The following is a 70161-nucleotide window of genomic DNA, read 5'->3' as shown; positions in this document are numbered from 1 at the left end:
GTTGTAAAGAAGGATCAGAAGGGCAGACTTTGAGCTTCATCTAGTCATAAATCAAAAGCTTGTTCTCCATCGTTCGTGTCTATGAGGTCAGCTTTGATTCCCAAGCTACAATTCCCAAAGGATGGAGGTATTTCTATTGGCAAGTATGTGTCTTTCTTCCCCGAGGCTGGCTCTGCCAGCCCTGCTGTCACCATGGACTGTCATTATCTCAATCTCTTTACTGCCCAGGATTGCTCCATCCTGGAGCCACAGGGAACTAACTATCACAAGGCTGTGAGAGGAAAACCCAGTTGGAAGACTAAGGGCATTTGCAACAGATTAATTGACAAAGAAGTTTATCAAGACAGGCCATCTACAATAGTTCAGTCATTCTCCTTCATAGTGGCCAAATGCTTTAGCACACTAGTCTCCAGGTGACATGTTAGAAATACAAAATGTTAGACAAAATGAAAATAAATGTGTTAAAAAACACAGTTTAAAAACTCTACCACCAAAAATATATTCAGAAGAACAACTCTCTACCCAGTCATGTGCTTCACATTTTTTTGTCTGAGTAACTTAAGCACCTATCTTGTAGCTTTTACTCATGCAGCCTGTCCATACTCGTAAGAATAATCCATGTAAACAGAACTACCCACCTGAATATTAGAGCTGGCTCAGCGTCCCAATTTGCAGTCACCCATCTCCATGTATACCAATAAAGAGCAGACATTTTCCATACAGAAACATTTACAAAATACATTTAGAATGTTGTTACCCTGATTTTCATGCAACATACTAAATCCAATAATAATTATTGGGTTTATCTACATTTCGTGAATTGAAATGTTTCCATTTTTTGTTTATCCTAAGTCGAAAAAAGTGTTAATTGCAGAATACTTCTTGGGTATTACTCAATTACAGCAGACTTTTACAGTGTTCTTGCACAGTGGATTCTATTATTTGCTCCATTAGTATTATAATGGTTTTACTTCAGTAATTCTCACTTAATATAGAGAAATGTTGCTGTGTGGCGTAAAACCTGATAGTTACCGCAAGTATCTTTAACAAAGATAACATTTACAGAGAATAATACAGACATCTGATCCTATATGTTTCTAGAGATAAAAACCTTCATTCCTTCGGCATCAATTTGTAAAGGAAAGGCACCGATAGGTGTAAAGTCTAAATTCTTAAGACAAGATCGCCCTCTACTGCTTAGGCGAGAGTAAAACTAGGGAGGCTCATCCTTACCTGTCTGAAGTTTTCACATAACCGATCCCTGAAGCTCCTGGCCCAGAGATGCTTTGCAAACCTTGGTGGCTTCACATCCTGGGAGTTGTTCCCTCCCTCCCAAGCACTCTGCTGAGTGAACGCAGGGACTGCAGAGCCGTAACTCCACTGCAAGGGGCTGCCAAGAACGAGAGGAATATTATTTACACACTCTCTCTCCTCTCTTTGAAGTTGGTACACAGCTCCCTCAAGCGCAGGGAAGTGGATGTAGGCACGTTTGCATGGTACGCTTGCCCTCTGCTGCACATAGGCCTTGTTTTTCCCCAAGCTGGTATCTGGTGCCTTCCAGACTCATAGGAAAATATACGGATTGTTCAATAGGATAATCTCCTTAAATAAGTATTACCATACATCGCAAAGCATCTTTACCTTAAGTGTTCTAAACTTGCTTACAAAAAATAAGCCCATGAATCTAAAATCATATGGTGGAATGAGAAGAAAACATTAAGTCAACAATGGGATTAGGTCAGAATCATTCTGGTAACCAACAGAATTGCACCAGAAGAGTGCAATTTCTTGGTTCTTTCCAAAAACTATTAACAGATGCTTGAGGCCTGATTTCCCTCTATAAAAGCAGTGTTTACTCTTTGCCGTTACAGTTTACTTACCCAAGTGCCTATTATTTCTACTTTTATTATGGCTTTGACCAATTTAATATGGCAGTCAGACCCACAGAATTCTCTCAGATCCTTGTTCGTACTCTTCTAAAAACAGGCTTAGTGTCTGTCACCTGCCATCCCAGGGATCTCAATTCCATTTCAAGAGAGAAAGTAGCAGCATACCAGAGTAGTTTGGTGAACTCATTATCAGATGCCTTTGAAATTCTTGAGTGAACACCTTCTGCTTCTAGCCATTTAGTCTTCATTTTCGTTGTGTTGGTTGTTTTGAGGGGGTTTTTTTAAACTCTTTTACTAACACTACAATTTGAGGCAGTTCCTCAGAGACATCTTGAATAAAGACAGACTCTAGTCTCGGAAGATCCCTAAGCTACTCTGCAAAGAACATTGATTCGAATAATTCATTTAGTCTTCAACTTCAACCTTACCTTCATTAGGATTCCTCTTACACCACTGTCATTAGCCCATAAAAATTCCCTGGCAAGTTCTGCTTCCAATATGACTGGAAAAAGCATAGTAGTAGCTTTGTATCTCCAGGGAGTTTACTCCTCAAAATCTTTTTAGCTGTGTCATTGTCACCTTACATTTAACTTGCGTTTTTTATTCTCTTAATCCAAGTATGACAGTATCTTTGACGGATGTCTATTAACTTCCAATAGTATTCTCTTCTCTACTGCTTAAGTAATCTTTTTTCTTTTGTTGTTTTGGTTCTTCAGATGTTTCCTTACTATCACAGGCTCCATGAAGCCTGCATCATGACACCTGGAAGATGACACTTCCAGCTAAATTTTGCCGAGTTTTCCTACAGTCTTTTCTCTCTAACTGGTGACCAAACCTAAACTTGCTTAAAAAACACGAGTTGTACTGAAACCCAACTCCATGCTGAGGGGAAGGACTAAATACATTCCAGGTGAACTGCGAATTACTGTGTGCAGGATTTGGGTTTAAAAAAAGAAACTAGAAGATTGCAAAGCCTGTCTCCCCAGAAGTTTACTTTTGAGCTAATATCAATGCTTTCTTAAAGCACTGGGAGCAGCTGGAGATGGAACTTCAGACAGGCTGGACAAAGTGCTTGGGTGATGCATTTCGCTTACGGATATGACCATCACCACATTTTGAGCCAGGATGATTCTCTCTGAAGTGAAATGAGTAGACACCCAGCAAAATAAATTACATACCTGCTGGCAGTGTGTAGGTATAATTCATCCAGTCATTTTCCTTCCATTGCACAAGATTCTGGCATGTTTGGCACTTTGATCTCTCTGCCATCACCACCCAACTTCAGCTCCTGGTCACTGCCACCCTTTTGTCTATTTACAGTCTTCGACAATAATGTGGAGATGGCTCAGTGAAATTCATTAGCCTGTCTTATACAGGAGATTTAATGAGATCATTTGATAACCTATTGCTCCTAGATTCCCAAACACAAAAGTAAGATTTAGGAGCCAAAAAAGACTTCCTAATTCTGATACATTTTACTAGGCCAGCTGGGCAACCTAGCTTCTTTCTGATCAAACTCCAAGTTTTAATTAAGTGAAGAAATTTCCCAAACCATTTCGGGAACACTTCTGACTATTTTTTTCACTAACTACTTAAGATGAGTGAATGGAAAAAACAGATGCATTTCAAAATATTCAAAATAAAATTCCTTTCTAACATATTTTTCCAAAAATTGCATTTTTGTTTTTGGACCCACTTCAGTAACTTCTATCCACTAACTTTCTCAGGCCAAACCCTTCTTTGCAACATAGAGTTTAAGGGAACAGGCTAAGATGAATTAGTACAGAACTAAGAAAATAATCCCCTGAATTTGCATCCAGTGCTTTAAGCCCCATTTCTTACAGCCACTGTGCATATCCACAGACACAAAAAGCAATATATTTTAGTCACTGAAGATACAGATACTAATCCCTGGCACTGACTTCAACCACATGCTCCCTCCGTTCCTCTGCCCTCCCAGAGCAAGTCCCTTGTAATCAGATTTTACAGTTTGCAGGAAGAAACTATTGTTAGTATCACACTTTTCCATTCCAAGTTGCATTTTGGGAGCTTAGAATCCTTCCTTGGGCTGAAAAATCTGGACTGTGAATGTTTAAGTATTATCTCATAAGCCACCCCAATTGATGAGATTGTAGCTAATTTTCACCACAACTCTGAAAAATGGGGAAAAATGAGGAAAAATTTGCATGTTTTCTATTAGTCCTGTGCTCTGATAATATTTCCATTGACTAGCATGTAAAGAAAAAAGATTCAGTATGCCAGAACCTTCAAAAACTTTCCTGGACTATCAAGCTTTAAACATAATTTAAACATATGTCCATTTATTAAATGTTTGGTTTGGTTCCTTTACCTTCATTATGGTTCATGAAATTATTTCACAGGCACTCACTCAAAACTTCACCTCCTGCTGTTTTCACAATGACTGAAGTAATAATTCAGCTGTCTGGGACTTTATATCATCTCTGCTGCTAAAACCTGTGCTGTCATAGACCAAATATTTAATATAATTGAAAAGACAATGTCTGGAAGAGCAGGCCAGAAACACACAAAAGCCCTACCCCCACCATATCCTTCTTATGAGCAACTCCCTAAGTGCAGTGAAAAAGAACAAATTCATCTATATACAATATTTTCCATTTAATCTTTGTTACCATAAAGGAAGTATACATTTTAAAAGTCCAATTTTATATTAGCTGGATCAATGTTAAATATAATGAGTTATCTACAAAGGTGATAAAAGAAAACAGAAATAGTATTTCCTAGGGAGAATATGATCTCCAGTTAGTGTAAACCAGGATAGCCACCAACTGTGGCAACCTTATCAAGTTGAAGACTTGACCTTCTAAGTTCTTTTTGCTCTTTCACACTTCCCTCTTTCCTTCTGTCACTGCCATGTCCCGTTTTGATCACTGCTTTGAAACTTCACATTCATCGAAAACCACAAATACAGGAAAATAATTATTGTAAGTATTCAACTAATTTTTCTTGCAAACAGATCTCCACCCTCCAAAAGTTTTACAGCAACCTTTGTTAGACATTACGGGATATTTGAATGAGAATAAAGAACAAGCAGGTCCCATGAGGAAAAGATCTACATGGTCACATATAACGTGGAATAAAAATTACTCATATCCTATGTCAAACCAATGACTGACTTTCAATGCTCAGCTCCATGGGCAACATGGTATTTCTTGCAAATATGTCTTTATCCCTTGTAAATCAAGTAACTGCACACACAAGCATACACAGGGCAGTATAGATATCTACAAACAACCTGCTTTGGAGCAGTAACACAACTGTTACACTCTCATCTGCTGTATTGTTGCCATTATCTGATTATTATTTGTATTCTGGTAGGGCTCATATAGTCAAGATGTAATCAAACCATGCTGTGCTAAAAACTAAGTTAAAAATATTTTTAGTTTTCACCCTATTTAACAGGCAATTTCAGTCTGAAATACAAAAAGAATCACACAGTAGGGAAAATCTTGCTTTTAAATAATCACTTCCATTAAAATAGATTCTTCAAGGTCACAAACAGACCACTGTAGAAAGAACAAGTCATGGAAACAAAACAAAATATAAAGTACCATTACAGAGACTTTCTTTACCATGTGAGATATAACTTTTGTGTATTTAACATAAACAGAAAAAAATAAATATATATATAAAAATGAGAGAGTGGTGATAAAAGGGCAGACAAGAAATATGCACCATCTCACATCAGCAGCACAGGATAGTACAATTCTCAACTCCAAATAGCACTAGACCTTCTTTGCAGCTATAAAAAGCTTCATATTTCAATGCAGAATAAACAGGGATCTGTCAAAGATTGCAAGTCAAAATATCCTGATCCCAGTGACACTTATGTCATTAGTCTCAATAAAAGCAAAGCTGTACCCTGTCTAGAAATGTTCATCTCCACTAACAATTGCCAGTAACCATTATAAAACTGCACGGAATACTATTTTATTTACCTACAACGCTGTTTTTCATCACCAACTTTAGGGGCAAATCTCAGTTCTGGTTTTAATTCAATGGACAAGTAGGATTTATAGGGCTAGACAGAGCTTAAGGCCCTCTGTCTTTCTTTCATCTCTTAACTCCATGGTACTATCCTGGCAAAACAATCCATAAATCCAGTTCTATGGCAGCAGCATGTAACACCATATTCACAAGTCAGTCGCTCTGCAAGCCAAGAGCTGTTCTCAGTAGACAGGGTGGTTTTGTTCAGAGCTACAGAGAAATTACAGTTTTGAAGCTTTATTGTCAGAAAAGACAGCCAATCCACGAGCTTTATGTTTCCAGCCAGCTGTCTGCCACAAATGTATTTGCGTTGCGATGGAAAGCAATGAAAACCCACATGGCACGTGAAGAAAAAAAACAAAGTTCCCTCAAAAAATTTGGAGTAGGAGGGTAGTTGCTCGTTATTTTGAATTAACATACCTTGCAAAGAATCTGCCTTCAGCGAACACTTTGACTTGGAGCAATCACCATTCACAAATATTTCTGTCAGTGTTTTATTAGCACAGTTTTAGAACAAAGCCCTAACAAAACAAACTCAAGCGTAGCTGAAGAACTAAGTAATGATGTGGAAAATATATAGAACCTCCCAAAATTGTGCTTGCAATTCTAAAATTTTCTTTTTGTCTCAAGTTAGAGATATTTCTCCAAACATTACACAATTTTCTCTCACCTAACAAGAATTTTCCATTCATATCCTCATTGTGAGGTGCAATGTGAAGCTTATAATGTAGTGGTTTATTTTTCTACAAACATGCAATTGAAAGTGAAGGGGAGGGGAAGAGAAGATGCTTGAAAATTTTGAAACTCTGTTCCACCTATTATTTTTTTCCCTCCAAAACCAACAGTCTGAAAAGTTGAAATGATGCCCCATGGGATCTTCTGGTGATATCACTAGTGGAGTGCTCCCAAAGACATTAGTGCATCTCTTGGAACACTACATGTATTAATTAGTCTTACTAAAACGCAACTTCCAGAAACCGAGATATGAAATGAGAGGTGACTAACAAGTCTTTGGCATTACATATGGTTGTTTGGAATAATCAGTTACCAAAGACCTTCAAATTATTTTGATGCTTTGAACATTTTGGTTCTCATTTCAGCTCCTTGAAGGAAAAGAGCATAGTTTGTTAAAGGTTTATCTTTTAGTTTGTTTGTTAAAGATTTATCTTTGAACAAGATACGTGCTAAGACTATACACCATCAGGTTCATTCACTCTGTTTCACACTAGTCCCTGGCTGTCTCCACTGCACACACACTAGTGCACTCCCAGGCTTTTACCTGAAGTGAATCTATTATTTATTTTGTCTGGGAAACCTGAGTGCAGAATAGCAGAGAGAAGATACGAACCACTCCACTGTCCCCAGGGATGACGGCTCTTCCCCTGGCCCAGGGACAGCAAAACCACGTTTTGTCTGGCATTTCGGAATTTTAACACTTTATCGGTGTAACAAGTTACAAACTCAGGGTGTAAAGATCTTCACTCTGGTTTAGGGCACGTAGACATGAGAGCCAGGTGTAACCAGAGTAACATTTGAAAGCCAGCTGGCTTGCAAGAGCTTGACTGCTGAGAAATGAGACATAAAAATGACCTGAAACCCAGACAGGTTCGGACAGGAGTCACAACTGGGTCCATGAGAAAATTCTTAGCTAACCCACCAGACCTGTCTGGATTTTCATACATCATTTTCCTACATTACAAATTTTGTATACAGATTTTGCTGCCAGACCACAAACCCATTCTGCATACATGTGTTTAAAGCCTGGGACATAGGGCTCCTTGGAAAATCTCACTGTTTGAGCCCCCTCACTGTAAATTAATTTTAATATCTCCGGGACAGTATTTATTATTGCATTAGAGGCATAAGTGGCTTATGTCATGTAGCACTATTATTCCTCTCAAAAACAAAGCCAACCAAAAAAACATAACCCCTAGCAGCTACCATGTAAGCACAAACTTAGCACTCAAATTCTTATTGTTGTCAACATTCACTGTATGCAATTATTTTCTTATATGAGGTAGAGACTTCCCATTTTCTAACTGCTGTCTGTTGTCTCTTTCTGCTATACAGCTCTAAGAATAGTCTGGCTCCATCTTTTTTAGACCCTCCAATTACTTATTTGTAGACAGCAGTTCCTGGCCCAACCATTTATCTAAAAGCCCAACTAAAATTCTGGTTAAACTGTACCTTCTTCACCACCCTCTCTCACCAATTAAATAAATCTTCCAAACTATGTATTTCAGCCAATGCCCATGACTATTTTTCTTCACTTTGCACAGACTTCAAGCTATAAACTGAAAACATTTTCCAGAAGGTAAAGCCTTGATGTTCAGACGTTCCTTTTTATATGCCAAAAGGACACTTTCACGCAGACCGACTCATCTGAGTCTTTCCCATAAAATTTACCACAAACAAGCTGATCTAGAGGCTTTAGCATATTACAACTTGATGTGCTGGGCAACAGCTCAGTTTAAGAAATGAACAGACAACCCTAACAGGTAGTCAAGCTAATAAACATAATATTTGTCATTTAACGCTTCAAGATGCCTGGGTAACAAGGAATCTAACAGGACCTCCTCAGGTTTGGTTTCAGGGTATTTTTTCCAACCTTTTTCCTACATTTACATCAGATTTCACACTTACATACTATACCTATTCATTTCTGCCACAACAGACCCCAAGCTCCAGCCTCACATGTTGCAGACTCCTTGGCATTACCAGCTGTTATTACCATTTTAGACTCCATGCAATACCATACTGATTTCTACCACGTGAAGGCACCCAAACTCCAGAGAATTCCTTTGATCTTTTCAAAGAACAACCAGGAGCATTATCGTCACTATTATCTTTTTGTATTTATCAGTCTCATGTCGCTGATTCCATAAAGATATAATCCTCAGAGTTAAAGCCTGCAATACCTTTCACATGAATAGGCAAAATCAATCATGGGGAAAAAAACAGGGCAGATTTCACATCTATGTCAAACAGTACAAGTGTTGCACATAATCTCTAAGGGGACCAGAGCTAAAAAGACACTGAACAGAAGCAAACAACATACCTGTTCCCTTGTGCAGTGGCTGTAGGAGTTACTAAAATGATGTTTGCAGTTACAGCGGCTCATGTTGTCTCAGTTCTTAGGATGTATTTCTTCTCATTGCTCATCTTAGTCAGCAACATATGCATTGTTTCAATTCTCCATTATGCTCAGTAATGTAATTTTTGTACATCTGCTATCATATTCTGGGTTTTAATAAACCGGTCTTCTCCTTGATGCTCTCATCACGTTTCTTCATTCCCTGAACCTACCGTAAACCCTGCAATACCAACCAATCTGCTTCTACAATCCTTCTCAGGTAGGTTTCATTAAAACCTCCAGCTGTGGAACTAATGTACTAATATAGAAATAAATCTAAAATCTCCACACCTGGTGATCTTGCACTGGCACTAATCGGAATCCCACCAAACCCAAACCACTTAAGGAATTTGTACACAGCCATTCTTCCGGCTTCAAACATCTTTGAAAGTCTCCGTGACGATACGTTAATCTCTAGATCGATGTCAAAAGTTACTGTTCATGCCTGCCTCCTTCACAACTTAGTTCTCCACGTGGCTAAACCCAGACTGTAGAAATGCCTTAATATAATTCTTAAAACCAAAATTCCACACTATCAGTTTATGCATTTCTTCCTATTAATTAACAGCCAGAGTTACTGGCATGATAAACCAGAAATGCTACAAAAATAGGTCTACTTAAACACCCTAAGCATGGGCAACAGCCTAGCTCTTAAAAACCATGCATCCAGAATATTTTTTTTTCCCCTAGAGCCATCTTTCATGTTAGTTAGGCTAAGATAAAAACTCCATGCAATATCCATAAAACATATTTGCACAGAATATTAGAAAAGGGGGCCATAATGAGAGGAGGACGTGAACACACCTAATTGTTTTAAGTCTGAATTTTCCACGAGATCTCACAAGAGTGTACACTACAGCCACCTTCAGCTTTCCTTCTGCATGGAGTTGTGAGTCAGCTGCTAAGCAGCAACGCTAAGAGCACATCTGAGGTCTGGACAGTCACAAAAGCTAGATAGATGTCTTACTGCTGCCAGAATATTTGACGTTAAGTTCATGGTTTAAAAGAGCAAGTGTTACTCATTTTCTGCTTTTAGACAGTTCTGTTTTCTCAGCACCCAGAACTGACCACCCAAAACCTCTGCAGGGCACCTGGGAGCCCCCCAAATACTCCCCTGCACCCATGAAGGCACAGCCACACACAAAACCCACGCTAATGCCAAAAAGGGCCACCAAACTGCACTCCAACCCAATAAACTCGAGCACATTCCTGCTCTTGCATGCACTGTGAGGAAAGGCTCACATCTGTCTCCATGTCTTACTCACAGCCTGTGTGGATGCAGATTTTTAACCCCAAGAGGCCCCCTTTTCAGGAAGGGCCCTTCCCTTCCCTTCAACTTTTCCATCCCACCCCATCTGCACTAGACACACCACAGCAGATATAAGACCACCACAGAGGAATGGCCAGAGCTGCGGTAGCCTGAGGAGTACTCCATGTTCGCCTGGTACTTCCCAGCACCACATTTCGCTCAGGAACAGCGCCCCGAGTAAAAAGGGCTGAAACAATTTGAAAGCAATTCACTATAGACTAATGAAAGCCTCATCCACCCACTTCTCCATTGGACACGCGAAGCCGGCTTTAAAAAGGAATTAAGGGAAGGGGGAGCCGCCCGCGCAGCCGCCCGGCCCCTCACAGAGCCCTCACAGAGCCCTACCCCCACCAGCCACCTGGGCTCGAGCCACAGCCCCTTCCCGCCACACCGCCTCAGCCAATCAAAGACCGCCGCCGCCAGCTTTATTTTTTTTTAAGCCCGCCTCTCCTTCGCTGTCCACCAATCAAAATGTTCCTCTCGTGAAGCTGTGGGATGCTTTCCTCGCCTCCGGCGTTCGGCAGCTTCCCATTGGGCGAAGGGAGGGAAGGACTCGGCCAATGAGATGGCTCGGGTGGGCGGGGACGGTTCAAACCGGCAGCGGTGCGGGGCCGGGCCCTCAGCTGAGTGGGCTGAGCGGGCTCCGTGGGCTCCGTTCCCCGGGGGAGTTCCTCGCTCCCCTCCCGCCGCAGCCCTGCACGATGCAAGCGGGCGGCTTTGACTCCTCTGACGAAGACGCCGCTGAGGAGGACCTGAAGCCGCTCCCCCTCTCCTGGTGAGACGCGCCCGCCTTTTTCCCTCAGCACCTACTCGGGAGTTTGCATTAAATCCCTGTCGTGCCAAACGGGAGGCTTTTCCTGAGGGAAACCCGTGCCGGGCTCTGGTGACCTGCCGGAGGGAGGACAGAGGTTGTGGTTGGCCTGAGGGTGCCCCTGACAAGGGATTAAGTTAATGCTGGCGACCTGTCAGGGGATGTGGGGCCAGGCCACTTTTGGAAGCGTTTGCCAGTCACTGTCGGTCGTGCTGGCCCAAATGTCTCGGATGCTAACGGGGGGGGGGTTTATCAACACTTTCTCTCCTCCTCCTCCTGGGCAGGGGTATGTGATGAAGTACACTGCCAAACGTGCGATTCCCTTGGCTGATGTTGCAGAAATAACACTGGAATACTTCCATTTTATTCTTAAAATTTAATTATAGGTAGGTAACTCTTCTCATAGTCCCGCAGAAAAGGAATGTCTAGAAGTGAGTTATCTCTATTCAGATAATCAAAATGTTCTGGTTTTTTATTTTCTGATAGGTTGTCTTTGTCTCCTGTCTACTCTTCTCAGTTCCTGGGATTATGTTCCCTCCCAGGTAAGAAGCATTCACTGAAATTTGCAGACATATTTGAAGCTGAAGAGAGGTAATACCTTGTACCCCAAAATTCTGTGTTGCGTTTACTGGGTGGGGTGACTCGTTTTGTACTACTGGAATAATTGTTTCAGAAGTACCAAAACTAATCTAGAGAATACCTTAATGCAAGATCATATGGCAGAGTGGTAAGAAAATAGTGGCTCTCTTACATTGTCAGTTAAAATATTTGGCTTTTTAGCCTGGCTTACTATTTATAACAAGTTAACAACAGTGAAGCAAGACTGCTTTGACAAATAATTAATTCCTTTAAAAGATATATTGGGCTCAAATTACATTCACTTGCTGTGCTGACAGTTCTGTACTGCTCTCCCTTAGTGACTGGGTTGCACTACCATGGCCATGATATAAAAATAAACATACACACTTTTACTGTAATTTTTAAGTACCAAAACTGCAGCCACGGTGAATCTCCTTTGGTCACAGAAGAGATGGAACTGCTGGTGATGACAGTGTGAACTTTCCCTTCTTCATTTAAAGCAGTTAATCAGTTTCCATTAGCCAATGCTGAGAAGTACAAGCTTGGGGCTAATACCATACTGAAGAACTAGAAAACAAATGTTGAATAATATTTGAATTTAAGGTATCTGGAAGTGGATGATGGCCAGTGCTGATGAAAATCCCACTAATGCTTGAAAGCCAGTGAATGTAGATATGCCAAAAAATTGCTGCATATGTTTTTTAGCTACCTGAGCAGTTCAGGTAATAGCTATTTAATCTTCAAATGATAATCTCCAGTTGTAGCCCTGCCAATCCTGCTCTTGGTCTGCAGGATTCTGCTGTCAGGCATTCAAAAGGTGTTTCAATGCCCAATCCTGACTGTTGTCAGGGCAGGCAGAAAGGTTGTGTGCCTTGTGAGTCAAGGAGGGGAGACAGAGGGAGGACGCAGTGTAAATATTTTGAGCAGTTGCATCTCACAAACCAAACAATATCTATGAATATCGCAGCGTGGTATTCTGTAGGGGTTACAAAAATGCCCTGGTAGCATGATATGAGGAAAAAGTGGAAGTGGCAATATGCTGAAAATTTAATAGTAAGGAGGATTTTTAATGTGATTTGTGCTGAGTATTAGTGAACAGGGAACTTACTTTCCTGTCAGTCAGTCAGATAACTCTTAAGTGTTCTCTATCCAGCCGTTTTATTTGGTTTGGTGGGGGGGTTTTTGTGTGATTTGTGGAGGGGGGTTTAAGCTGCACCCTGATTTATAATATCAAAAACTTTTCATCTGGAAAATGCATAGAAGCTTAAAATCTTGGGCAGATTATTTTTAATCCTATTACAGTATTAAGGAGATAATGGTGTTTAAACTGTTTTCTGTGCTAACGATCTATTTGCAAAAAATAAGAACTGTGTTTTATTTGGGGTGTAGCTTTGTTGCTTTGTTTGGTCTTGGTGGGAGGCTGTGCTCTGTTCTTCAGCTGTAGCAGCCATTCTGTAAAGGTCACTTACCTGGAGTGGTAATTGTCCTTCATGACTTGTTTTAGGTTGCAGGTTTAAGGATGTTAGAAGAAATCTTCAGAAAGATATAGGTGAGTCTCAAGTACAAGTGCCTCTCACTTCCATGAACAACGTGCAGGTAAACTGGAAGCATTAGTTACTGAGAAGTTAGAGGTTTATTTTGTTTTAGCCTGGAGATTGTTGGAGTTGCTGTTTAATCTGGGTATAAGGCTCCAGACACCAGGTGTCTAAAACAGTGGTGGTTGATTTATACTTTTATGATGGATGCTGTAGTTGTCCGTGTACATGCCACAGTGTTAGAATGCACGGCAGCTCTTTACAAAGTCTTGGTATGTCTGACAGCAATGTCTTTCTGAGTTTTGGCAACACTGTGCTTGGAGATGCAGCAAATATCTTGGCACAGTCACGTTATGAGTACACGGTATCGCTTTCAAGTGTGCGGTGCCACTTGGTGGTTTCTCTACCAAATACTCAATAAGTAGTCAGGGTATTTCCAGGCTGGAGCTATACAGGCCTCTGTGTATCTTTCACAGTAACCACAAGGTCTGCTAAGTTGTGTGCAGGAGAAGGCATCTTCAGAGCAGCTGCCATCAAGATGAATTACAAACTTGTGTCCTGGTTTAACACCAGCCAGCAGCTAAGCACCACGCAGCCGCTCGCTCGCTCCTCTCCCCTCCCAGTGGGACTGGGAGAAGAATCAGAAAGAAAAAAAATAAAACTTGTGTGTTGAGATGAGAATGGTTTCGTAACTAAAATAATATTTATGATGAAAAGGAAGCTAATAAAAAAAAAAAGAAATAAAGCCCAAGAAAAGACAAGTGATATGCAACAAAATTGCTCACCACCCGCTGACCGATGCCCAGCCAGTCTCCCAGCAGCAACCCACCCCCAGCCAGCTCCCCCCAGTTTCTGTCCCGAGTGTGACATCCCAGGGTATGGAATAGCCCTTTGGCTAGTTCGGGTCAGCTCTCCTGGCCACGCTCCCTCCCAGCTTCTTGTGCACCTCCTCACTGGCAGAGCATGGGAAACCGAAAAATCCTTGACTACTTAGCAACAGCTAAAACATCAGTGTGTTATCAACATTATTCTCACACTAAATCCAAAACACAGAACCGTACCAGCTACTGGGAAGAAAATTAACTCTATCCCAGCCAAAACCAGGACACTTGTAATTTCCTCTTCCCAGAGAAAATAGAGATTGGAATAGAACAGATGAAATCATGTAAAGATTTGATCCTAGTATTCATCTGTAAACACCAGCAAAGTAGAGATTAATAGCAGAAGCCCACAGTGTTTGGAAATAGTCATGGCTAGAGATGGGACTGAATCGGGCTAATGCTGGCAGCCGTTAACAGACTGTTCTGGGTGCTGATGTGCTTTCTAGGGAGGCTTGTCTCGAGACTCTGAACTGAGAAAATTCCCCTCATAGGTTACCTGAAGGCAAGTGCAGGAGGGACTCAGTAGACGTAAATGCTGCTCAAAGCAAAATTGCTATCACCTGGTGTCTTAACCTCAAAGATTAAACACGTGAATCAGTACCAAGTAGCTTCTCTGTTTATCCTTAAGCTTGATAGGCTTTGGTTTATTTGCAAGTGTCTTAATCTGTTGGCAGAGGAACTAAAGAACTATGGGACCCGGGATGTATTCGTGCTTTGTACCAGAGGAGAGCTCTTAAAATACCGAGTACCAAACCTTATAGACGCCTACCAACAGCATGGGATCTGTGTGCACCACTATCCTATTCCTGACGGGAACGCTCCTGACATTGCCAAGTGCTGCAAAATTCTAGAAGAGCTCAGAAGCTGCCTGGAAAGTAACCGGAAAACAATCATACAGTAGGTCCTGGTTGCCTCCCTTTCACCTCACATTCCTGTAAAAGATACTGTCTTCTCTCCAAATGCATGACCAGCTGCAACAGAATCCTGTCAAATGCCAATTGCATTCTTTAGGGTTAGTTCAAGCTGTGAAAAGCTGCTTGTTTCTCCTCCTGCACCCTTTTGGAGCTAGCCTGTCCTTTGTAAGATTTGAATCTCCCGTTTCCCCTTGCTCCATCCAGCAAGCGCTTCAAAGCGTGTGTCGGATGGCACCATAGGGCTCCTTGCTGCTAGCCCAGCTGGGTATCGGGTGTACAGTACGAGTTGTAAGCTAAAGCAGCTGTTGTCAGAGGGTAACACACCCTGGGGCTGTTTATCAGGGACTCGGTGGGTTCCAGCAGTTCAAAATTCACTCTTAAATTGCGTGAAACTGGTTTAAAGTAATTTCTGTAGACACTTGTAGCTGAGCTCAGGGTAGAGGGGAAGAGCTTTCCAAGTGCCATGTCCCCGGAATGGTGCTGCTGACAGCTCTCTGCACAGACATTCTCTGAGTCCCTGCTGCTGTCATTAGCTCACAACTATCATCAAAGCCTTAAGCTGGAGTAGGGTTTAAAGAAAATTGAGATTGTCCGTCCTCATGCTCTTTTCTGTCCTCTTGTGCCTTTGAAACCGTTACCACGAATGAAGGGGAACTTTGAAATTGCAGTTTCTTTAGAAAGACACTACTTAAGGTCTGAAGAATAAATGGGAGATAAGCCTTGTAGGTATTTCTATAGAAATTCTTATTCTAACTTTTTTTGTGCCACTGCTCCTCTTGGTTATATTAAGGCAAGAATTGTGTCTGTATATTTACATATTGAGGGGGCTCTGGGTGTTGCAGCTTGTTACAGCCAAACCTTCTCTTCTCTTTCAGCTGTTACGGCGGCCTTGGACGTTCATGTCTCAGTAAGCAGTTGCCTTCCCCTTCTCTGCCTGATTAACTAACCCATCCTACAGACCTGTTGTCATGAGACAGCACTGTCTGAAAGAGGGGGATTCTTGGGAAAGGTGTTGTCAAATGGTAGTGATGTCAGCTGCCTGTACAGAAACTGTTTGTGATGAGTGACAGGAGTATGGGACAGGGAAGGGATATTACCCCTGGACTCGGCACTGGTGAGGCCGCACCTCGATTCCTGGGTTCAGTTTTGGGCCCCTCACTCCAAAAAGGACATTGAATGACTCGAGCGTGTCCAGAGAAGGGCAACGGAGCTGGTGCAGGGTCTGGAGCACAGGTCTGATGGGGAGCGGCTGAGGGAACTGGGGGGGTTTAGTCTGGAGAAGAGGAGGCTGAGGGGAGACCTCATGGCCCTCTACAGCTACCTGAAAGGAGGGTGCAGAGAGGGGGGATGAGTCTCTTGAGCCAAGGAACAAGCGCCAGGACAAGAGGGAATGGCCTCAAGCTGCGCCAGGGCAGGGTCAGACTGGCTCTTAGGAAGTATTTCTTTGCAGAAGGGGTTGTTGGGCGTTGGAATGGGCTGCCCAGGGCAGGGGGGGAGTCCCCATCCCTGGAGGGGTTGAAGAGTCGGGTTGACCCAGCGCTGAGGGATCTGGTGGAGTTGAGAACGGTCAGTGTGAGGTTCATGGTTGGACTGGAGGAGCTTCAAGGTCTTTTCCAACTGAGATGATTCTATGTCATGGTACAGCTCTGAGAATGTAGGTGAGGGGATGGAGGTCAGGCAGGGTCAGTCTTTCAGTGAGACTGATAGAAAGTTCTCTCTTACTTTCTCTGTTTTCACGGCAAATTTTAGTCTCATCTGACTGATGGGATTGCACTTTCCCCTTTTCCCTGAACATCTCCTCAAGAAAAGGAGATGAACCTGTTCCTCTGCATCTCTCTTCAGCCCAGTGTTCCTCCTAAAGCTTTCAGGGGTGTTTGTTGTTGTGTGTGCCCCAAAAGGGATGAGTGGTGAGATTGCCAAAAAAGCAGATGTGGTTAGAAGGCACAAAGAGGATTTAACTGGGACTTGTTCTTGGAAAGACTTTAGAATTTGCCTCCTGAATGCTGCTAGAAAGGCCGGGAGGAAAAAAGTGGGAGGATTTTCACCTGTTTCCAAAGCCCGCAGGCTCGGGCTGGAGCAGCAGGCAGGTGGGGCCAGTGCCAACAAATAGTGTTCAGCAAAAGATCCGCCAGATCTGTGACCCTGATACGACGAGGCTGAGTTTTGCTGGAGGGGTTTTGACGGAAGAAACTTATGACTGTGCAAAAGTGGTACTGCGTACAGCAGGAGGTGCTCAGTAGCACACACGTGTGTATACCTTTCCCTTCCAGTAGCTGCGTGTCTCCTGCTTCAGCTTTCGGATGCGCTGACACCTCAGGAAGCGATCGAGAGCCTCAGAAACTTGAGAGGATCTGGAGCAATACAGACCGTCAAGGTAATGAGGCTACGGCAGGTAATACACATGTCGAAACAGAGCAGAGAGCTCGGACAGTCCTCACCTCCAGTTCCCAAAGGGATCTTTCTGGCTTTCTGTGATGCTTCACAGCTGCTGCTCTCTTGGGTTTGAGCTGCTTTTAGCTCTCTGCTCTCATGCTGATTCTGCCTTGTTCTGCCTCTACTGAGTTCAGCAGCTGTTCTCCTGTCTGCTCTTCACCATCATTAGTAACTTGCTGCTTTCTCCTCCCTTATCCCTGCTCATCACTCACTGTCCCTTTTTCTGTCACTCATGTTCTCCTCAACTTGGGCATCTGCTTGGCTTTTCTGCCTTGGTTTTCCATCTTCCTAACCCAGCTAGCCACGTTCATCTTCTGTGGCTATCACATCAGTGTACTGGCAGTCTTCTTTTAAGAAGTATCCCTAGCACTAGTGTTAAAACCTACAGCTGAAGTTGCTGAAAATAATGGATTTTTCTTTTGATGGGATTTTTAGCTCCTCTGTGTACATACTTCTGTTGATAGGAGTCCTAGATGTTATGCTCTTAGAACAGTTCTGTGTACAGGAAAGAGGAGCTGACATTTAAAAAGTTTACAAAATAGTAGTTTCTGAGGAGAAATTGTTTCCTAAAGACTGTCTCTTTGCTAGCTCTAAGCCTCTCTGGAAGGCAAATTTTGTTTAAACTACTTGTTGAAAATCAATTTCTCACAAACCAAGAGGGCACGTGGGGAGCAGCTTGCATCCCTGGCTGACGAGGCGGGGAAGGATATGGACAAGTGTTATAATTGAACGCCCTGGCGGCCACTTGGGATGGGTGATCTGTCCTTCAGCCTCTGCTGACCAACCTTTTTATTGCATTTTGAACACTTGCATAATTAATACTCCATGTGATGTATGAACTGACCTAAAAACTGTTACTATAAACTGTTGTACGACATCATACTAGCTAAAGGCTGTGTTCTGCGTCATGGGCTCGTTATGGAGAGAGTAATGTTCCTGGTGACCCACGTAAAGCTCTGAATTCTGACGTGAAGCTCCCACCTACTGAGGGCCACGTTTTGTGTTACCTTGAGCTCCTGTGGGCCCTTTCTGAGGAACCACAGGAGCCCAGCCGGGATCCACGTAATCCATGTCTGATGGTGAAAAATTCCAGAGGAGTTGGAGTAAGTACAAGACCAAATAAACAGACTAGAGGGTGCAGTTTTCACCTTGGGGTATCAAACAGCTTTTTAAGATGGGTAATGCCTTTTCTTAAAGCATCGAGCACTCATTCCAGGTCTGGTTGTGCTTTTTCAGCAATACAATTACCTCCACGACTTCCGAGAGAACCTGGCTGCACATCTGGCGACAAAGGATACAATATTAAGATCGGTATCACGATAACGAATACCAGCATGGTGTATCTTTGTGGCTACAGCAGACACCTCGTTCCTGCCCTTCACAGTTTCTCCTCACTACTTGCCTGTGTGACACAGTTCCTCACTTCCAAATTTTGGTGTAAATTTTGGGGTGGGGGAAGGAAATCCTACGGGACGTGCAGCATCTTTCTCTATTTAGGAGTCTTTAATACTCACTGCCTTAAAACTACGTGTATTTGTGTTTGTTACTGTTCTGCCAGCGGCCTGCATGCCTAATGAGCTTTTTTTTCCATATAATAATGACTCTTAAACAACATCTACCTCACATTTAACATCACTCGGTACTGACAGCACACGCGGCTGCTGCCGCTGAGCTGCTGCACTGGTGTTTCCACGTTGCCATGCTATGGGCTGCTCCAGGGAACGTACCAAGCAGAAAGGAGGCCGGGCTGCCAGAGCAGCAGCAGAATTTCAGTTTGACTTTGTTCTACGTAGCCTGAGAATTGGGACGAGCCTCTGCGAGGAAGCAGAATAGCCTGTAACTCCTCCCAGCTAAGCGCAGACTCCTAGTCCCCAGAGGCTGGCTTCTGCGCCAGCGTGCAGGGGAAGGAAAAGGGGAGAAGTGAAGGATAACTCCTTCTCTACTGCCTTTGTAAGATAATCATGCTGGGATAACGTAGCTGGATAAAAATTACATCACTGGAGCTGTTTAAAAAAAATCCCCTCAGCTCTAGTTTTAAACCAAAGGAAAGTCAAGCATGAAAATTTTCCTGGAGCGCTCACCCCTTATGAACTAGTAAGAACTTGTTTTAAAATGTCACAGTGCTGCTCTTAGTGTATCCAGGGATGTTTAGGAATCAGACCCCTCATTGCAAAATGAGGTTTTTACACTGAAAATCTGTGATGAACCAAGTGGGTGGGGGTTTTTTAATCCGGTTATGGTAGGAAGAAACACCGTGCAGTAGCTGTGTGGGTGACATTCTGGCCCAGCACTTCTGCATGCTAACACTAGAGAAAGTAAATAGCTAATAGTAAATAAAGTAAATCAGGTGTGGGCTGGGGACAATCTCACAGCAACGTGCCTGTAACAGTCGACATCCCTCCTGTTTAACTATATTCCACTCCTAAAGACCAGAGAAGAGGAACAGGCTCCTCAAGAAAATATTTAAACTAGTTCTGTTCTATCCTGAGGAGTCATGTTCATCTGCCTCAGTGCCCGGGTGTGCTCCGAGGCCCTGGGAGGAGGTTTGGGCTCTGAACAAAGCCCATGTCACCCATGCTGTGACACCTACCACTGGAGTCGAGGAGCTGCTGCCTCTGGCCTGAAGTCACGTGCAGTTGCTGGCAGCCAAGTGTCAGCCTCCTGTGTCAGCATCCTGGCTGCCCTTTCCTCACAGTTAATTCTCCCAGTGCTTTTTTCCACCCCAAGAGCTTCAAGAATGCAGCTGGTTGCCTGTGTGGTACCAGCACCCCAAGGGTCACCTCCCTGCGCTTCCCTGTTGTCGACAATGACACAGATGCTCAGGGTATATTTTAATAAAGCTTCAGTAACTTTTCAAGTCAGAAGTTGTAACATGAGGCTCTACCACAGCACAGGTGGTTTTGAGCTGAAGTCAAACTCACTGCTTTGCTAATTTTAAAATTTATAGACTCCTCTTAGCAGGTTCCTTGTTGGAACCCAGACACTTGGATGCATGTTTAAAGGTGATTTCCACAGATTGTATTTCATTAGCTTTTACTGCCATTCCCTTCTCCACCCCTAGGGCAGACAACAGGAACTCTTCCAGTTTCCACAGCATGGAATCACTTACAGAAAACAGTCTGCTCAAAATGTGTGTTGTTCCTTCCCTGGCACTCAAACAGAAATACACAAAAAGTGCCTGTCTGGCCCTTCGTCAGTACTTAATCCTTGCAGCTGATGGTTTTCAGATACTATGTATATATCAGATGGTTTAGCAGGAAACTTGCTGACAGAGAGAAACGTTTTTTATTTTCTCCATAATCTTTTGCCTCCTGGAACTCCCCAATTCTATCTACGTGCCTCTCCTCCCGCATTGCTTCTTTCACAGGGATCATTCCAGTAAAACTCCGATGCCAGGCACAGACGACAACGTTCACACCCCCCAGCAGCTGGGTCGGTGCTGGTAGACATTAACTTTGTTTTAAAAATTAAAAGGCTGAAACCGGTTTCTAAGCAGCTTCCTCTGCAGGACTCCGCTGGGTGGCCCTCACACTTCAACACGCTGGGTTCTCATTGGACTTTCTAACTTCTAACTTGCACTTGTGACCTTTCTCTGCAGTGTTTTGACAGTTTAAAGACCTTTGAAATGAGATTAATTCTTCAGTTCTTACATACTTAACCCCAGCGGGCAGGACAGGCTCCAAATAAGCATTTTGCTTCTGGGGTTCGTGGTGGATTTGAGTTCACCAGAACTGCACTGGCAAGCGACAGCAGTTTTCACCTCTGAGTTCCTCTGGTCAGGAATACTGACGTGCACTTTTACATTAGCTGTGTAAAACCAGTCATCGACAGGACAGTGCAAGAGTTGCAAACATTTTGCTAAATATTCCTGGCTGAAGCTGCTCCACAGCTGGAGGGGGGGTTCAGAAGAGGAAGGGGGTTTCAGGGTTTTTTTTCAGTTGAACTCAGTAAATCCTGCATTGTTGATTCTGGTGTGTAACTGGGCTTACATCAGCCCAAGTACCAAGGGAATGAGATTTGTTGAGAAGGCCAAGGAGAGCTAGGGGCTATGAGCCAGTGAGCCTCATTAACCTAACAGATTAATAAATACCCAAATATAAGAAAGGGTTAATTAGTTTTGCTTCCACAGGCAGGAGTCGTATCTTGCCACCATCTCTGAAGGAGCTAAGCAGCAGGAAATAAAAATATTTCTGAGTTTCCAAAAAGCCTTGCAAAAATTCTTCTGTTAAAAGCAAAATATTATTATTGCATAAGGAAGAAAATCCTCTTGGCGGCAAAGAACCAATGGAAAGGACTGGCAGAATGGGAATAAGGGGGTTTGGGTGAGGGACTCCTCGCAGAGCTGGGACCCGGCCTTGGCACAGAAAACACGGGCCAGGAGATAACACCTGCAACAGCCACAAATGTTTGGGGTCAGGGGTTAAAAAAAATTAAAAAAAAATATCTTGTAGTGCTGAACAGTTGAGCAATGATGGCATGTGAAATTAAGTGTCAATAAATGCAAAGAAGAAACACATGTAAAAAAAACAATTTTATAGACATGGTAATAAGCTGTCAGGTGTCATTACTTAGGAAAGAGAAGTGGAAGTTGCCCCAGCACGCTAGAAAAAGAGGAGGAATTCAGAAGCAGAGAGCAGAAAAGCACCACTCTAAAACCCCTGGGCACCCAAATCTTGTGTGATGACAACAGTTCTGGTCTCCTCCACCTTAGAAAAGGAACATTTGTGGAGGAGAAAGGATAATCACAAAGCTACGGAAGGAATTCCCATCAAGAGGAGATTAAATACACTCCTCTGCTTCGAGAGATGACAGGATGAAGGTCTATTTGATCATGCCCAGCATAAATAAGGTGGAAAGGGGGAAACTTCCAACATGCCTCAAAAAATAAGAGCTTGGAGGCACCAAATGAAGTCTGGCAGAACTTTTAAACAAGGATTTTTCACATACTGAGCAACTCCATTGCAGAACTCACCGTCTCAAGGTATCTTCCATCCTGGGCTACGAAAGCGCCCAAAAAGCAACTGGATTCACGGAAGAAAAGTTATTCAAGGGCTGCATAAGAGGCCAACTGCTCAGGGCAGTGTCATGGGCAGGTTTCCAGACACATCCTCCCGCTGTTCCAGCAGGGATGTTCACTCCCTGCCCTGTTTCACATCCCTTTTCCTCAGGCCTTGCCTCCGCCCGACACACCAGGATCGGACTGTCTGGATTTCTGGGCGCAGCCGGAGCAGCCGTTCGTACGACTTTTATTGCATCTAACACCCGAGAGACCCACAGTGAACAAATCAACAGTTTATACAAAAAAGTTTTACTAGAACTCAAGAAACTATTCATTATTCTCCAGCACAGGTAAATGAAAAAGATTCCTAATTATTACTCCTAAATTAAGCAGCTGTTCGCAGTCACAATTTACAATGCAATATTATGGGTTTAGCTGAAACATCTTCCCCCTGCCCCATCTACTATTTATCTGCAGACCCATAAAAAAAGAAAAAAAGCAGGAAATCAGAGCTTCCCTTTTCCAGACATAACTTGATTCAGTGTTCTGTTTTTAAATGGTAATGCAATTATCCATCATAAAACAAACAGATGAATACAGGAAGTATCTGTTCAATTTAAAAACAAAACAAGGCACCAGGTAAAATTAAGTGTTTCTGAATTTAAGATTTCTTTTTTTTTTTTATTTATTGCACTAAGGAACAGCAGGGCAGTTTCATAATCTCACTTTCTGCTTTCAAAAGGTCTGCAGTACTCAAACTCCAGAGTATTTTCATCACTGGGCCTGATAAATGTAGGTTTGTCCATTTGTTAATAAAACAACAGACATTAAAAGAAAAAAAAATAATCATTTAAATTCACTCCTTCGTGGACAATTCAACTTCTCCTATCACAATGGCATACGCTTGAGATTAAAGCAAGGGTAACAGTGAAAATACACAAGTCTCTGAACCATGCATATACAGGAAAAGAATAACCAGATAGAAAAGAATAAAATAAACCAAAAATAGAGCTCCTATTTTTTTCAACTGTGTCCATGAAGTCAACTCTTAAGACCAACATCGCCTACAGGTACAACACACAGCACCTCCAGTCCTTCCCAAGCACTTGGCAGCCACAGCTGATTTAGAGTTAAGAGTGGGATACGCGAGTCCAAAGGAGCCACTACAAAGCCCGGCCTAAAGAAAATCCCTAGTGTACTAAGGCTAGTCAGAAATGAATACCTGCTTGAAGATTATGGCTGTTCCTTATGGAGTGCAAAGTCAAAACTTTTCAAAACCCAGTAACCTTTACATTAATTTACACGTAATTCTTTAATTTCAGTGTCCCAGTAAAATATAAGAAAACAGTCTTTCCACAAGTATAAAATGTGGAAATATTTTAAAAATAGGGGTTATTGTTTTCTAACGCAAATGCGATCATCAGGTTCCATATTTAATCTTGGTAAGAGGTTCTCGTTGTAAAGAATCCATGTTTTGTGGCTTTTGCATGCACTTAACTGGAACAAAGCTTGCTGAATGTCTTCTTAAGAGCTCACCAGGACATAAATCATGCTGGAAAATAAAATAAAAATATTAAGATGCACCATTTTGATTAGCGTTACACATTTAATTACACAGTCGCATATTCTGAGGAGCAAATCTGTGCAAGATACGTGGATTGCGACAAGATTTTACCCAAAACCCATCAGAAGGGCATCGTAAAGCACAACAGGAACTGATGCAACAACCAGTTGTCACTACACCGAGCAACGTTCTAACAGAGAGTCCCCTCTGGACACGATGCCTACGTGTTGGCAGCCTGAACTATTCCGGCTGTGCTGGAAGAAGCGCAGCGTGTGTTGTTGTATTATGTTAAAAGATTAAAAAACTTGGAGCTTTCAAGTCTGCAGTCACGGTGTAGAGATTCAGAATAGTCATTACAACCAAATTAAGACTTGTGTGTTAAAACAGAATAAATGGCGATTGCGGATTCTTTTTCAGGCAAGTTGGCACTATATGTATTCTTACGCACAAAATTTCTCTTGTGCACTGAGCCAAAATTTCAGACCGAAGATTAGATGGGAAACAGAGGAAAAAAAAAACAAAACTTACCCATATAGGTAGTAAAAAAATGATAGAAGGTAGAATGCTAATTTGCACCATCCTTCTTTCTGGCAATAGGCTAAAATATCTGCATTCATGATGGTTGTAGGATCATACAGACCAGGGCCACTCATCACAGGTCTACTCATGTACCTGAAAGTGATGCACAGTTAGTTTTGTGGTGACGGTGATGGGAAATGTTGGTTCCTCCCCCCAACACCCCAGTAATACCGGAACCAAGACAAGGAACCGCGCCCCTTCCAGCAAAGCCCATCAGCTCCGTGTAGGAGACGGCGAACTGCGAGAGCAATACGAAGCTCCCAACTAGATGTAACTATGGAAGAGCTTTCCCAGACGGTGCCGCGGCAGCTTACCTCAGCCTTAAACCACGCTGAACTCTGGTGCACCAAAAGGAAATAGGACAAATTTATAAATAAAGTGAAAAACGGGATTCCTTGTGGAAGGGTTGGAAAAGCTGGAGAAGAGACCAACGTAAAACCCTACGTAACCTACAGGCTCTACTCACTAACAAAACGCATGCTGGCTACCGTGCTGGAGGAATACTCACTACAAAATGATCCTGAAATTGTAGTTTAAGGCGGGCTACTAGCTAAAGGAACCGTCCTACCTCCACCCCCCCGCCTCTGACAGATACAGCCGCGCAGCAGAAGCTGGTTTTGCTGGGTTACGTTTCAACCAGACCAGCTCCCCGCACGGGACTAACACCAGCACAAGGAGAGGTGGTGCCCAGGTCTTACTGGTAGGAGGAAAGCGGGATTGTCGCTCCCGCTGGCAATCCGCGCCGTGAACCCGTGGTATCAGCGCGCCTTGGACGCGTCAGCCGCCTTTAAGGCGCACGCAACGCAACCCAGCTCTTGCGTAGCACGAGAGAAAAACAAATAAAAATGACAGAGAAAGCAAAGTGATGGGTTTTGGTTTATAGCCATGACGTAAACTTTCTCAGTGTGGTATCAGAAAGCCAGACACAGAACGCTCAACAGGAAGCGCTGCAAGGGGAGAATGAGGAGCAATTAACGTGAGTACAGAGATACCAGACTCGTCAATATTACCTCCAAATATGATAAGCCAACAAAGGCATATTGAGACCCAGTGTAAGCCACTCTGCTGCACAGAGAAACATAACACAGAAGAATGCATGGATGAGGTACTCTGGAAGTACAAGCTGGAAAAGAAAAATAGGAGTTAGAAGTTCTGATTAACTCAAAGGAAAATGTGTGGTGTTTAATCTATTTTGGAGATAAGCTATTGCTTAAAAAATATTCTTAAAACCAACACTATCAAGAACAAGACTGCAGAATGTGAAAACAGCAACCAGCAGTACATGCCTTGCTGTTTTCACATGATTTTCATGAACCAAGAAGAAAAATTTATAAAGTGTAATGCTCAGATCAATAGTTTTTTTTAATTACTTCTATTAAACCAAGTGCACTGTTAACAGATTCCACACTTTATACGTGACCTTCATAACAGAAGAGATCATCAAGATATTTCTGCTCATGCAACAGAGAAATATCAGTAGGAAACATGCTCCATATAACGGAAAGATAAATATATATAAAAATATATAAAGGCAAAAAGATGTTTTGTGTTTCCCCATTCTACAGCTTCGTTTTGGTATTCACACATACATCATTTTTCAGATTCAAACCATTGCCAAAATGCAATCCCTTAGGCAGAGCTTTACCAAACGAACTCAGCAGTGAGGTTTAGGCACGGCGGCCTGCGGACACGCGCTGAGCTGCCTGCAGCGCAGGAGGGCACGGCAGCGGCTACGCACGTACCGGCTGGGGCGTATTAGCCAGCTTCGTGTTCCTTCACAAGGACCTGCTGTGCATGCTTTATCGCATCATGCTGGCCAGCAGAAGCCCACAGAGCTAATTATCAGTTTACTATGAAATCACAGAAAGCGTGAAATGCCAGGTAGTGTTAGTGTTATTAATAGGAATCGTATGGAGAGATACATAGATTAAACGCATGCAAAGAGCCAGCAAAATCTCACACCCACCGCAAGAGTAAAGTTTTCGAAAACAAGTCACCCCAAAGTAGTATCATTTACTCCTTTATCACACAATTTGGAAAGAAGCAAACCCAGTAAGCTTCTGACTTCTCACCTCGGGGCCTCATGAAAAATGCTCCATTTCTACCCAAAGATTTAAATTGTCTCTGCGTGTGTGCACACATACACCCCCCCATGCTCTACCCGCCTTTTTTTGTGTAATATGACTAACATTGCATAGGATGACTACCCTGACATTCCAGTGTTTTATAATTTTTTTCATTCTCTCTCAGCAGACATTTCTTTTAAACTCCAAAAATATCTTCCTAGAAATCTAAAAACTACCAACAGACAGACATCCTCACCACCTACTTTGCTACAACATTCTGCTTCTCTAAATGAAGAATATCAAACAAAGCAGACTTGCATCAACATCAACAAAAATAAGCTGTCATAGGTGAAATATTTCAAGTAAATATTTTGGTCCAGATCCTTCTTTGTATACTTACCATTTACAACTTGGCAATCATTTCTAGGAGAACAACCACCACCCTATCCAAAACACAAAGCATTTGGCAGCCTGCCAAGACAGATTTACCAGATCTGAAAACCTACACACACCTCAACACACATTTTTCTTTTATCTTGCTTATTATACCCCGCTCCCACAGAATACCTGTCTCCTTCAAATCTACCACACTTGATCCTCCCTGGCCGTCCTAGAGGAAAATTAACTACATCATATTCTACCATGGTATTTATCAGAGAAGCGAGGGAGGAAGAAATCTTGTTGCTGAGAAGAGATACTACTATAATAGGAGCAGGGAAGCAAAGGCATCAACAGTGCACTAAGCAGTTACTATTTTGGGCTAATCTTTCTACTGAGGCATCTCAATTCCCACCAGGATTTTTGATTCTTTATACAGTAAAACAACCCTTCAGCGTGTTTTTCCAGCATCATATACTGGATCCCCTCAAGAGTCTGAATCTTATCTTCACTTTTAGTGGCTAACCTACTTTCACAAGAACAGCAAATATTAAGTTAATTCATATTTTCAATTCACAAAGCTATCATATAAATAAATACTACATGCATGTGGGTTAACAGAAGGTTAATATTTGCATTAAACATGCGCATTGTAGTACTTCAAAGGTTGCGATAAGATCAAAATGCATCAATGTAATGAGAATCTGCCTTCCCCCATACTGTAGCAGAAATGGCTGTAGAACAGACCAAGCAAGGGAAACTGTTAGATGCACAATATCTGAGCAGCAAACCTCACCGAGATGCAGTCCTCTGCCTATCACCTCTTCTCCTCCCCACCCGTCCTCATGCCGTAATACTCGCTGCCAATTTACGTGATGGATGTCTAACACGCATTTCCCCCACCCCACAGCTACTGTAAATTGATTTTTCATTTGTATAATTTACTTAACTCTTCAAAACACAATGACGTTACAGTCCAGGCTGCACTGCTGTGCTGCCCCTGCATTCGACCTCAGCCTGGGCACACCAAGCCAAAGTAAAAAAACACAAGAAAAGCACAAAACCCTGCTGTATCAAACGATATGCTCTTTAACAAGCATCCCTTTTATTATTGGCCTGTTACAGATGCAAGCAAATAGTTTGCCTCAAGTTCTTTTCATAAACCAAGGAGGGTCAGAGTTGCATCCAAGAGAGGCCACCAAGATACGCCCCTGATCCTGGAACATAAAGCAGAGAAGTGAAGATAACGCCTACCACGTTATGCCCACCTAAAGCCTCAAATGAGGTCAGAATTTACGTGGTCAATGCTTAAAAATCACCTATAATCTCAGAGTTCAATAAATCTTCCTTGAAAAGTACTATTTATTTCTACCTGAAGTTCAGCTGATCATTAGGACGTATATAACAGGCATGTAACAGTTTTCCCCACTTCACTGGGTAAGCAAGCAAAATTGTTTTGCACAAAATATGGAAATCCATGAAGTTGTTATAAACCCCAACAAACAAATAACGAGCAGATGAACAGGCACACTAAAACAAAACAGCTTAATAGTATTACAAATGTTCCTAACAAAATGAAAGTGGCATTAAAAACATTAAACTGAAAAGCAGTACACACCTTCAATGCAATTTTGACTCTTTTAATCTTTTTGACCTTTTCAACTGTCTTTGTGCCGAAAACGTAGAAAGCAGATTGAAAGAATGTTAGTACGACAGCTGACAAGATCACCAGCAGATTAATAACAGTCAGAATATTCAACTTGAAAGTAAAGAATCAAAGAATTTTCCCTAGAACTTTTATCAAACAGCTAGGTTTTGTCAACCCAGATGCAATTCTATTGCCTAGTTCGATTATATCAAGGTAACACCAAAAATAAGCATTTCACATATATTTATTTAAAAAAACCATTTGCCACGCTACTTACAGGATTGAGTGTATTACATTGATCTATGGGATTCTTGTAATCAGTCTTCAGTTCATCAAAAGCTATAATCTAGAAAAAAAAAAAAAAAAGGAAACAGTTGTGATTCTTCAGTCCAGGAGCAACAATGTATTTTCTCCATGAAAAGTAACATTTTTGGCACAGAGCTATAACACTCAACCACTGCCACTCTATTCAGGAACATAATTTCTCCTGAATAAAATCTAATACCATAAACCCACAGGTAAGACACATTTGAAATAGGTTCTACAGACAAGAAAGCAGAAGATACTTCAGGCATTCAGAGACCTCTGACTCTGCCCACACTCCACCCTTTTACCTCCCCACCAGCAACAAATTTCCAACATCCCTTTCAGCAGTTCTGAACCCCACTCGCAGTGCGCTGACCCCAAATGTCAGAAGTGACTCTTGGCTGCCAGCAGGAACCTGACACAGGGTTCATTAATGAAGAAAAAGCAACAGCAATCTTAAAAGCAGACAAATGTTTTGTCTCGTTATCAAAGTAAATCCTGATCCCACATGTATGTCCAAAAGGTGCATCCATAAAAAAACAGGTATATTTGACCTTTTCGTGCCATAAAAATCAGGCAAAGATGCAGCATGAAATACAACAAAAGCCACGTCTACAGAACAAACGTCATGCCAAACATTAAAAAAGTCTTAAGACCAATTTATTATCAGTCTGAGGTTCATCTATGTTCAGGATAAGCCCCGATATGCTTACAGGACAGGCTGATATTAGTACGGAACGGTTTTTGTTAAGGATAACTAGGAAGCTTGAAACAGCGCCAAGAACAACATCCTCCTCACGTCCTCGCGTGGAGCAGTATCTCACAGCTCATCCAAGGCAAGCTCCTATCTGGCTAGCTCTCCCTGTGTCAGGCTCAAGACAGAAAACTCTCAAGAAAATATTAATAATTGAAAAAAATATCAAAAATTAAGTCTCAGTATAAAGCATGAAAAGAATGTAGTACGTAACTCATTCCTTCTGTTAAATAAGAAGCCAGATTGACTTCAGACTAAAATATTTTCAACCGCTATTTTAAAAAGGCTGCACTCATTTAAAACACCTCTTAATGAAATGGATGTATCTTATATCAGCACTTGAAAATCCACGTTATTCCCAGACAAGCACTGCCAGATCTCCACATCTTCAAGGCAGCGATGAAGGCGGGATGAGATGGGATCCCTCAGCTGCCACCACAGCTCCACGAAGGCCCTGGGGAAGCGGCGCAACATTTCCCCGGCTGGGCCCTTTCGGAGAAGCCGCTGGGCGCCCCCCCCAGCCCCCGGGCAGCGAGGAGAGCCCCCCCCGGGAGCCCCTAGCTCTCACGCTGGGGCTCTGTGGGGAAATCCTTCGGGGGTTCCTCACAGGAGACCCCCGCCCCACGCCGCGCCCGAGCAGCCAGTCCGCTGCTCTGCCCGGGCCGCGGTTTCACATTCGGTCTCAGCCCGGCCTCGGTGGTGACTCTTCCCCACCCCAAACACCCCGCGCTTTTCCCGCCTTCCTTCTACTGGCGGTTACCGGCGGCGGGACGGGGTGAGGGGCAGCCGCGCCTCGGTGGCGGCGGCCGGTCTTTAAACTGCGCCGGCACCGACACAAAGAGCGGGAAGGCACGTCCCGCCGCAAGCGCAGAGACGGGGACCGCCCCTTCGGGCGGATGGACGGGCGGACGGACGGACCCCTCCCGGGGCGGGCGCGGCAGAGCGGGCCGGGGAGCGCCAGGGCCAAGGACCGCACCGGCAGGACCCGCTCCCGGCCGGGCCAACACCTCAGCCCTGGTGGCAGCAGAGGCGGGACGGGACAGCCCGCCCCTCAAGCCTGCCGCCCTCCCTCCTCCTCCTCTTCCTCACTCACATGCCAGATGGCGAAGAAGATGAGGGCGGCGGTGAGCAGCAGCGCCAACATGTAGCAGAAGGCGGCGAACGTGAAGGCCATGGCGGCGGGGCCGGGCGAGCCGCGGCGGGGCCGGGGGCGGCGCGGGGGATGCCGGGAGCGATCATTCACCGGCCGGGCCCCGCCCCGCGGCCAGCGCCCCCTGCCGGAGCCCGCCGGCACCGCCGCCAGGGCGCGGGGGCGCCATTTTCTCGTGGGGTGGGTTGGGGTTTGCTGTTTGGTTTTTTATTTTTTAATTATTTTTTTTCCCCTCTCACACGTTGATATTGACAGTGAGACACGCCGCGGACGGCGTGGGGCTCTCCCGGGCCTAGAAATGAGGCACGCACGTACACTTCTGCAACCCCACGGGAACCAAAGAGCAAGGAAACAGCAAAAAATCAATGAAAATTAAATTAAATTGTCTCTGTGTGTGTGCACATACACTCCCCCCACGCTCTACCCGCCTTTTTCATGTAATATGACTAACATTGCATAGGATGACTACACTGATATTACAGCGTTTTATGATTTTTTTCATTCTCTCTAAGCAGACATTTCTTTATGGCATTAGTTCAAGTTAGGCAATAAAATGTTTTTCAGGTTAAAATGTGGGAGATGGGTGTGCGATCACAATAAATGTAGTGCTGTGCTGGAGGGGATGACCTGGTACGTATGAGCTATGGCAGGAGAAAAGGGAGACAGCAAATTTCCCTTAGGAAGAAATACTGGAAAAGGGTGCGCCGGGTGTGCCCCGAGGAAGGGGTAACTGGTTTGTACAGTCCCAAATTGATACCATGTGGAGCCTGCTCAAAGGAAACAGCACAAAAACCTATCAAGAGGAGAACATCGCATATTTTCCTTCTGCGGGGTCATATAAAAGTTGTTTCCATTTTAAGCAAAGATACCTTGCAATAAAGGAAAGTGTGGGTAGTATTTCTGCAATCATTTCCTCCAGACGAGCAGTGTAAGTAATGATTTCCATAAAACTAACAGCTGCCAAATAGTAAACAATGTTTTCTAGTGATACAGAATCACAGAACCATCTCAGTTGGAAAAGACCTTGAAGCTCCTCCAGTCCAACCATGAACCTCACACTGACTGTTCCCAACTCCACCAGATCCCTCAGCGCTGGGTCAACCCGACTCTTCAACCCCTCCAGGGATGGGGACTCCCCCCCTGCCCTGGGCAGCCCATTCCAACGCCCAACAACCCCTTCTGCAAAGAAATACTTCCTAAGAGCCAGTCTGACCCTGCCCTGGCGCATTCCCTCTTGTCCTACCGCTGGAAGCTTTACCTGCCGGAAAGCTTTACACACAATTAATTGTCACAATGAGAGATGAGCAGAAAATTTATTTCCGTCACCAAAATAAGAGGGAAAACTGTAGCAAATGTGCGGTCTTTAGGAAGTCAGCTGTTGCGAAGATAAAAGTTGATCTTTCAGCATAAAATCACTCACCCACAAACTTAATGCTTCATTAGGCCTTATTTATTAGCACACTTTATTTCTTACTTCGAGTAGCCCCGAGCCGTGCAGATACACTTATTCCCAAGGCCATTTCACTGGGCTTTGCTGGACAGTGTTCAGACTCCTCATTTCAGGCTTTTCCTAAAGCCATTCAGGAGGGTCATTTGCATCAGGAAAGCTGTGGGAGGTGAAGAAACAAAGGGTGTGTGCAGAGATGTTGTTAGACCTCAGGACTGGAGAATGCTGGTCTTCCACCACATTATGGAAACAGCAGTTTGATCCATTCGAGGTAGATATTTACTTAAAAAGGCACGCAGATATAGTGACCATCACTGCTTTGACCTCTTACGCCTCCCTGGTGGGGCAAAGCCCTACAGAACTACAGATGCTTTGGCACTAAGTCTGTTAATATAATTAATGAAGGAGATCTGGCTCCCTGTAAGACCCACTACAAGCCATCGGGCTCACCTATAACACAGGAATTTGTAGTTCAAGACACATAAATATGCACTAAGGACTCGACACAGGATGACGCCAAACCACCGTTCATAAAATAAAGAAAAGGTATACCAGCCATGTACTTGCATTTGCAATTAATACTGGTTCTGCCTCAAGGAATGCAATGTTTTATTCCCTCTGATGCTTGCATACTATTCAACTGCAATTATCTTGTCAGGAAAAGTGGAAGGCAGCTGTAATCTTGTACAAGAGAGATTTGTGCATTGAAGGATTTCTTGTATTATAGATTGTGTATTTAAGATAACACAAAAGGAAATTAAAAGCAAATTCTCTAGAAAATGGTCCAATCAATTCTCATTTCATACATTTATTTGGGATCTCAAATCAAACAACTGACAATCTTTTCACACTTTTCTGCGATTAAACTCTGTAAACAGTGTAACGCAGTGGTGATGGGGAGATGGCCTACAGCTCTTAATGCACTTTCCCTTTAGCCCAGACTCATTGAGTTTAATCCTGATTGGAATCCTAAAGGAAAATGACAGTGTCTGTTCACTTCATCTTAAATCCTTCTCAAGTATTTGTCCTTATCGGAAAACAGTCATATAATCAGTCATAATTCAGCGTGTTACGGTCTGCTCATAAGGAAGATTTAGCTGAAGAAAGACTCTGGCAGGTCACGACAACAGTGCTTTGGCAGAGAGCCGTGAGGGAAGATTACAGAGCAATTGCTCTGAATTATCATGGTAGAAATGCACGGGTCAACCACATTCTTCAACATTAAAAGTAATATCCCTGGAAAAGTGGTAATTTCTGTTATAGATATCAGGGAAGAATCTAATACTATTGAACTCAGTAATAAAATTCCTGCTGACTTCAGTAAAGACTTTGCTAACTGGGTGTGCTGGGTTTGTGTGGTGGGGTTTTGGTAGCAGAGGAGGAGTGTGGCCCCTGTGAGAAGCTTCTTGAAGCTCCCCTGGCTCCAAGTCAGACACGCCTCTGGCCAAGGCCAGGCCAATTAGCGATGGTGGCTGAGCCTCTGTGATGATGTATTTAAGAAGGGGAATCTGGGAGGGGAAGTGGGAGTTGTGAAGAGGAGTTGCGAGGGAAACACCTCTGTGAACACCGAGGTTAGTGGAAAAAAGAGGGGCGGGGGGTTGTGGTGAGAGGACAGGCTGTGCCCTGCGCCCATGGAGGTCCACGGTGGAGCAGATGCCCACCTGCAGCCCATGGAGGACCCCACGCTGGAGCAGGGAGCTGTGCCCGGAGGAGGTTGGGACTCAGGGAAGCTCCTGCTGTCGTAGTTCAGCGCTGGGAGGGTTGCAACGTGTGGGAGGGATCCACGCTGGAGCAGCTTGGGAAGAGCTACTGCCCGTGGGAGGGACTCACGCCAGAGAAAGTTTGTGGAGGACTGTCTCCTGCGGGAGGGACCCATGCTGGAGCAGGGGAGGAGTGCGAGGAGTCCTCCCCCTGAGGAGGCAGGCACATGGGAAACAATGGGTGAGGGACTGACCACACTCCCCCTTCCCTGTCCCCTGCGCTGCTGCCCCCGGGGGCAGGAGGTAGAGAAATCAGGAGCAAAGCTGAGCCTGGGAAAAAGGGAGGGGTGGGAGGAAGGTGTTTTTAAGATTTAGTTACACTTCTCACTGTCCTACTCTGTTTGTTAAGTGTTGTTGTTAGTGTTTGAATTAAATTGATGCTCTTTTTCTTCTCCTATCAAGTCGGTCTTTTGCCTGTGACCATAAAGGCTGAGTCACCCCTCTCTGTCCTTATCTCAATTCCTGAGCCTTTTGCTTTATTTTCTCCTCTCCATCACTGGTGGGGAAGGACTGAGCGAGCGGCTGCGTGGTGCTCAGTTTCCCTCTGGGCTCAAACCATGACACTGGGGTTTCAGGAGAGGAAAATCTCAATATTTATCTACAATTTAGAAGAGACTCTTCAAGTACCTCTAATGCAGTCTAGCAGAGGTCACCTTTCTGCACACCTTTTACATACACATCAGAAGCAGCAAAAGCACACAATCTCCCCACTCATTTACCTCATTTATGTGCTAACAGATATCAGGATGGAGGACATCGGTTCACTGCTCAATCTTAGATCAGCAGGATGCAAAAGATCCCTAGACTCAGGAGTGCACCAACTTCCTTTCCGAACCAGCAAATATCTTTTCCTGTTGCACTAAATAACTCATCTTTTGAATCCCTGTTTAGACTCTACCATTATGTATGTGACCACATAAACAAATTAATGTTATAAATTCTTTTGCACATGAGAGTAAGTCTCAAGAGAAACAAGAATCACATTTAAAGCTCAATTTCAAAACGCAGGCACTGCCAGGCATCTCACCACATCTCATTATGGAATCCACTCGTGGCCTCAATCCCTCCAACATTTACTGTCAGATGGCAACAGTTTCCTTTAATAGGCTAAATACTGAATACTCAACCTGCCCTTTTAATAACAGGGTTTGTTTTTCTCTTGCAGCGTAGAGCTCCTGTTAACAGCTCTCCGTACAATTCTGAGCCTATGGCATAATACCAGCGTGTGTGATCAGGCAAAGGGACCAATAATTATTTTTTCAAGAACTATTTTACAATGCATTTCAGGATTTGGCCACTCATTAACAAAGTAAGAGGGGGATTTTCCAAAACATTCTGCGTTAGCCTAACTGTAGCAGCGATGACTCCAAAAACATCACCCTTAGTCCTTAGCTCTTCAAATAACAACTTTAAATTCTGATCCAAATATAAACCAGTGCATCAATCTCAGCCTGAATAAATAGAAACTGAAACCATAGTGGTAGCTTTTTAAGATGGTGGTATGTCTGGTACTGAATGACAACACCTAAAAAAAGTCTTCCTTGTTAATTATTTCACTGCTAATTGTTTTAGCAGAAACTCCATCACCGCTGGATATGGTGGGAAGATTGCATCAAGGTAGAGTCAGGGCAGCAACTCGCTGGGACAAATGAGGCGTTCACTCTTCCACCCGCCGTAACATCATTATTGTTTCTGCCCAAAAGGAGGGAAGAGACACGCGGCTTCTGCTTTGTGTCAAAAAAAATTACAAATACACAGGGCTCGGTGTCTTGTCAACAGCCAGAAGACACAGCCCGGTTATCACAACCTCACGTTTCCCCCCAGCAGCTCTGGCAGTCCCCAGCAGATCTGCAGCATGCTTGAAAATTTGGGAAGAAGGATAAAGAGTCAGCACGGGACGCAGGAGACTTCAATCTCCTTGTTCTCCCACGGACATCCCATGTGGCCTTGAGTATGGCATCTTCAGGCCCAATGTGTATTTACATGCTTAAATCATACTAAGTAGGATTTCAGAAGCGTTCATCTACATCTAAATGCCTTTACAAATCCTGCTTTTGATCTCTCCAGCTATAGCCGTATTATTAAATCAGCTCAAGGCTCTACCAGTGCTAGAAATCCACCCCCCTGGTTGTTCTTAAGAGTTAAGTCCGGCCCTGCACTGGCTCTAGCTCAGTAGCAGTTCCCCCATCCCTCGGGCACGGGGAGCAGGGTGGGGTGCCTGGCTCACACTCCACATCTGCCTCTCCAGGCCATGTGAACAAGGTCGCAGTAGCTCCAAGATCTTGGGACTAAACTAGCAGGAAGGAGAGCAATAGCAGCATCGGCGTAGGGAATAAAGGTGTAGAAGCTCAATGTAAAACAAGAGCAGCTCTGCTTCACCTCAGACAGGGAAAGCAGGCTTATGTTAGGCTGTACTTACAGACCTTGGAACGGGGCCATCGAAGGAGAAAAGGGCTGTTGAGTGGATGCATCTATTTTTCTATCCTTCCAGTAATACAGCTATACAATTTGTTTTGTACTTCTGAACCAAACAATTGCACATTCACAGTTGGAGGTAGGGTATAAATATTGTCTCTAGCTGATCCCTTGATCCAGTCGTCCTAGCTGAATTAATCACACTCGCAAATCAAGCCAGGATTTGTTGCTGTCAGAGCAGATGGCCAGGCAGACTGCATTTGTGAGTGAGGCAGGCGCGTTCTCCTTCCAATTATCCAGCAGCATTTTCCAACGGCAGATATTTAAAATGAGACATTATTTTGAAGAAACACTAAATCTCTCTTGTTCAATAAGCTCAATAAGGGCACTGACCCCTAACTTTCTGCTCTACTTCTGCCCTCTAAGGCTTCAGTGAAAGTGTAGGATGGCTGGTCCCCCTTTTCCCTTTCAACTGAGTATTTTCTGCCCCATTTTCTTCTGCTGTCTTCCCATTTTCTGCAGAAAAGAGGTGACAACAACAGATGCTGTTTGGCATGGGGATTTCAAGGGTGCATTATATTAATCGTTGAGCTGAGCACTGCAGAAGGGGGAGGAGAAGCTGCATTCACGCACGGAACAGCAGGAAGGGTTCACAGAGTGCCTTTCAAAAAGCCTTGATGGGACTTCCCCATGGCAGTAGTAAATTTGCCGTGAAAGACAGTGGTGCTGTTTTCCCCAGTGTTCACATCTGTTCTGCATTCAGAGTCTTTCTGGCTGATAATTGCTCTCTTCTCCCCTCGGTCTCCTGCTGAGGAACTGCTGGAGCTGTCAGGGGAGTTTCAGCTGAGCTCAATCACCTTCTGTGTGAGATGTCTCCCTCACCACCAAAGGTGAACAAGGTTAACCCGGAGTACGTCTGCAGTCCCTGAAGGAATGAAACGCGACAGAACAGTCCAGGGGAGACGATCCCCCTGCGGTGTGACAAAATGGACCACGCCGATTAACTACATCTATGCAAGTGTATTAAAATCATCTCCTTCACTTTATGGGCACATTGGGAAAAAAAAAACCATAGAGCCTAGACCAAGGCGAGGCTGCCCAAGATCCTGCATATACACGCTGCAGCAGCCCGTTATCCCCGCAAGATCACATCATCTTAGTAGCACCAAAAGGAACAGCAGATACGGAAGAAAGCCTACAAGAACTGGGAGGGGAACGGTGGCCAAGTGATGTGAATACAATTTTACATGCCAGTAGTGTCCTAATCACTACCAGAGAATATTCACTGTTTAGTATTTCACCATTTTCCTTCACTCTTTTCCATAAAATGGAGTGTTAATAGAAAAATTTAGGTATGTAACTGCTCAGCCTCGTGCTTAACATTTCAGTATAGAGCCTGGCAGATACAAATGGGTATTAACTGGAGAAAATAAAAGCTAATGCCAGGGCTCCTTGTACTTCAGAATTGTGTTCGTTGGAATATGGCTGGAAATGAAGCTTCCAATGCCTTGAATACAGCACAAGTCAAGCCAATCCACTACCTTATACAGCAGCCCAGAGAGAGGTTGCCAGTTCTCCAAGACAGTTGACCCCAGAGATATATTTTGAGAACTCCTTTTCCTTGCTAAGCTGCAAGAACCTGTACGCCTGCATATCTGGCAGTTCAAGACTGCTCTTTAGGAACACCAGGGCTTCCTCTCAGATCCCAGAAAAATTCTCTCTTCCCCAGCAGTTACAGTTTAAGCTGTGTACCCAGCCCAGCCTGGAGGCCAGCTCAGCACACAGGACTGAATCCCTTCTGGAGGAGCACCTACTCCACAAACTTGGTACCATCTCCACAGCTCTTCCTTTGCTCTTAGAGAGATGCAGTTGCCTGCCCTAAGGGAAGACCCTACAGAGAACGACTGTTACCAAACTAGAGTCATACATGTAGAAGAAAAATCCAAGAACTCCAGCACTAAGATCTATAAACCCCTCTGTGCAGGCTTTTCCACAAGAAGCTGAGTGTGCTTTTTTCCTAGCCAGCCACATTTTGGGAGATGGACAAGTCTTGATCTGTTTTCTACTGTAACACAGGAACAATCCAACTAGACCAGGCCAAAGCTTTGTTGGGTCTCTAGAGCAGCTAGCATGTCTCAGGTGCCAGGAGAGGTGCCTTAGCTAACTCCCACCATCTCCCTACACAGGTGGTGAGGTCTCCCCTGCTGCTGCAGAAGGCCCTGGTGGGCATCACCAAAACTTGTAGCTCATATAACCATGCAAACTAACGAGTGCAGTTGATGGCCCACCTGCCACCTGTCCTCATTTTTGTTCCAGGGGGTGAGGCCCACCTTAAATCATCACCCCGACCATACAAAATAAACCCCAACCACTCCCATACCCACCGAGCACCTCAGGTCTCTGTCCCACAGCCTCCCTGCCAGCCCCCCACTCCCAAGGCCATTCAACATCCAGTAGCTCTGCCTCTCAGTGGCACCGTATCAGTATCTTACCTGCTTGTGCTCAACTTCTCCACCCTCACACACACCCAAACACAACGTGGCAGGACCTTTGCCTGTGAGGAGCAGGTACCGAGCCTGGGGAGCCAGCTCGTACTCCAATCAGTTCCACGACCCACAGGGGACATGGAACAGTAGGCATAGGCACGCTCACAAGATCCTTTGACTGGCACATACACGAGCAGTTGCCTTAGCTCCTCTAGAACCAACCACATTTCTCCTCTTCTCTGCATTATTCCCACAGACCCTGAAAAATCAAGGGATCTCCTCAGCAAACTCTCTCTAGCCCTGGGCAAGCCATCTAATTCACACACCTGGAAGAGAACACACCAGCTGTGTGTGATACTCAGGCTACACATACACTGCAGATTTATACCACTGCACAGAAGCTTTCCATTTTGTTTCCTATTTCCTTCTCTAGCTTTGACTTTAATGACCACTCATCTGCCCTTTTCATATAACTATTACAAGTCAATGACCTTTTCTGAACGAAAGCAGCTGCCCTTCACTTCACATCCCTAGATCTTGCAATTCTCTTTAGTCAGCTTTTGTTTTTGCTGTCTCAATAATCTAGCAGTACCAGTAAACTATCACCTCATTTTCTAGTTAAGCGTACTCAATGAACAACAAAGAATGCCACAGGACTCCACAGGCGACATCCCCCTCTGATCTGAGCGCTATTTATTCATTTTTTTCCCTCCTTCCCTTTAATCAGCTGTTCCTGAGAACTGTTCTTCTCCCCCAGCAGCTTAGCTGTTTGGGTTTTTTTATCCAGAGCTTTTGGCAACAGATTTTGTTGCAACATACTTAGGTGACCAAGATGCCATTCAAGAGCCAGATGTGCTGAAGCAGCTCTGCATTTTCTCCTTCACAGAGCAATCTCACCTGAGAGAGAAGGGGTTACTTCTATCATGTCTAATCTACAGCCCATTAATGCTATTCTTCAGCATTGGCAGAAGCAATGTACAGCAGCTACCGAAGCTGAATTCCTTAGATTATCTTTAGTTGTTTTTTCAATAATATAGGAAAAAAGCCACTTCCAAAAATTGGGAAAGGAAGAAGCAGTTAGCAAGACTGAGGGAAAGAAGCGCTTTGATCAAATTAATCTAGTGGTCTCTTGGACAGGAAAGAGATGAGCCAACAACAGTGAGAAGGAAAAGGTACAACTAAGTTCCTTTGACTCCTTCAAGCTTTGGGGTCTCCTTGACACCTACTCTGACACTGTTCAGATGGCACCTGCGCTTTCTATTGTATTTCACAGGCCAGGAGCCTTGACCTTGTGTGAGAGGCACCACATGGAAGTCTGCATTTCAGAATGAAATTGAGCCCGCACACTGTCCTGTGGCTCACAAGTATCGACACTGAGTTGTGCGACACAACAGTGCACGGCAGGGGAGGAGGGCAGTTATCCCGCAGCACTCCATCAGCTGCTGTCCCCTCCTCTCCCTTGCTGCCACCCTTCACAACCGATGGAAAGAGGAATTATTTTAGGCAGAAGAGCAAGTGAGGGAGCACATTCAAGACTGAAGACCACGCTACAAGTCCAAAGCAAACTCCAGGAAGCTGAGAAAAGGAGAAAGGTCATAGCCAGTATTAATAGATTTTCCCCATCAGACACCCATGCTAGGTGTGCTACTTTGCAATTAAAACAGGGCAACAGAACCTCTTAATTAAACATTTTATTTAAACCAATACAAGCACCATGCTTAGCAAAAAAGATTTGGTTTAAAGTAAACATGCAATGTGAACTAGCAGAGACTAAACAGCATATGGAAGTTGTACTGGTTACTGAGATTTTCATGGAATTGCCAAATTCTCAAAACTGGCCGTGAACCTCTCGCCACTTTTACCACCCACAGCACTGGTGCCAACCCCGACATGTCACAGTACACAAGTCACACCGAGTCTGGATCACGTAACAAAAGCAAGAGTTTCACTGTGCCCTGTCTCATGTCCCATTGCCTCCATCTCACAGTTACTAGATGTATGTATCAAAAAAAAAAAGTTGCATGACATTTCCGTTTTGAGCGCACTAAAGGGAAGAATTGAACTCCCTTGCTTTTGCATGTTTGATTCAGACCCCTGTTACCAGTTTAACATTGTTTCTGGACTAGCTATTTTACAGTTAAAGATACAAAAATGGAATCCTGGTACAAATGCATAAGATGCTCCTTTGGAGAAGTGAAAAGGTGTCAACACCCGCATTATTGCCTCCTTTGATAGATCAAAACAGTATTCATGATACTAGAAACACACTTAAACCATCAGATACCAGCATTTAATTTTTTTTTTGTTAAAAATATTCAAACAATACAAGTCCATTTTATGGGCTGACATGCAAACTCATGCTTTAATTCAGATTACCGTCAATTAATAGGATTACAAGAGCTGTATCCCAGCCATCTATTCAGTATTTAAAGCAAACCAGATTAATCATGGCAGAAGTCTCCCTTTGAGAGACCTTTAACTCCAGGCCAAGGATTTTATGGCCAACTTACTAACTCCTGAAAATAGGAGCTCACAATGGAAAATGCTGACTCTCAGACCTTTAGCTACAAAGGCTCCCATATGTGGCATTAATTTATGTGGTCCTTTAGTTCGAACCCTCTTTAGAGATCTGAAAATTCAAGACAAATGCATGATTACAGATGGGCAACTCACTAGTAAAGCGCAGTCAGAACATACTGGCCTTCAGAACATGGACACATCTGCCTCCCACTGATCTTAAGGGGGCAGCAGTACAGAACAGTACAGTTCTCAAGAGAAATGGGAAAAGGATGTTACAAAAACAAGTATTATTTGTGCAGGAAAGATTTTGACATAATTAATGTCTTTGTTTAATCAAGTATTAGCACTACCTGTATCTCAAGAGCCTAGGACAGTAAGCAGCAGAGAGTTGTGTCAAAACACTGCATTAGAAACAAGGAAACCACAAACAAGCCTAGAACAGCAAACATCCTCTGCACACTTGTTCTCCAAGTACCTGCAGCTGCTTCCTCACTTCCACAGCTCTGAGAAGGGAAGGGGGTACAGCTGCCAAGAAAGGCTGTTTGAAGAATAATACTGGTGGGCTGAACAGCATCAACATCACCTTTCACAAGAAAGTGGGATTTAACACTCACCAGGATTTGTTTGCTTTCTGAAAGCCTGGAGGGGCAGCACCCAAGGCAGAAAGCGCTTAAGTGGAGGCAACAAGAACACCCCAAGTGAAAGAACTCAGACTGAAGATACAGCTGCAAGTAGCCATATTTTCTTGGCAGAAGGTGGAGCAATCCAGAGATGAAGAACCAAATTCAATCACTTGACTGCAGCAGCTCCTCCCTTCTCCTCCTGAGACAGGCCCCTGTTGCAGTTATTTTGTCAAGACCCATGCAAGCAGCAGTTGGACGCTGGCAGCCCACCAGTGTACAAAGTACAATGACAAAGGTTATTAATCCAGTTTTCCCCACTGCAAATCAAGCTGAACATTACAAGAGGCAGGTTCCCTCTCGTCCACGCTGTACTTTGTACACGCCTCACCTTTAGCACCATGCCAACAAAACAAGATCCTTGCTGTTTCAAGACTGATGCTTAGAATGACACTATTCTTTAAGCCAAAGTCTTATTTATACAATGTTTGTCACAAAAGACATTGTTTTTATTGATCTGTAGTACAGAATGATCAAGCAAGTTTCATAATCAACATTTTTTATCCAGGGAAATGAAATTGTTTTTCCAGTTCACTACGTCAACACAGGAATTTAATTTCAATTACAAGTGTTTCTTTCCTGCACTGAAAAATCAATTTAATTGGATCATTCTAACATGTATTTTGGAAAGCTCCTCTCAAGTCACATTTGGATACAAATAAATGAGCAGTAACATCAAACTAAGAAGAGATTTACCAACACTGAGGACCTTTGCAAATTAATTCCTTGTGATCTTAGAGGAATTAGTGTTTTAACACTAACACAACATATGTTTACAAACAAAAAAAAAATAAACCTTCTTTCAGCAAAGGTTTCACAGCATGAAATACTGGCCTCCAAATTTAACACTGCATTCCTTCTCACCAAACAGATTTGTTAGGGCAGCTGTATTTTAAGGTATGTTATCAACAGGAAGCTGCTCTTACGCAGATACTTACTCAGTAGCACAACAAACACTCATGAGCAAGATAGTGAGATACTGTCACGAGTACTCCTTTTGCCACTGCATGGGCTGAACACATCCCATAGCAGACAACTACTCTATTCAATATAAAACAGACCTGTAAAAAGACTGGTCATTTATAAAAGTTAAATACTATTTTCACATTAGAATATTTGCTGTTTCAAAGAGATGAACCGTAAGTAAATGAAAATCAAATTATCACTTATGCAAAAGCTTTATCTGGAATGTAATTTTTGACCAACAAGCAGTTAAGAAAGTTAAAGACTGTAATTAAAGTACTCAAAAGCTATGTGCGGCCAACTTTTATAACAAAAGAGATATAAATCACTCAATATTATGAAAAGCTTTAACCTCCTGACTCCTACAAATGGAGCAGATGACCAAAATTTCAAAGAAAATGAGGTTAGCTTCGTGGTTTGTTTTTTTTTTTTTTTAAAACAGATGTCAACTGCAACACTAGGCACTAGGAAAAAATGTTACTTGGATTCTTTAATAAAGTTTTTACCAAATTTGTAATAAGTGGCAGTGTAAAATTCTCAAGTCATTTTAAAGCTAACAAATTAAAGGCACACAGTATTAACAGGTGTTCATATTACAGGAAATGAGCAAAGAGGTAAACTTCTTAACAGTGTAATAAGTTATATATGCAAGACATCTGGTATGAGAGTAACCAGAATTGTAATTCAGCCCTTAGTTATCACCTAGTTCCTGTTAGACTGTATTAGCATGAAAACTGGACAGTCAAAGCTTTGCCCTGAAATTTAGTAAGATTGACTCAGTCAACTGAAGAATTACTGGAATGACAAAAATTAGTTCCAAGAATTTGCAAAAGTTCACATGGACTCGATGGAAAGAAAAATGGCTGGATTTGCTGTACAAGGATTTTGTCTTTTTAATACTAAATGCTTCCAGGGAGTGGTTTCCAAAATTGAGATGACATTAAGTCAAAAAGTTTGAAAAGTGACAGTACACAGTTTCTGCATATAAATGGCTAGTATATGTCATAAGGATGCATCTGTAGCTAAGAAAAAGTTAGCGTCAGCTTCCAAATTATGTTTGTAGATAGTTATAAATCCAGAACTGAACTATTTTAGTTATAGAAATATTAGTCACAAGAGTGCAAAAGGAGTCCCTGCAGAGAAGTATTCCCTTTTAACAGGTACAAATAAGGAAACACCTGCAAAGATTTGTTACTTCAAGGAGACAGACCTGCTATTCTTTGCACAAACTCTGCACGAGAGATATACTGCAGGAGACAGATGTAAATACAGTGCATTGTTTATATGTAAGTATTCATGTCTGGTTCCAGTATTATCAGGATGGTACATAAATACTTATTACAGAGGTTTTCTTAATGGAAGAAGCCCAGTTTCTCACGCAGCCATTCTTCAGTTAGGTCTTCTGTATTTCTTATTTCAAATACCTAAACAAAATTGCATTGCATAAATTCTTGAGGTGACGGTACTTGAAAGGGATAAGCATTCAGTGCAATCAATACCTTTCCACGCAAATTGTCTGAGCCATAATAAACCAACCGAGAGTTTTCATGTGCTTTTTTGAAAGGATCACTTAATATTCTTAAGTAGTATCAGTGGAAAATACCCAAGACTAAGTGGCAAGAAATATTACTAATGTGAACAAGAATCCCATAATTCTTATTTCTAAACTTGATTCTTCTCCTTTAAGAATATGTGGGAATAGCACATGTACTACATTTTAAAGTTACTCTGAAATGGCACCATCTCATATGCAGTATCCCAGCAAGAAGATTGTCTACTTGAAGAATAAAATTAATTTAACCTCTGGGCTGAATTAAGCCCAAAGTTCAGGAGTTTTGCTCAACCCAAGACACAGTTACTCCTCCTTTGAACTGAAATAAATCCATAGCATCCAGCAGCATACTGTTTTCCCTGTAAGAAACAAGCCTGGGATACCTCAAAATAGAAAACTTGGAGAAAAAAAACCTAAAAACACCACCCCAAAACCACCAACCCAAAGCTTTGCAGAAGTCTTAATCAAACCTTTAACATCGCCTTGAAGTAGGAAACAAGACCAAAGAGACCAATATACTCTTTACATTCCATATGGGCAAGTAACTGTTTTGCTTTGATTTTTTTTTTTTTAAATACCCTTGAAGAGAGGATAAGTTAATTCTGTATTGTTAACTGGACTCCTTGAGATGCCCACAAATGGATCATCTTTTCAGAAGAGCCAACTAAGTAAATTTTACAAATCCATAGGCCTTCAAAAGTGTTCTTCTAGGTAGTGAAAACAAGAAAAATGTTTCAACTGGAGACGACTATTCTGACAACACTGAAAATAAAGCTATGTCAGCACTAAATCAGTTATCTGCCCTTCTAATGGTATGGAGTACATAGCTGCAAAAAGCACACTCAGGCCAATGGAATAGATGGGATTTTGTAAGACCCACAAAACAAACTTCTCAGTGAACCTGCTGTTGGGAATGAACTTCCTGTTTAGTCCTGTCCTTAGCCATTTTACCATTTTTTTTACTCAGGAAACAATTCAAGTTTTGTATCTTTTCTTCCTCATTTCTCGTCTCTGCTGGAGTGGGCTCTGGACACTGCTGCTTGTCTTTAGACAGTGATCCACTACTATCAACTAATATTGATTTTTTTAAAGATAGGGGAAAAATCCCAAAATTCAGTTAGAAGAACAGATCAGCTTAACAGAAGCCAAGCTAATATGCAAGCTACCGAAAAAACCAAGATGACTGAGTTGAGTCACATGCAGAAATCACACCAGGAGGAAGTCACAGCATGAGCTAAACTGAAACACAGCTCAGCAAGGGGCAAGAATAAAGCACATCTGAGGAGCAAGTAAGCAACCCAGACTGGAGACAGCCTATCTTCTCCAGCTTTGGAAGGAAGATGATCATGGACCTCAATATCCGCTCCTAGGCTTTTACTGAAAAGCCTTTTAGACTGAATTTCTCCTACTTGACAGGTGATAGTAACTCCAACACAGCTAAGCCCTAGGCTTTCACCTTCTCATCAACTCTTCTTTCACACTCACTGCAAACTGCCTTCCTTCTAAAGGAATTCTTCTTTTCTATCTGAGATGCTAGAGTTCTCAGGCCTCTAAGATGCAGTTTCAACAGACCTAAAAAAATATTTCTCGGGGCTGTACTGATTGCTTCCACCACCTTCTCTTCTGCTTCCCTCCTATTTACTCCTGTCAACCTGACGTCTAATTTAAAAGAAAGCTCCTTTCTTACAAGGCACAGCAGAAGAGGTAGAGTTCACAGTTCTCTTATTGGCCCAACACACATTTTTACTGGGATGTTTGAGTACTCAAGCCAGGACAACGAAGACCAAAAGGGAGCGGTGAAGTCATTTCCCATTGTATGAAAAACTTGAAGTGACCACTGACTCTATTTAGCTTTGCTGGTTGAACTAAAACTTTAAGAAGTCTAGCTGCCAATTAAGCAGAAATTTCAAAGATCCCCAAAATGACAATTAGGTGGCAATTTTATTTTTTTTTTTTAAATTATACCTAGGCCTACTGAGTGCAGTGATTTCCTCAGGTCTCAGTACTGGAGGAAGCAAACAGGAAGATTTAGAATTGTTCAGCACTTGGCACATGTTACTTATTCTGAAGGCTATGTTATATTAATATATATATTAATATTTCCCAAAGATATCCATCCTACCGATGGGTATTTTAGTTTTGGAGAACACTGTTCTCCCTGTACCTTAAAACTCCAGAAATCCTCACATCTACTCCTCTCTTCAGTCTTTCTAAAACAGAATCTGTTCACTGTAATTACAAAGTTTCATAACACCCTTCTTGCAATAGGTTCAAGCAAGACACAAAACAGCTTCCACAACCTGCATTTAAGGGGGAGGCAGTTATTTCAACTAGACGGTTATACCTTAGTGAGTTCAGCTGTCTGTACAAGTTTATTCTTGCTTCCAGCATACATCATCTGCTGTTCAGGTTTACATCCTGTAGTTGTGTGGAAAAAAAGAGGTTTTGTTTAGTTATTTTGACTGCAACACTTCAAAAATAAGATTTTTTTTTTAAAAAAAGAAGCCAAATTGAAAGCTGAAGTCTCCATTCAGAAAAGTGACTTATTTCTTTACATACATTATCATCCTTGCTCTTACTTTCATATCTAGCACTTGAAAACTATTTCCAGAAGTAACAGTTGTGCAGGTTGAATCGGTCTCAACACGCACCTGTATTTCTGCTTAGAGCTAACATCAAATATTGCAGCAGCCAAATTTGAATCACAACAGCTGAAGCAGCAGTACCTCCCGCCACTCCAGTAGTGTGCTGATTACACTCCATTCAATTCTTTGCCCTCTTGCTATTTCTGGAAGATTCCCATGTGTTTGCTAGTTACACTTACACAGATCTTTGTAGCATATGCCTTTTGAGCTGGAGTCAAACTGAGAACAAATCAAGTCAGTTTGAATTTGTTGTTCTTTCTCCTCATCTTCCCTCAAATCCCCCAACTGAATTGGTAGCTCAAAATGACTCCCCCCTCCGCTGCCCCAAGCACAGAGCAGCTTCAGTCACCGTTGAAGTTAACCTCTGTGTAGAGTCCCAGCTAATGGTTCATTGTTTCTGACTCCAGTATCAGCCTAACCACTAAGTTTGCAGAAAGTTTTTTGAAACAGAAAAACTCAAGGAAAAAAGGCTTTTCTTTACAAGCTGCTTGTTTAGAAGTTTCTAGACGAGAGTGTACTTTTAAATCTTGCCACCCATAAAGAACATAGTCTAAGCTCTCTTTTCCTACAGAGTACTACAAATCTGCCTGCTCTGCTATTTCAAGGTCTCCTGGGAAGTTTCTTACTGCTCTTCTAACTCACAAAATATCTATCCTTCAGAAGAGAAGTAACACTCATAACATTCACACAAAGATTCTCAGGTAACTACAGCAGAATATGCTCACAAGTTGCTAAACTCTTTACCTACCTAGTTTTTCTAGTTCTGAGTAACAAAGGGTAAAACAATGCAATCGGTTTATCTTCTTCTAGAGGATAACAAGGATAATCCAGTAATACCAGCAAGCTACCATATTACAAGTCAGAAGACAGAAAGAAGCCACAAGAAGAATTCAGCTCCAAGTTCAAATCAAGTCTCAGGTTATTTGGCTTCTATTAACTTACACAGTTCCCTGTACAGGTATGTTTATGGTGAGGGTTGCTGTGACATAAGCAGAGGAAGCTACTGCTCTGTATAAATTTGGGACTATCTAAGATTACAGCCTCTTTCTCCTTGAATGTAGTCTGTTCACCCAGCACCTTCACCTGCCCAGATCTGGGTTATGGAGCCCTCTTTTCCTCCTTTTCACCCATAGTTGTGACAGCTGTTTAGACTTTCATACTACCACAGCACTGTTTGGAGGCATCCTCTGCTGCTGCCCATTGCACACAGCCCCCCTGGAAAACCCTCCTCTCGAATCCCAATGCTTTTAGAGACCTGTTCCTTTCACAGGTAAACATGGGTTCCCTGCTCCTTCTGAGGAGGAGAAAAATTTCTTCCCACCCTGTCACTAACATCCCAATAGCAAGATGGACAGAGGTGAAGAGACACCCTCAGGAACAGAGGTGGTATCTTCCAGCCCTCTCCTCACCCATTTCCTGAGCCTTGTCTGGTCATATTTTGAGGATTCCCCTAGATTTGAGGAGAGGGTGACAGGAAACTCACTAAGTTAAACAGCCATGAATAGATGCAGAGTGCTCCAGGCTCCTTTCCTTTACAGGAGGGTGTTGCTGAGCACACCCCTGAGAACACAGTGGGCAGGCACGATTAGAAAGACACCTTTTGGGCAGCTACACAGGAAACTAATGCTTCTGTTCAGCCTTCAGAAATGGAAAAGATAAAACCTCTTCTATCATATGCCCTAAGCGCCCTAAATGTGAACCCCAAAGGCAGTGAAAACCTCCAGCAACTAGGCAGATTTGGGCAAATGAAGTGGTTACACTTGTCAGGAGGTGATGGTGAGGATGGAGCTAAGACACTAGAGATTCCTCTCTGCCAAAGAAGGTCTTCAGACAATGCCATAGCTTTGGAGTGCCTTGTTGCCAGCAGTGGCATAAGCAAATCTAGCCTTAAGCATCTGAATCACTATGTGAGCATTAAGCGCTAATTTTATCTTCCACAGCAAAGAATATTCCCATATTTACAGCACACAGTAGCTACCATTCACAATATTCACTCACCAACTGGACTGGAGAAGATAAAGCACAATGGATAAGAAACTCTTCCATCATCGTGCTGATACTTGTAACTATACACAATAAATGTTTTTTCTGAGGTTAAAGAAACTAAGAAATCAATGATTTTAGTAGGATATAATCCTCAGTTATCAGAGCTTGATGCAGACACAAATAAGTTGCATTCTAGAAGATGCTTTAAATTCAATAAGCAGTCTCATTGTCCTCCTGTTTTCACATTCATATTTGACTTTCAGAACTTACCCTGCCTGCCTTTACCAACCTGTACCACAGCTGGGCGTGAGGGCTGGTTCTGTATTAGTTTCACATCAGAGAGCTAAAAAAAAAAGTCACCCTTTCAGCACAAATATTGCTCTCTCAGCTTTGTAAGAAGACTTCCCACACCCACCAACATGCTTCTGGCTTAATGAAAGCCAAATTCTTTCTTTGCAGACTAAGCACTTCATTGTTTCAGGTGTTTTGCTGAATTTGAACTCAAGTTTTAGCTAGGACTCCTGCTTTATAACCTCCTACTGCACTATAGTCATGAAAGGAAAGAGTCAGAATGGCACGTGGAATAGTGCCAGCCAGCTTTTGAGGATAATGGAGGCAGATATTTTCTTCACTATTAACTTAAGTACCCCTCTTATTTCATGTAGTTAATGAATAATTTACTTGCCCTTCTTTTCTACTTCTTTTTTTTTTCTTAAAATACAGGGATTCTTTTCTAAATCACATGCCTACAGCACTCCCAGAATCAGTAACTGCAGCAAAATAGCAAGGGCCACATGCTGATAAAGTACCAAAACAGATCCTAAGTTACACAGGCACTTTTCTATATTTAGAAGTAGCCACATACAAACCCGGTACATTTTACTCACTTCTTTACATTAACAGCAGTGTGGCTTCGCTTTACTTCCCCAAACATTATATAGTCTAAAAAGAAACAAAACCTCAGGAAAGGCTTAAATGTGTCAGTCATTGTTTCAACAAGTGGGACAAGTGTTCAGTGCATCATGAGAACTGATCCCTGGATTATCTCACAAATAAAGTATCAGTAAAATCACACTACAGGCAAGTATTGGCCTAAAAAGGTGAAGTCCAACTTGGAACATTTTGAACAGCTTCCAGGAGTGAGTAAGCCCAAATGCCAGCAGCATAAGAAGGATATCGAGGTTGTCTCTCAGGCAGCTCATCTTTTAGCTCATCAGGAGAAATACCCTGGTAACATTAAACACAAGCAATATTTGAACAAATGATCTTGCACTTGAAGGTATATGCACTATGAAGGCTAAAGCAGAATAACGGAACAGTGACACTGCTGGAAGTTAGATGTACATCTACAGCTGAACTGATAACGATCTCACTCAGATTACTAGAGTAGTCTAGGAAAACGTGTGTGCTAATAGATTCCTATGACTAAACACAGAATTAATGTTAGCATGAATAATCATCCCTATTTTAGGCATAATGAGTTTTGAAAACATTTTTGGCTCTAGTTGGATATGCTGGCAACCACCATGCTTTTCTAACTCTAGTGCTAAACAGAAGTAAGCAAGCACACACGAAAAAGGCTCTGTTAAAATCAGCTACATAAATGGTGCTTTTGAAAAATTCAGTCCTTCCTCTTTGAGCAAGCAAAAACAAGAGTCCCCATTCTACTGAAATATTACATTAACTCCTACATGCTAGGGAATAAGAGCTAGGGTTAACGCTCAAATCCCTGGGAAGGATTTAATTTTGCCCTATGGACCATTAAGAAACACTACACGCTGAGCTGACCTTATTAAGCCACCTATCAAATTTAGAGTCTGCAAAGGATTAGCAACCCTAGCTTCTAATTGATGGCAGATCAGCTCAGAGTCAAACACAGCAGAAATCTCTTCAAAAAGCCAGCAGGTGCCAAAGATGCTTTTTACATAGTTGTATCATAACAGCTTTAAAATAAATTTTTTGTGCAATTAATTAGTCAACTCAATTGCTTCTGCCTAGTTCCACTATTAATAGTGCTGTGCTTTACATGCAGAGTGACCATGCATTTAAATAAGCTCATGACCCAAATTAGATTAAGAGTTTGATAACAATTTGAAACTAAGGCAGTACCTTAGAGACAACAATACATTGCAGGCTGAAGATACTCTTATTTACAATTCATTTAACAAACCTCATGCTCCTCATCCAGTACCACCAACTGCTTATCCTTGTCGATTTTCACTATAAATCAAAACAAAACATAGATCAATGGTTTTTTTAATCGATTTACACAATGTGTGCATGAAGCTTTTTAACGTTCCCCCACCAGCATACTCCTTGTGCTTCCATTCTGCTTCTTCCGTCTGTCCCATGATTTCACAAAACCACTGAAGTCAAGAGATGTGCACAGTCTGAGCGCTGTTCATTGCGACACATTCTGCTCAGATTTCAAAGACGGAAATGTCAAACTCCCCTACCTAAAGGCTACAAAATTTACAAACTCAAAATGACTGTGCTTTGACATTTTTCACTACCATTTGACAAACACTGGTAGACTACGAGCCACAATTAAGTATAAATACTCTACTAAGAGCAGATGCAGTCTTGTATCACAGAAACAGTGTTGCTTTACTGTTAAAATTACAGGCAGAATTGGAAGCACCAGAGTTCATACAAGAAACAGCCTCTTGGCTCACATTTACCTGTTACAGCAGCAACATTACATGGGAAGGAAAAGAGGAGATAGGATTTTCTGCAAGACCTTGCAAGTTTTCTCAGACATGTTTTTAACTTACTTATAATGGCAGCATTGTTGGTTTCTTTACGAAACCGGAATTTTCTCAGTTTCTCCACCAGGTCTTCAGCAACATCACAAACCACCAGAGATTCACTCTGCAAAAAGGAAATGGCAGAGGGGAGGGAAAGATAAATCTTTCTAGTAAACCAGAAAAAAATCCCCATGTTACGCATACGTGCGCATAAACCCTACTGAAGTGGAACTGCATGCAACTTGTCCAACGTTTCAGAACATATAAATAAACCAGAGAAACCAGGGATGAAAGCAGTTTTTAGAAACACAGTAACAGAACACTTATCTCTTTTAATATCCCTCCTCAACAGCACACAGTTAGCTAGAAATATTAGGTATTCCTGAACTGGGATTATTCTCATAGCTCTTAGAAATAAACAAATTTTACAGTTCATTTGCCAAGTCAAATCCTGAAATAAGGAAGCCCCTTAGAGTGGCAGTAAACTGGCTAAAGTAATTTAAGCATTTAAAATAGGAGCTGAATTTCTTCTTTCAGAACAGAGACAGTCATCAAGGGACACTGCTTATTTTTACCCAAAAAAATATTAACTGAACTATTGAGATTTACACACACAGAAAGCATTTAAGACATTTTAATCAAAAAGCATGCATAGTTTCCCTCTATGTGCTTATATGTTACTAACTGCAAGTTTTCAGAAGAAATGTCCAGATAACATATTAGTCATCACACTGAAGACAGGGAAGGAAATGATTATTTCACAAGCAACCATGCAGGTTATCTTCCATTACACATGCAATTTTTAAGCAGTACCAAGCCAACCACTGCCATTTCCTGAGCAACATTTTATACCACACAACCTCCATCGCCACAGTTAAGAGATGCATGCCAGCCAGATGAAGAAAAGTTATTTAACATCTCCAGTTTATTCATATTATTGTTTTTGTAAATTCCTCAGGCATCAAGGCTTTTGTGCCAAAACAACTGCGCTTCAAGAGTTCTTCAAAACAATTGCTCAAATAAAAAAATAATTGCAAGATTACCTATCACAATCTCTACTAGAGCAGTTTCACTGAGCCAAATCACTGCTTACAAATCAGAATAAAGTTACTGTTTAAACTGAGGTTTCTCCCCTTGCATTCAACATCGGCTTGTTTGCGAGGTCTTCCTCAAAAAGCAGAGAAGCGTCTTTTCTTCCCCACTTCCAAAATCACCTTGCAAATATCCTGTGTTCGTTGCTACCCCTAAAAAGACTTCCACCTCAACCAAATTCTGGCACAAAATCGTGTGCCTCTGCTTCCTTTTAACAACTGGAGAGGAAATCAGGCTCCGCTGTGACAGGACAGGTCAGGCACTGGGTGTGCAGCCTTCACTATTTTGCTTGCTTTCCCTAAACTTTGAAGATTGTTTTTGGCTCCCTGTGATCCACAAATGTTATGAATACCCACTCGCTATTTCAGGAGGTCTCTACTTAAAAACCAACAGAATTCAGGGCTACATTTCAAAGTTAAAGTTATATTCTGTATCAAACACTTTTCTGAAGGAAGCATTTCTCCCAGTCCCCTGGGCTCAGCAGCTTCCTAACATCTTCCAGCAGACCCTTCAGGTTAAGCAGCGCTCTGGTTCCCACCTGTGCAGCCACACAAACATAAGTCCCTAAGAGAAGCCGAAGCCTGTGCCCGCAAAACACATGGTGCCCTCCGATTCAGATCATCTATCGGGGCTAAGCTGGCTTACCAGTGCTGGGTTTAATAAAAACTAAAGAAAGTCAAGAGACAGGAGCACTGCGCAGACAGCGGGCACACCTGCCAAACAGCGCAGGGAGGGGTGTTGCTCTTGGTTAACCTCAGCCACCATTCATACCAACATTATACTTCAAGATTTTTCAGAAACCGACTTAGCCGTCTGCCGGACAGCCGCTGGCAGGGCAGGTCACAACTTCCTTTTTAGCCAGCTGTTTCTTCACTCTCCCCCCGCAGGCTGCCAGCGCCCAGCAGAAAAACAACCGAGGAGATCCTTTTGCCAGCGGGGGAGCACGGCACGACCCGGGGGTCGGGCAGGGCCGCCCCGGAGGAGCTTCTCCCGGCGGCACCTTGCAGGGCAGCACCCCCAGACCGACGGGTACCGGCCAGCCCTCAGGAAACACCTGCTCTCCCCTCAGAACTATCCTCTCCAGTCCGCCGAGCCCCGGCCCCGCGGGGACACCGGCCTCACGCCGCCCCTCCCGCCTCAGCGGGGGACCCTCCCGGGAAGGTGACCGGTTTCTCCCCGCGGAGGCGGTTGGGCTCCCCCCGGCCCGGCCTCACCCTCCCACCTCCACCTCGGGCAGCGCGGGCTCCCCTCACCATCTTGCGCGCGCGCAACCGCCCAACCGCCGCCGCTCGCGCGCCAACAACGGAAACCGCCGCCCGCCGCCGCCACCTCTTCGCTGGGCTGCGACTGCGCCTGCGCGGCGGAGACCCCGCCTCCCCCGCCCTTCTGGCCAATCAGCGCCATCGTCCCAGCCAGGGCGGGTAGCGTCACCCGCCTACGGGCAGCGGGAAGGTTCAAGGTTCGCGGGGAGCGGTTTCCCCCTTTGGCGGGCGGGGCTCACGTGCCGCAAGGGGAGGGAGGTGAAGGGGCGCGTGTGCCGCGGCGCCACGTGACGCCCGTTGCCATAGCGCCGCGGCCCCGCCCTCCCGCGGGGAGTCATGGCAACGGGGCGGGGCCGTGTGCAACCGGCGGGGCGGTGTTCCCTCAGGCCCGGGCAGGCCGCGGGGCGGCGGGATCGGATCGGGGACTTCTGCTTCTTAGCGGTTCGAGTGCCTGAAGGGTGGCAGTATCTCAACCCCGATCCGCAGAGGATCTTCCCTGTGCCAAGGCCCCGGGCCGCGGTGTCAGCCCACGGGCAAGGTCAGGAGCGGGCCCGGGGCGGGGGAGCACGGTTAGACGAAGCCTGTTAGTAACTTCGCGTCCGTTACTAAAACACCAGAGGACACGCCCAGAAAAATGACTGTTAAAAAGGCCTCAGCTGGAACGTCTATCTCATTAAACATCAGAAAATTCAAGCATGAGACAGAAATCAGACTTGGTAAGTTCTGCTGCTCTTGTTTGTACAAGCTGAGCATAACTGTGGAAGTCAACCAGGATTTGGAGCTCACGAATCACAAATACGAGCAGTGAGTGCAAGGCAGACACTTCCATACTACACTGTTGATAGAGGGCTGCCTTGGTGCTGGAGGAAATATCTGGCCTTTTTCGTGCTGCTGGGAATTTAAACTGGCATAAAAGAAAAGAAAATGCCTTCTCCACAATCCAGTAACAATAAGAATTAAGAATATCACCACTTTTCTGGCTCAAAGAGAATGAAAGCATAGATAAACACTTCACATCTCAGATGTGAATTATATTAATGACTTAAATGCCGGATCCATAAGATAAAATTGCAGATTTTCGACCAGAGCTTCAGTAAACACCACAGAAGTGCAGGATTTCCGAGCAGTTGTTGAAGAGTCACTTCATCTCTGAACACTCTTAAATACAGCTATTTCCTGGTGTGGTGGTGTGTAGGTAGGGTGCTTATTCATCTCAGCATGCAAAACACATTTGCGTTGCGCTGTGTTTAGAAGTGGAGGTCACGGGAGGAATTGGGCAGCATCCCATCTTTACTCACAGAATCATCTCGGTTGGAAAAGACCTTGAAGCTCCTCCAGTCCAACCATTAACCTCACACTGACCGTTCCCAACTCCACCAGATCCCTCAGCGCTGGGTCAACCCGACTCTTCAACCCCTCCAGGGATGGGGACTCCCCCCCTGCCCTGGGCAGCCCATTCCAACGCCCAACAACCCCTTCTGCAAAGAAATCCTTCCTAAGAGCCAGTCTGATCCTGCCCTGGCGCAGCTTGAGGCCATTCCCTCTTGTCCTGGCGCTTGTTCCTTGGCTCAAGAGACACATCTCCACTCTCTGCACCCTCCTTTCAGGTTGTCCAAGCGCCAGGAGGCACGGAGGTGTTTGAAGGTGGGTTGTGCCAGATGCGCACAGACGCGGGTTTTTTTAGGACTGAAACGCTTTGTGCAAATCCGGGCAGTTTGGGGTTCCCTCGGGCCGTCTCTAGGCAACGCAGCCCCGCCTCCCCCGGGCCCGCCCATCTCCGGGCAAACTGAGGGCAGTGGCTTCACTCAGCTGTCGCGCATGCGCCTGGCTGCGGGAGCAGGCGGGGCCTGTGGCGAGGCGGCGCGGCCTGGCTTTGCCGCGCCGTGGGGCGGTGCGGCTCGGCCCCATGGCCGCCGTGTTTCTCGTCACGCTTTACGAATACTCGCCGCTCTTTTACATCACCGTGGTGTTCGTCTGCTTCCTCGTCACCAGCGGCCTGGTGCTGGGCTGGTGAGTGCTGTGGAGGGGCCGGCGCTGGCTGTGGGGCAGCCAGCGCTGTGCCTGTGGGGCCGGCCCAGCCCGTGGAGGCCGGTCTGGGGCGATGGGCCTTGGTTGCGGAGGTCTGGTGGTGTAATGAGGTAGCACGGCGTGGGGAGGGGGTAATGGGAGCTGGCATCCCTTGGGGAATGAACTCCGAGGGTGTGGGGTGGCCCTGGGTGGGACAGCGCCGGGGCTGGGTGTGTGGGGCCTGGCAGTGAGGTTGTGTTGAAGAAAGGAGGGTGAGCAGGGGTAGCCCTGACCGTAGGGGAAGAGGGGCTGCTCCAGCAGAAGGTGAGGATGAAAGCTGTGGAGAAAACAGCGTGGCTGGAGACCCTGAATGAGGGGTGGGGGTCAGGGAGGGCTGCTCCAAGGGAAAAGTTTGGCACTGTTGGAGATGGACATCTCAAATCTTGGTGGTAGATAAAATGAGCAGATACTGAGTAAGGTGCTTGGCATTAGGCCAGGTAGCAGCTAAATCTGCCAGGCTTTGAGGCAGAGTTGTTACTGAGGTGTGAGACTACCCAGGACCGCTGATGAGGCACCAGTCTGTTCTACTGCTGAAGCTCAGAGGAGAAGGGGGTGTTTCAGGGGAATCGAACAGGGTGCTGGGACCGGGATGGGGAGAAGCCTTAAACAGCTGACCTGCTAAAGTGTCTAGAGGGGTGATGAGTGAAAGACCCTCTCCTGCTTATGTTTGAGAGGGTTCGGCAAAGATGTCACCGTTCCCTTTTTTCAGAAACAGGTCCCTGAATGTCTGTCCATAGCGCTGTTCTGTTTGTTTTCCTGCCGACTCAGGAGTTTCTGTAAATGTAAATACTGATACTCGCCAAGTGGAGAGCATTGATTAGCAATCAAAATATTTTATGTAGGAATTGTGGGTACACCACACTTCTGGAGAAAATAAAATAGAGTTATTGCATTTCCTCCCATTGGCTTAAACATTATATATCTGCAGTTCTGTGCTTCAGTGTTTTCCATCCTTTGTCTCTCTTTGAATTACAGATGTTTTAGCTGTAGCTGCTTGTTCTCCTGGCAGCTTATAAATACTCTGCTTGACTTTTCCCTTAGTGCAAAGTCTTTCCCTTGTTTGCATCACTTTGTTAGCTGCCACTGGCTCAAACATATGCCATCTATTGCTTTTGGTGTGAATGAAGCTATCTTTTGATCTTTCAGATAGCTTTGTGAAAATTTTTGTTCTTTTGCATTGCCTCCCCTAGTGCTGGGTAAGTGGTAGTGAAGGCGAGGATCTTTTTGTTGCCTTTCTGCTGGATGAAGCTCCACCTTGTTATTTACTTGGAGAGAGAGGTAGTCGAAATCCTTTTCATAATACTTTCTGTCCCAGTGCACGCTGATGGTATTATATTGCCATACGCTTCTCTCCACTTTTTCACTCTTCCAGTTCTTTAAAAATATTATCTTTACAAAAGAAATGGTACTAAATCATGATTCAAATAAATCTTCTGCGTGTATATTCCAAGCCAGTGTTCCTTTATCACTTTAATCATTATTTATCTGCTTGTAATAAACGCTTTGCACTCCCCTGCTGTAAAATGTCTGAAATAGGTGTGCCAGAAGATCCTTACATCTGCTCACGAGTTCATTGATGCATTTTGAGCTACGGGCTGTGCAGAGGACTGTCCAGATGCATTTTTATTTCAGGATCAGAGATTCTAGGTGCATCTGCACTAGATATTATTGCAGTTTATGTAAATATATAAAAACTGTCTTCAAACTAGTTTGTTAGAGAGCTGTTAGCTCAGCACATACAAGTATGTATGTGGGCAGCTGCTCAGAGATATTTGCTGCTACCTTTGAACTCTGCCTACCGTGACCTTATGACCAAGAGCCTCCAAGCAATTTCAGAGTGTCTGCAGCTGCGGTTACAGTTTAAGTGCTCTTGAACTTGCTCATGAAAATAACTTGAGCCTTTATTTGCTACACAGAGTACTATAAATGCATATGGTGTCACGAGTACATATTACTTGATGTATTGCCATAATGACATTTTGTTTCCAATATCGGCATCAATTGTCAGCTTGTTTTATGGATGTGTTCATGATGGTGTCAGTCAGCCTGAAAAACACCAACTGCTTAGGAATGTTAATGTTTTATTTGCAAAATCATGCACTGATTTGATGAGCGCCTGGTTTTATGGCCAGCCCTGGATACCTGTGGCTCTGCTCAGAGAGTCTCAGTAGGTTACTGCACAGGTGGCTTTCTAGAGCCAGCCCATTAGATGCTCTGGGCAGAGGGATGAGGTGGAATTTAGATTAGCTAAATATGGCCTGGTGCATCATCTCTTTAGCTGGGGATTGTAAGGAACTGAAGGAAGAAATGCCTCAAACATTCATCGACACGGAAAACCTCAAGGACAAGCTGTGGCCTTTGGATTAGTCTAAGGAATTATCACCCAAGGAAGCAGGAGTGTACTGAAGGACGCACCCCCCACTCCCTTGCAGTTGCATTGACAAACTCCTTAGATAAGCCTCAGAGGGGGAGACATGGACTGAGTGAAACCAGGTGTTTCCCCTCAAGCACAAGTACCAACGGATAAGAGGGGATCATTTCTGGGATGACTGATAAGATCTCTGGGAACAGAGGAAAAAACAAAGCTGGGCAACGACCACCGACTCAACTGGAACCCATGCTCCACCTTTTTCCTCATCTCTCATGGAAATGAATTTGTGGAATACCTGCCCCTCCTCATCTAGTATGCTAATCAGCTAATAAGATGAACTTAGAAAGGCAACAGAAACTTTCCTGTGTGTGCACCCACCATCAAAGCTGGATCTGTGTGCACCCACCACCCAGGATTACTGGACCTGAGACAATGCTGGATCCAGGGGTGGTGATTCAGATTTCTTTGACTCTCTTTCTTTTCCTTTCCTTTCTTTTCTTTCTTATAGATTTATAAGAGACCACATTGCTTATTATCTTTTTCCAAGTTTAAATTGTTCTCTACCGCAAGTAAAACATTTTAACTGGTCATTTGGTGTCGTTTCTCCTTAATTTAACCTGGGGGGATCACAGAACCGTTGCGATTCTCTGGGCTTCCAGTCCGGGTCATGACAGGGATGAGTGCTTGTATTAGGAGGAACTTTAGGCTCAGCACCTCTTTGAAATCTTTGGAGAAATTAACTCATGAACAAAACCCTTGGAAACTCTTGCCTTTTCTAAGCCAGCACTGTCCTGAAGAAAGGAATTTTCCCCTATACCAGCTGATGATCTAGGCTGATAGATCATAAAATAAAAACTGTATCTTTATTCAGCCTTCATACACTGAATACTACCTTAAAATTTACAGAAATACTGTACCTTATTGTTGAACAGAAAGGCCTTTCTGCCTTCAGCTGCTGCAGAAACTCTACTAAAAGGTTTTTTCTATGGCTGCTTTTCATGGTGATTATCCTGTTGCTTTCGACCAGCGAAGAAAGTTTCCAAAGAACACGTTTTTACTTCGGAATCAGCCAGATGGTATAAAACAGGAGGCATCTTTGTGTGCGTCTGGAGAGATTAGCTCCATTGAGTTTGGGATATTGAGTAAGTGAAACAGCTGCTGCACCTGGTTCCTTTGTGAGTAAGATGTTTAACTGGTGTACTTCATTACAGCCCCAGTGAAGTCAGCGTGGCTGTGTTTACTTGCATCAGAGAGAGATTTGACTCTCCATGCACACAAACTAAATATGGCTGAGCGCCCTATATTACATCATCGAAGAAATGCAAATGTTTCCATCAAAGTCTAGAAACCAAAGGCATTTATCAAAGGTGGAGTAATGAGTATAGAGTATATTCCACCAGCTGAACCTCTTTCGCCTTTGGCGTATCTTTGACACTCAGGCACGCAAGATGTTCGGTGGTAAAGGCAAATATTTGTTAAACTGCCAGGAACAGGTTGTTGCTATTGAGAATGGCTTTGAGAATTTTCTTTCCTGAAGTAGTCTCCTCAACTTGAAAATCACTTTTGACTGATGTTTTTCCCTGTTAGTCTTACAAAGGGCACCCCTCCAGCATGAATCAATAGAAAGGAGGCCAATGTCAGTAAAAGCTCTGCTTTTCTTCTTCGTTTGACACGCAAGAGTTGGAAAAGATTTTAAAACCAGGAAAAAGTAGCAGTTAAGCCACAAAATTGTCTGTTTCACTCAGAGCTGTATTGTACATGAAATTACTTTAGCAATTTTCAAACTGATTACATTGAAGTTGGTAGTGCCCTTTTCAGCTTGAGTTATTGATAGGAGACCCATCTTACTGTAACAGCTGCTATTTCAGTGTACTAAATGGAAACAATTGATGCAGGGGAACTCTGCCATTCAGAGTTTTCCAGCACCCAATATGCTGATGATTGCATGAACCAAAATTAAAAGCCATTACCCAGGCCATCACTTCAGCAGTACAGGTGGCAGCGACAAAAGCACAAATTCAGGAAAGTACAGCCTGAGCTAATTAATAACTGTTTTCTAAAATGCATTAACAAAAGACTCCCACAGCCTCTCCCCGTTGCCTTACTAATGAGGCAGGACTGGATTAATGCAGTTAAGAAAATGTCTTCAGTCTCCCAAGTAGTCTTCTGATTGCATATCTGGGACAGTTTCTCTGATCAGCTTTTGGTTATTGAAAGTTATTGCTATCACCTTAAAAAGTGAATTATTTTTAGCCAAGTGTAAATGGAAGTCTGTTGCAGAGCTTGTTTTGTAGATCCTGATCTTCTGTAATGGGTCTTTTAAAAGCCCCAGGCAATATGAAAATCTTGGAGTTTTTAATTGGTGTCAGAAATCATCCCAAATACTCTTCCTCACTTTCTTTGATTTTTATTTTGGTTCATAGGGTGTTTAAACTTTTAAATCTTTGCTTCGTTATCCTTTTAGGGTCAGAATATCACTTGGGCTGGCATGCTAGTTTCGGCTTTGAAGGAGTCTTAGAGTCTCAGCTTTGCTTCAAAGTCTTGACTATTTTGCACTTGGTTTCTGGCTCAAAGCAGGGGCTTTACAGCTCCTGATTTATTATCAGCATATTATTGTAATTGAGGTTTACATGGGAAATCGGGATCTTGTTCTCCCATAAAAACATCTTGCTGGCTGTAGCTACAGCTAGAAATATCTTAGGGCTGAATGATTTATTCTAAGGTCTTCCTTTTGAGCACCCAGTCCATTAAGGCTGTTCCATCTTTGCAAGCAGCGATTTTTTTTTTTTTTTTTTTTTTTTTTTTTGGTCCTGTGACGGGATGTGCAGAATGTCAATTGGGAGAAAGCTCTGGCTAACCATTTACCACTAGAGGGCATTGACCATTCTCGTTAATTTTACTCTCTTTCTGGAAATGCAGGAGTAAAGTATTCCCCCTTTACAGATTTTCTGTATCGCTGTGAAGACTCCTACCTTCTGCCACGAAAAGTTGGAGTCAGACTGGCAGGCTGTATTATTCATGCATCCTAGCAGATACTCTGCAAAGCCAAGCTAGCTCTATTTGTTGTGCTGCTTGCTATTTGGAGCTGAAGAAAAATGCAAATGTGTCAACGCTAACACTTAACCCACTTGTTCTTCTTGTTTCATGTCTCATAGGTTTGGGTTGGGTGTTCCTGTTATTCTGAGAAACTCAGAAGAAACAGAATCCAGCACAAGAGTATTGAAAAAGCGAATGAGACAAGTGAAGAATCCTTTTGGGTTAGAAATCCCTCATCCTGCTACAGCTTCGGTAACAAGTCAGTGGAGTTCTGATGTGCTTGATTTTTGTCAGTGTGGGTTCCTGAACTTAATATCTTCTGTTTTCTTGCTGTCACCCTTTTCCTTTATCAAAATTCCTCGGAAACCTGCTTCCTCCCATCATCACAACAGAAATAATTTTTACACAGCTTATAAAAGTGGTGTTTTTAAAAGTGAAATGTTTGGATATTTAAGTACAGTTTCATTCTTATCAATTAAACACTTCCTGCTATAACAGATTTTTAAGTAACAAAAACATCTGCAGATCACCAGCTACTGTGGATGTTTTTGTAAACTTTACAAAACTGTAGAATTCTATAGAATTCATTATAGCATATATGCCACTCACTTAAATCTATGTCCAGATCTCCAGCAGCGTTTGGAAGTGCACTACTTTTAAAAAATAAATAAATTTTTAAAAATCTCCCTTTCTATCTATGCTTCAGTGGAAACTGAATTTAAATACCTATTTGGATGAGAGTTCAGGTAGTTCTTAACATCCTTGAAGTCACCCACATAGGAAGTGAAATTCATGGCCTTCTACGTTATTGGGGAGTAGTCAGCAAGGCTGAACATCTTCTGCCAACACAGATGTGGAGCCTTCCTGTGAATGAGAAAAGGGCTGCAGCAGTTTTACCCCTCCCTCAATGTAAAAAACCCCAAACCAACAAACCCAACAACTTAGTCTTCAGGTAACTTGGATTTTTCAGGAGGTTTGAGCGCTTGAATTTGGTGGGAGTTTCCAAGAGTTGTGCTCCTGTTTGTGCAGGAAGTGTTTAGAAGTTAATGGGTTGGGTACTTGATTTTTAGAAAAGAAATGGAGCGCGTAGATCCCCTTTTTATCCTCCCTCTGCATGATCAAGAGGGTCTTATTCTTTGAGACCACAGAGGGTGTTGTAGGCCAGTGATCCAAGTAATACCATTATCTAAGGAGGGAGTGGACTTTGGGCTAGGGGTTGTGCTCATGGGTCTGCCAGGGAGTGTGTCAAATGTTAACAGAAGTTAAAATTTACCCTTCATAAAACACATGTGCTACTTTTGTTAGTTTAATCAGCCATTTTATCTCCTCACACCCACTTCCTCATCCCCACTGACTTTCATAAGCATTAAACCTAGTCTAAATTCTTGGAAGATTAGATTATAATGATAAAAATCTGGGACCCTGAAGTTGTTTTCTGCCCTTTAAGAACCTACACTTAGCAATTCCAGAATTCCTGCACACGAGCTAGTTAATGAAATCCTTATCTTCTTTCTACAAGAGGGTATAACATTGACACCAGATTGTCTGGAAGACTGTATTCTTACATGCTACTGGGGCTGCAGTGTTCAAAAACTCCACGAAGCGTTGCAGAAACATGTCTACTGCTTCAGAATAAAGACCCCTCAGGCGTTAGAGGATGCTCTGTACAGCGAATACCTCTATCGACAACAGTACTTGTATCCTTTTTTAAAATTGTTTTGACAAAATATGCTAATTTATTGGCACAGGAAATGTTGAGACTTGTGAACATTCGGCAGTTCTTGGCACAATATATTTATGAACAAATACGATGACAAATATTCTTTATGCAAACGTCACATTTGTCTACAATTGCAGTGACACTGATTGTTTTCCTTGACACATACAAAGCATTAAAAAAAATGACAAGGAAGAAAAATATTGTCAGTTACCAGAAGATGCTCAAGTTGTCGATTTTGGCCCAGTGCCTAGATCTCGCTATCCGTTGATAGCATTGTTGACGTTAGCTGATGAAGAAGACAGAGAAATCTATGATATTGTAAGTAATGTAAGAATATACTTCAGGGTCACTGTACTTAAGGTCTGAATGTTTCAGGAGACATGCTTGAATAAAACAGCTTCCTTTCCCCGTCCCCAAGAATTTGGTCCCTAACTTTTTCACTGATGATGCCAGGGGAGCATGGCAGAAGAGCAAGGATAATATCTAAAAATTATGTGTGCCGTTCAAAAGATGGTTATGATTTTCACAAAGCTCGTGTCTGCGAAGGTCTCTATGGTGAGCCCTGTGGTCAGAGGAACTAGGGCTATGGTAGGTTAGTAAGCTGTTACTCTGATTTTTCTGGTCACATAAACCTGGGGTGGAGCTCTTGTGCTGATACGGTCTTTTGAATGGCTGTTGGCAACGTAGGAGGATTTTTTTTTTTAGTGTCTGGCACAGATATTTGAGCTGATTGCTGACTTGACTGTTAGGAACATAGAAATTACCTTTCTGCAACAGGCCTGTGTCTGTGTAATGCAGGACATGATGTCTCACAGTAGCCATCTCCAGGTCATTTACAGGAAGGTGTGAAGCTCTTGCAGTAGACTGATATGAGATCCTCAGGTCTCCAAAAAGGTCTCCTGATCTCTTACAGTTAAAGCAGCTTCAACCTTGTCACATGCAGTTCAATATCACTTCTGAACTCTTAAGTTGACTGATTCTTTTTGGAACAATTTGAGACACATTTTTATCTCCCATCTTTTCATTTGGTTGATAATCTGATAGCACTGACTGCTTGGACAAGAATACAAATGAACTTGGAAGCAAATTGCCTAAATCCACTGAACACTCTTCCATACATTCATCTGGAAATTGTTTGTGATCACACCAATGCCTAAGAAATCTGTTCCCTTTCCAAGTGATACCTGTCCTTGGCTTCTCGTCACTTGACCTCAGCACTTCCCCACTCAAGATTTCTGCCCCCCAGCTATTTCCCAGATTAGTACATCTATGTATGTTTAGAGCTCAGATTAGTTTAATATAAAGTGACTTCAAATTTCTTATTTAATGTGTTTGACATTAGCATGGACGTGAATTTGTAGTGCCTCTTTTGTTCCTTAACATAGAAAAAAGGGATGGAAGGAGAGTGGGGGAGGTATTTTTCCTCTGGTTTTGGAGAAAAGGAACACAACTAGAATCTGTTAATATGGTCAGAGGAATAACTCCACCTGAACTCCTTGCCAGACAAATGTCAGAATTGCATCTGTTGTTGTTGAAACAAACTTGTAAAATATAAATATAGCGTGGAAAGGCATCTTTGCTGGTGTGGTATTACTGCATTGTTCTCGCATCAGTCCATCAAGCTCCAACTTGAATTCTTTTTGTGTGTGTGTGTGTGTCCACCACTACCGCTGATGTTCCAGTATCTCTTTTCTGGTGGGTCTAATTTTAATCCTAACTGTATTTCTGGGCAGGTCATACCTATTTGGTTTTGTGCCGTAATTTTCTCCTAGCTCCAGAAAATTAGCACGACTGTATACGAGTTACAGAAATTATTTGAAGACTGGCAGGGCTAAAGTGGAAGAAGGCTTAGATCTCAGGCCTGTGTATGAAACAGAAGACTGAGAAGTAACTTGATGATGGTGTACAAGTATTTACAAAGGGAGAAAATACCTGGTGCTCAAGGGGAAGGGGTTCTATAATCAAACAGCATAGCATTTCTGCTAGGTCAGAGTATCTCTGTATGTGTTTCTGTACTACAGGACAGCATAACAGAGGAGACAGTAGCTTGAAGATCCAGCTGTTTGTGTTAGGAACGGGTCCCACACAGTTAAAAAGTCACCTAGGTGTCTGAACAAACTATGAATTGAGGATGTATGTCGTCATTGAGAAAGAACTTATGATGGGATGACATAATACACTGAGAACCATTGACTTTTAAACACTTATTAGCAAAACACAAAATCTGTCATTTTAATGGAGATTTAATGGCTTTCAGGTTCCAAAACAAAGCTAATAGTGATGTGGGGCTTTTTGTGGGGGTTTTTTTCTGAGGCCTTGTGATTTAATAAGAAAAGGCCTTATTGCCAAAGAATAGTAAACTCAGTTAGTATAAATACATATGTATAGGTACATATCTATTTAAACTCTGCATGTAATTAGCCATGTGTGGATTTTGAAGTGTAAGTCTGATTTGCCTTTAAAATTTTTTTTTGAGCAGAACAGCTTTCTTCTATATTTCATTTCTTTTTTGACAGCTTCTGGGAACTACAATAATATTGAATTTCACTTTCTTTTTTTCCTTGCTTTTTAGAGCCTATTACGTAATTTGGGCAGGGCGAGGGGTATTAGGCACAGCATGCAAGCTTAGAGTGCTTTTATTTTCAGAAAAATTACTCTAAAGTCAGCCCATGGGGTCCTTTCATAATCCTTTCCAGTGAAATTTGTCTTTTGCCTGCTCGGTTTACAAGCCAATCAACGACACTTCTAAAGGCTTTTTGGAGCCTAAAACCTGTGGTCTGAAAGATTGTGAGGGAAGTAGGTGAAAGTAGAGAAGACTTTGCATTTTACGTGTTCCCCTGTAATTCTGCAGTCAAACTTGAGCTGACAGGGTCATTTCTTGTGCTGAAGACAGCCCGGGATGCAGCTGCAGACGTTGCATGGGACGTCAGTGCGTGCGCTGGCTCGGGGCTCGGTTGCTGTAGGAAACTCCTCACAGTCTGTCAGCTTCTATCCTGTCTAGGAGGAGCTCGCCATGAGTTAGTGAAGTGGAGAGGGGCGTGTAGGAGCTACTACTTCTGGTTGAAATCATTATGCGGCTGGCCTCTCCCAGGCACACCCGTGACTGTGTAAGCAAGCCCTGCCTTCAGGAGGACTGCGTGTGTTTAGGTGCCTTTGTGGTTTGGGATCTAATTCTGTTAGGTGAGAGTGGTCAGAGCAGGTCTCCGCTGTAAAGCGACTGTAGAAGGGCTCTGTGGAGAACCAGGGCAGAAAGCTGAAGCCCCACAAAGCGCTGTCTTGTGCCACGTCCTCTTTTTTACCTTTTCTGGCATAGTTTTTGATTCAGGCTTGAAGTCAACACTGTTGAAGTCCTGATAGTCTAAGGAAATCAGCAGGTCAGAGGTTGTAAAGAAGTATGCAATCTTTCGAGCAAACTGTTCTATATGAATCATGTAACAAAAAGCAAAGTTATTAAACATAGCTTTTTTTTTTTTTTTCTGGTAGATTTCAATGGTGGCTGTAATTCACATTCCTGATGAGAGCTACAGACTTTCCTGCAGAATACTGTATCAGTATCTACTTCTAGCTCAAGGTCAATACCATGATCTGAAGGTAAGCCACGTACTGAGTCTTGTTTCATTTGGGCAACAGTGTTAAGTTTAGCTTGTGTAGGCTTTCAAGAGCCTAAATTAGTATAAGGCTTTTATTGTCATGCAAAGAACTGGATAATAGTTAAAATTATTTTATCAGTTAAGTAGTTCCAGCCAAAGTTACTGTACAGAAGTATTTTATATGAAAATATTCAAGATTTCCCAGAGAAATTACTTGATTCTAGTCTAGAGGCCTAGGTTCTGTCCACTTATTAAAGCAGTAGTAAGACATTAACTAGCTGTTGAATGTTTCCTCTCCACAGAACATTTGTTACCTCCTTGCTAGTCTCTCAGACCAGCCCTTTCTCCTATACTGCTCTTCAACTGGGGAAGCCTCAGAAGAAACTTTTTTTTTCATTTCTTTGTACTGCAATACACGCACAAGATTAGGAGTCAGCCTAGCACATGTTTTTAGAAGTTAAACCAATGTTCTCATTATTCCATTCCAGTTTCCCATATCTATGCGTGTTGTGGGACCATCTTTGACCTGTTTGTTAGGCAGTGGCTGATGTTATTCTATGCGATTCACTTTATTACTGTGATAATAAAAATAACATATGGTATTGATAAGGTAGATATTGGACCAAATTAAATTAATTGATTTGATTAGCATTCATTCTGAAATAATTTGTCCAAAGAAATGTTTGTCCTGGCCATTTTTTGCTGGCATAGTTGATCCAGGTAAACTTCCCTGTTGATGCCCTCAAGCTTTCTTTTCACGTGTGGTTGCTATTGTAAAAACACTGCTTAAACTGAACAGAAATAACTGTGCAGCTGCATTTTGTGTCGCTGTGTACTGTGCTCTCTGTGGGCATCTTGGGCTGCATGGTATCTTACTGGCTTTATTAAGAGATCATGCCCAGAAGAATTGGTGCTTCACGTAAGAGAAGACAAAAGGAGTAAGGGACTGTAATACAAGCAAGAGTGGAATGGGTTGAGTGAAGCAGATTTGACAGCTTGATGGATATGTTCTTGGTAGGAGTGGATGGAAGCATCCCTCTAGGCATAAAGAATGATATACAGGAACCTGAGCTGCTCAGAACCCGGGCAGTTCTGTTACAGTTCATTCAGCCCGGTGGCAACCAGTGTATCTGACCCGGTGGAACTTGCGTCGCATGTGTGTGTTCAGGTATTGGGGGAGAGTTTGTTGACCTCTAAATGTTTGTGCATACGTGTATTTTAGCAGCTCTTCATGTCTGCAAATAGTACTGCACCGTCTTCAAGCGATACGTCTCCTGGTGAGAGCAGCACTGACAGAAGCTTGCTAGAAAAGGCTGGACTGGCTGAAGATGAACCAGAATTGCATGAAGAAAACAGTAAAGACTGTGTTGTTTGCCAGAATGGCACAGTGAACTGGGTACTCCTACCCTGCAGGCACGCGTGCTTGTGTGATGGCTGCATTAAGTATTTCCAGCAGTGTCCAATGTGTAGGCAGTTTGTTCAAGAATCTTTTCCACTTTGCAGTAAAAAGGAGCAAGATGAAGATGAATCAACCCATATCTTGCAAGATGTTCTTCCTGGAAGAGTTTTTTAATGGGGCAAAAAATAGAAGAACTGGGTTGTATGCACCAAGATTAAGTGTAGAAAGCAGATTGTTTATGGGAGGATATGTAGCATTAACTTGTATGGTTTTGCTTTTTATTGTTAGGTAGTTTTCAGCTTCCTTATTTTTCTTCACTCCATATGCTCGCAGGAACATTACACTTATCCATGCAATGTGGACAGAAGAAGTGCGTAGGATATCTTTGAAGGATGTGATTTTATTTATAACTTCTTACTAGTTTTTCATGGAGTACTATTGGAGGCTATTTTGATTACTAAATTTAGTATATCTACTAAAAAAAGAAGAAAACTTGCAAGTGAAGTTGCACGCAGCTCATTCTATATTTATGGTATTTAAAATACTAGAGCAATATATCATTTTAACTGAGTATAATTTAGCAACATAGCACTTTACAGAATGTATCAAATGAAGGAAAGTAAATATTCTTCATTGTTAAACCCGTGTATATTTATTTTGTAGAAGAAGGCTGGACTGTGGCAGGAGCTGGGAGTTGAAAGCGTGATTCAAGACTGTTTCTGGCTGTTTTGAAAGATTTATGTGTGTGCGTGCATGCGTGTGTGTGTGAGGGACTTCAGCCAAAGCCCGTTGGAACGAGTGCAAAGATTTTTGTTGATTATTGTTGGCTGGAACTAAACGTTGCTGACACTTTCAGGCCTGAGCCTCTGCTATGTCATCTTGAGACACAGACTTTCAATCTCGTTAGCAATGGCTGTAAGAACTTGTCCTCCATGCAAATGTTAGTTAATTACTCCATAGAGTGGTTACTTGGACAGTTTTGTGGTGCTATTCGTACAGGAGTAGCCTGCTTTGGGGAATTTCCAACTCTTTTTGCTTGCATTGTCAGCTTGGATGCAAAGTTAACCATTTACCTTTTATCAATAGTCCCAGGGAATTTACTTACTCTAATGAAGAAAAAAGCTAAAGAATGGCAGAAAATGTTTTCTCTTGCCCTCCAATGGTGTATTGTCAAAAGCAATAAAAATGGCTGTTGAGAAGAGAAAGCGTTGGTTTGCTTCCTGAGAGTGCCAAATTGTCCTAAAGACGGACAGGCTGGGTTTCACATCTGCTGGTATAAGACAAAAATACAAACGCTCTTTAAAACCTGTAGAAAATGGGGAGTAGCTGCTTTCTGTCCTCCCTCTTGTTCCCTTGCAGCTTTGCCCCACATCCAGTTCCAGGACAGCTGCTCAGTCTTGGGGAGAGAAAGCCGTGCTCCAGGCTGTTCAGCTGCACTCCCCTGCAGCTCCTTGAACGGGGCTGCCAGT

The 70161-nt window shown here is 43.1% G+C and overlaps 4 protein-coding genes across 6 annotated transcripts; 2 read left to right on the top strand and 2 right to left on the bottom strand.

Annotated features, from left to right (window-relative positions):
- The first annotated feature begins 11026 nt into the window (after window positions 1-11026).
- On the top strand, window positions 11027-19037 carry CDKN3 (cyclin dependent kinase inhibitor 3). Of its 2 annotated transcripts, none has more exons than XM_074865262.1 (7): window positions 11027-11132; window positions 11655-11710; window positions 13252-13296; window positions 14838-15060; window positions 15953-15984; window positions 17351-17451; window positions 18747-19037. In XM_074865262.1, the coding sequence occupies exons 1-7, from the start codon at window positions 11059-11061 to the stop codon at window positions 18831-18833; spliced, it is 618 nt and encodes a 205-aa protein (XP_074721363.1). In that variant the 5' UTR covers window positions 11027-11058; the 3' UTR covers window positions 18834-19037. The 2 variants fall into 2 exon arrangements, with proteins under 2 accessions (XP_074721363.1, XP_074721361.1); XM_074865260.1 differs by having other exon boundaries at window positions 17348-17451.
- Window positions 19038-22802: 3765 nt separating this feature from the next.
- CNIH1 (cornichon family member 1) lies at window positions 22803-31098 on the bottom strand. Its single transcript, XM_074869177.1, has 5 exons — window positions 30898-31098; window positions 29022-29090; window positions 25663-25775; window positions 24602-24745; window positions 22803-24061 (listed from the first exon to the last, which is right to left on the bottom strand). Exons 1-5 carry the CDS (start codon window positions 30976-30978, stop codon window positions 24034-24036), a joined length of 435 nt encoding a protein of 144 aa, XP_074725278.1. The 5' UTR covers window positions 30979-31098; the 3' UTR covers window positions 22803-24033.
- A 9640-nt stretch (window positions 31099-40738) lies between these two features.
- On the bottom strand, window positions 40739-54587 carry GMFB (glia maturation factor beta). Its single transcript, XM_074869178.1, has 7 exons — window positions 54501-54587; window positions 52183-52279; window positions 51579-51628; window positions 50586-50635; window positions 49421-49503; window positions 47122-47195; window positions 40739-44649 (listed from the first exon to the last, which is right to left on the bottom strand). The coding sequence occupies exons 1-7, from the start codon at window positions 54501-54503 to the stop codon at window positions 44578-44580; spliced, it is 429 nt and encodes a 142-aa protein (XP_074725279.1). The 5' UTR covers window positions 54504-54587; the 3' UTR covers window positions 40739-44577.
- A 1770-nt stretch (window positions 54588-56357) lies between these two features.
- CGRRF1 (cell growth regulator with ring finger domain 1) lies at window positions 56358-69897 on the top strand. 2 transcript variants are annotated; one of them, XM_074869175.1, is made up of 6 exons: window positions 56358-56519; window positions 62103-62242; window positions 63503-63680; window positions 63874-64021; window positions 67187-67294; window positions 68516-69897. In XM_074869175.1, the coding sequence occupies exons 1-6, from the start codon at window positions 56416-56418 to the stop codon at window positions 68864-68866; spliced, it is 1029 nt and encodes a 342-aa protein (XP_074725276.1). In that variant the 5' UTR covers window positions 56358-56415; the 3' UTR covers window positions 68867-69897. The 2 variants fall into 2 exon arrangements, with proteins under 2 accessions (XP_074725276.1, XP_074725277.1); XM_074869176.1 differs by lacking the exon at window positions 68516-69897 and adding an exon at window positions 67596-67937.
- Window positions 69898-70161: the final 264 nt, after the last annotated feature.

The sequence above is a fragment of the Strix uralensis genome, chromosome 4, assembly GCF_047716275.1.
Source record: "Strix uralensis isolate ZFMK-TIS-50842 chromosome 4, bStrUra1, whole genome shotgun sequence".
Taxonomy (NCBI): domain Eukaryota; kingdom Metazoa; phylum Chordata; class Aves; order Strigiformes; family Strigidae; genus Strix; species Strix uralensis.
Note: the sequence above shows the minus strand (reverse complement) of the source record. Positions and strands in the feature narration are given on the sequence as shown.

What these genes read in the sequence shown, in the direction of transcription:
- CDKN3 (XM_074865260.1), top strand. Translation starts at nt 11,059, where the DNA reads ATGCAAGCGGGCGGCTTTGACTCCTCTGACGAAGACGCCGCTGAGGAG. An exon ending in GGGATTATGTTCCCTCCCAG is followed by an intron (nt 11,711 to 13,251) that starts GTAAGAAGCATT and finishes GACTTGTTTTAG; the next exon opens with GTTGCAGGTTTAAGGATGTT. An exon ending in GAGCAATACAGACCGTCAAG is followed by an intron (nt 17,452 to 18,746) that starts GTAATGAGGCTA and finishes GTGCTTTTTCAG; the next exon opens with CAATACAATTACCTCCACGA.
- CNIH1 (XM_074869177.1), bottom strand. Translation starts at nt 30,978, where the DNA reads ATGGCCTTCACGTTCGCCGCCTTCTGCTACATGTTGGCGCTGCTGCTC. An exon ending in AATGTAATACACTCAATCCT is followed by an intron (nt 25,776 to 29,021) that starts GTAAGTAGCGTG and finishes TTTCTTTTCCAG; the next exon opens with CTTGTACTTCCAGAGTACCT. An exon ending in TTTTTTTACTACCTATATGG is followed by an intron (nt 24,062 to 24,601) that starts GTAAGTTTTGTT and finishes TTTATTTTCCAG; the next exon opens with CATGATTTATGTCCTGGTGA.
- GMFB (XM_074869178.1), bottom strand. An exon ending in TACTGGATGAGGAGCATGAG is followed by an intron (nt 50,636 to 51,578) that starts GTTTGTTAAATG and finishes TAATGTTACCAG; the next exon opens with GGTATTTCTCCTGATGAGCT. An exon ending in TATCTTCTCCAGTCCAGTTG is followed by an intron (nt 47,196 to 49,420) that starts GTGAGTGAATAT and finishes ACACAACTACAG; the next exon opens with GATGTAAACCTGAACAGCAG.
- CGRRF1 (XM_074869175.1), top strand. Translation starts at nt 56,416, where the DNA reads ATGGCCGCCGTGTTTCTCGTCACGCTTTACGAATACTCGCCGCTCTTT. An exon ending in ACAGAGAAATCTATGATATT is followed by an intron (nt 64,022 to 67,186) that starts GTAAGTAATGTA and finishes TTTTTCTGGTAG; the next exon opens with ATTTCAATGGTGGCTGTAAT. An exon ending in GTCAATACCATGATCTGAAG is followed by an intron (nt 67,295 to 68,515) that starts GTAAGCCACGTA and finishes CGTGTATTTTAG; the next exon opens with CAGCTCTTCATGTCTGCAAA.